At 45.9% G+C, this 72,089-nt stretch overlaps 2 protein-coding genes across 2 annotated transcripts; both read left to right on the plus strand.

Moving 5' to 3' along the window:
- Positions 1-5,055: 5,055 nt before the first annotated feature.
- Positions 5,056-12,764, plus strand: GFRA3 (GDNF family receptor alpha 3; the record flags this gene model as incomplete). The annotated part of the gene is made up of 8 exons (XM_082489948.1): positions 5,056-5,098; positions 8,065-8,340; positions 9,014-9,106; positions 9,515-9,860; positions 9,939-10,048; positions 11,088-11,222; positions 12,194-12,324; positions 12,630-12,764. The coding sequence occupies 8 exons, from the start codon at positions 5,056-5,058 to the stop codon at positions 12,762-12,764; spliced, it is 1,269 nt and encodes a 422-aa protein (XP_082346074.1).
- A 29,688-nt stretch (positions 12,765-42,452) lies between these two features.
- CDC23 (cell division cycle 23) lies at positions 42,453-51,724 on the plus strand (the record flags this gene model as incomplete). The annotated part of the gene is made up of 16 exons (XM_082489820.1): positions 42,453-42,568; positions 42,685-42,757; positions 44,218-44,355; positions 44,622-44,664; positions 45,037-45,142; positions 45,239-45,371; positions 46,605-46,782; positions 46,876-46,973; positions 47,207-47,288; positions 47,877-48,030; positions 48,238-48,357; positions 48,701-48,776; positions 49,099-49,160; positions 50,052-50,130; positions 50,228-50,347; positions 51,218-51,724. The coding sequence occupies 16 exons, from the start codon at positions 42,453-42,455 to the stop codon at positions 51,386-51,388; spliced, it is 1,749 nt and encodes a 582-aa protein (XP_082345946.1). The 3' UTR covers positions 51,389-51,724.
- Between the last annotated feature and the right edge of the window lie 20,365 nt (positions 51,725-72,089).

A 72,089-nucleotide genomic window follows, 5' to 3' on the forward strand; every position in this document is an offset into this window, starting at 1 on the left:
TATCTGAGCCAGAAGTGGCCAAACACCACAGGTACTGAAGCAGAAATCTGGAGAGCTGCTATGGATGTCAAACCCCTGAACCTTCTCTGGCAATGAGCAGCCAGAGCTGTTTGGGGCACTAGCACTCATGCTAGGAAATGAGAGAGGTTTTTATTTGGTTTTCTATGAACGTAGACATTAACTTCTACTGGGCTGTTTGCATTAGGTTAATATTTCTGTAGTGTACAGGTGTTAACAGGAGCTGTGAGTGTCTGCTGTCTGTCTCCAGCCCCGCGCAGAGCAGAGTGTGGCGCTGTAAATATTAGCCCAGGCAGAGCAGTGTTTGCACAGCCCTCCCGCGTGCTGCCTCCCGCAGCAGTACTCCCAGAGTACTCCTTACACGTGGCGCGGGCTCGGCTGCCAGAGCCGCGGCATCTTCTGCATCGCGCAGTAGCACGCTCTGGCTTTGACTCAAGAAGGGTTGTAGAGATCAAAGCCTGAAAAAAGCGGCAGAAGCACCAGTGTGCTATAATCTTTGTAAGATTAGTACTACCCCAAATGAGGTACAACTAAGTAACTCGGCACATACTGCAAACGAAATACTTGCTTGGTCAAACCCACTCCTCGCTGGCTGCCGCAGTCGCAGATGGAGAGGAGAAACGCCCAGCACATCACTGGATCTGCTCCTTGCTTTAATACGGCGATACACAGTCATTTCAGAGGGAAACCAATGATTTGTGCTCTCGGTGTGTTCAGAAGGGTCCCCCGGTAATGGAAAGGGCTGTTCACTGCTGTTGATCTGAACAGAAGAGGAAACTGGAACTATCCTCCTGCAGATACTGAAGGGATCTTCCTGCCCCCAGAGAGAGGAATAACTCGTGCGGAAACAGTACCATCACAGTGGATGGATGTCTCGTTTCAACAGAGGATGCTGCGTGCACCTCACACAGGCTATGATAAGACATAACACGGATGTGGCCTGCCATGTGTGCAAACCTGCTGAATGAGTTCTTAATGTGTTAGAGGAAAACCTTCATGCCCTGTGTCGAGTCCTGCAGAGCCTGAGAGTGGTATGAAGAAGACAAACTGTGATGGCTCCAATGAATTTCAAGAACATGAGGTTTGATACTAGTATTTTCCAATAGAGGCAGCTGGATTGCACTGCAAGGACCAGAGGATCCAGACTCACGAATGATAAAACAAAAATGAAAAGCAAAGTAAGGCAGTATTCTCGGGGGGAGGTGGGGCGGTGAGGGGAGGAAGTGTACCAAGCTGCGCTGGTGATGCTGCCTGTAGCACAGCGGGACGGAGAGAGAGTTCCTACGACTGCTGTAAAAGCAGTTGCTCTCTTTGGCTGATGATTCTCAGTGTAAGAGTCAAAACCACAAAATCTCCACGAGGACAAAATACTAACGATAGAACAGGCAATGCAAACCTGTTGCCTGTTCACCTCGCATACAGCTGTCCTCTTCAATCTCAGTGGATGTCAGGCAGAGCAGCACCTTTCTCCAAGATGAAAAGCAGAGGAAGATGGCTCATTCCCAGGTCAGAGCACATCTTCGTGGGATTCAGCAGAAAGGAACTGCAGCTCTGTAATAACATTGGCTCTGGTTCTGTAAGGTAACTGATTACCTACTTGACCCTGACAGACTACTTTACTGAATGGTTCCCTCAGCTCGTTTGCAGTGACAGCCCATCACTCATGTACGTGCAGGGATGACACCCTCCAACCAGTTGCGGAGCAGCAAACTCTCTTTAGACACTGGGAAAAGAGTGTGATCCCATGAATGTGACTGCCTAACTCTGGACTCAAAGAATTTGCATGCAAATTGACTCCCTGGATGAGTTTGGGCAACTCTGTGCCTCTGGTAACAGTTCTCACGAGCTTGTGTTTAAGTATTCGAGTGATGGTACACTGCCCAGGTACTGCTCAGCCTTATGAATGGTCCGGCGCTTACCGCAGGAGGTGTTGACATGATGCTATGGACAAATCTGCCAGGACAAGAAGGAAAGGAACAAAGTGTCCAATTTTTCCATGTGTTTAATCTCCATGCAACCTTGATGCACAAGGTTAACACTTCAATTTTGGGTAAAACAAAATATTGGCAAAGATCTGACAAGACTTTACTTACTACGAGCCTTAGTCACATATCCGTTTCATCACAGGACCTGCTGACATCGCTAACCCCGAAGCAGCCAGGACCTATGTGAACTTGCAAAGAGCAAAAAAGATACTATAAACCATGGAACTGGTGCTAAAAGCTGAGGAAATCAGATCAGAGTTGATCACCGTTTCTGCAGCTGTTTGAGAAGGTCAAAGGCCTGGGCCTTGCACCAAATTAGAGAAACTGATTCCTGAGACATGATACATTACACTGGAGATGACCCCCATAGGTCAAAGCTGGCCTATACAATTTCAAATGGAAAGAGTGATGAAAGCTCTGGTCATGAGAGTGGTTATTATCCAACTCCCTGAGACGTGCAACGAGGTTACAGTGCGGCTCTGCGTGTGCGCGGAGGGGGGATAACCAAATAACCTGTATGTCGTGGGTCCCAGGCAAAGACACATATAAGCATGCAAAAATGGAGAAAGGGACCGTCCCACTGCAGTCGCAGGCTGGGATGACCAGCGAAGCGCAGGGAATTGGCCAGCCCTTCACCAGACGTTAAGCTGGGGCTCCTCTACTTGGCCACTTGCCGAGGCAACCCGAAAACCCCGCGGCAGCATTCAGCTTTAATGTGGAAGGAGGAATCTTCCCTTTCCTTTTTTAACTGCTGCAAGCGTAATTCAAAGCTGAGTTAATGAATCATTTCGGTGGGCTTTGGGTGAAGATTTAGAAGCACAGAATCAGAAAAACAGTCTGGAAAGGAACTTGAAAGATCCTCTAAACTACTCTCTCGTACCAAGCCGGACTGACCTGTCTGGAGCTGTTCTGAAAGATCCCCAGTACATGTCATCTCTTCTTTTTCTTCCCTCCCCACAAAAGTTGTTGTCCTATTGCAGAAGAAATTGTATTGGTCCTTGACAAATCCGTCTAGTAGGCAAATAGCAAGCCTGGTATTTTCCACATGCTAACAGACTGTTTATGCATTCCAGAATTTTCCCAGAGCTTGAAGTTAAGACTAATTACTTATATTCTTTCCTTTCTCAAGGCACACACACCGTTTTCTCTTCTCCAGGCTTTTCTCCTGTGAGATGCTGGCTATCAATTCACTGAGTTTACTGAAATCTGTCTTTGCTTAGAAGTGTAAAAACAGCAAAATAGAAACAACAGACTGAAGACCACAGACTGACAAGCACTACCATCCAAATTGCCCTTCACATTCGTGTTCTCAAAAAGCTGTACCTGTCGGGTACAACCAGGTCTAGCAGAGCTTCCCCTCCTGTGGCCGTCGTCATCTGCTGCACCAAGCAAGCCAGTAACACGGTCCACAAACCTACACTACCGCTGCCCCGTAATGAAGCACACCGGGGCAGCCGTGATCTCCCACTGCTGTGCCCTGCATGGGGCCGGCCTGGACACAAATGGTAGTGCCCAGTTTTCTTCCCTTTCAACGATCACTCACGTTGCTTAGGAAAGGTTCTCCCACAGTCTCAAAGCAAGTATACCAAACCGTGATGTACAAGACATCTCCTCTTCTTCTCCTGCCTCACAAGTTGCACACTACTATAGTAATATTCCAGCTATACTCATCATCCAAACAGATCTCTACGGTGCCACAGTTATAATTTGGATCACGATTAAAAGCCTTCAGATCCACTTGTTTATTCTTATAATTTCTCACAAAAACATAGAGAAGTTCACAGGATCGAGCCACTTCTTGTTTGTTTTTTTTTTCATGTTGTCATTATAAGTAAACCTCTGCTCCCAGTTTTTCTCCAGTGTAACTGCTCCGTTTCCTCCTCCTGAATGGTAACTGCAAACAATTCACTACAAAGCTAGAAAGCCTCCGTCCCATCCACCATTTTCCTTAAGCTCCTCCAACTACTAGACTTTGATCAGACTTCGAGCCATGGTGAGAAGGATTTTTCTCTCCTCCTTCAGCCTGCAGTTAAGAGTCTCCAGTGTTTGTGGACAATTTGTTCGCCTGCAGAAGAATTCTCTCACAGCAGCAGTAAGCAGTAAGCTGAAGGACTAACTTTTTTCAAAACACGAGAGGGGGCACCACTGAATCGGATTGTGAATACTTAACGTGTTTGCACAACTATTACCCTTTTTGTTGGTCTTTTGGGGCAGAAGGGGTCGGTCTCTACTTGCGCAATCGGCCAACAAAAGATTTGCCTCATTTTCATATGCTAACATTTGACGTGCACATCTGGGGCTGTTACTTTTTCGCATTGGTTAATTTGACCTTAGGACGCAAACTAAAAAGAAGGATCTGTTCAAAAAGCAGCGCAGCTGCCTAAATGCTGGAAGGCTCTCGGAAATGCCACCCTTCGTGTGGGCACAAACAGCCCCACCACGGCGGAGGCATCAACAGGGCAGGTACTGGAATGAGCCCCTTCACAAGAGAGCCGTCCAGAAGGGGCCGGACGCTCCCGCACCCCTCCTGCGGACCGAGGGGGCACCGGGGAACAGATTCAAAAGTCAGTGCCCGCCGGGAACGACCCCTCTGGTTGAGACTGTCTCTCTCTTACCGAATTCCGCCCCTGCGGGTGCTCCTCGCCGAGCGACCGCAGCTTTGCCCCCAGCGATAGGGCGTCCTGTGCATCGACGAACAAAACCCAACCAACCAACCACCCACCCAACCACCCACCCAACCACCCAACCACCCACCCAACCGTGTTCCACGACGCCGTTCACCACCGCCCCTTCGACCCCCTCCGCGCACCCCCGCGTCCCTGCGCTGCCCGCGGCTCCTCGGCCGCTCCGCCGCCCCCCTCTCCCGAGCCCCCCCGGTCCGGGTGCGGGTGCGGGGGGGCCGCGGGGCGGCGCTCGCCGCCCGCACCTCGACGGGGCGGGCGGGGGCCGCGCCGGGCAGACGGCGCCGAGCCCGGACCGGGCGCAGCATGTGAGCGAGCGGCGGCCGCAGAGCGCGGAGCGACCGAGCGACAGCTCCGGCTGCGTCTCCGTCATGGGGCTCGCCCTGCTCCTGGGGCTGCTCCTCTGCCGAGCCGGTAACGGGGCGCGGGCGGCGGGCGGGGCGGGCGCGGGGCGCGGCGGGGCGGGCGGGGGGACACGGCTGCCGCCCGCTGCCCGTCTGTGCCGCCACCGGCGCCGGGCCGCCGTCCCGAGCGGGAAGGGCGAAGTGCCGCTCCGAGCCGGGACGGGAATCGCAAAGGCGGCGGTGAGCGACGGGGTAGGGGGGGGGGGGGGGGAGCCCCGGGGGGACGGCGGGGGCGCAGGAGCCCGGGGCTGCGAACCGTCCCCCGCTGCGCCCCCCTGCTCGGAGCCCGCTTCGGTGCCCCCTGCCGCCCCCCGCCCCCCCGAGAGGCCGAGGGCGCCCCGGGGGCTCCGTCTGCGCGGACCGGCACAGGCGCCGCCGCCGCCGGGGACAGAAATGCGCCTCTCCAGCCCGCGCCTCGTGCGGTCCCCGGGGCTGACGGGACCAGAAACACAAACGGGGCGCTGCTGCGGAGCGGCCGCAGACCCCGGCGATGGGCTGTCGGTGCTCTGCAGTCAGGAGGAGCCGCAGCCGCGGAACGTGGCAATGACGGCTGTAAAAAGGGGCTGTCGCGCCGCCACCTCGGTAGCACTCGCAGCCACGGGATTACAGTAGATTTCCCTCAATTTCCCATGTCCAAATACTAATGCTGCTTTGATAACTGTGCTTAATTAGGAAAGGTTTCCGTTCTGCAACGATCCCCTCTATCAGTAGCGTGGTGCGCCAGGGCCAGCAAAATAATACATATATACATGACAGGACGTGGAGCAAAAAGGGAGAATAAAGGAGTATTGTATTACCTATGCCCTTTTTCTAAGGTACAAATAATCATCGTCTGCGAATGGATTGTTTTAACTTTTTTTTTTTTTAAAGCTACAGAAGGGACTCCCATACACATGCATCTTTAACGCGGTCTGCAACCTGGGCCAGGGGTCTAGGAAGGAATTAGCTTTCTCATTCTTTCACATTATTATCTGGAATACTAAGACAAGGTTTTAGAAAAACGAAGCAACATGTCAAGTATTAGGGCTTAAGACAACGCATAACTATTAAATGATGTCTGTAGAGGAGGACTGGTTTAAATTTGAGCTTTACAGCAGCTTCACCAGAAGCATCTGGTACAGACCTGTGGCAGAAACACAGTCCTCCTACTTACACCCAGCTCTGCTCTAGCCTGGCAATTACCGTATCACTTTAAAGTTTTAAAAATGCCACTTCAAGCTCAGGTGGTTGCTGAGCAGGATTTGTAAGGCAAGGAAAACAAATCCCGTCCTGTTGCAAACCTCCCACAACAGCAGCTGCAAGCCAGTGCTGGAGATGGGATGCTGGGGAGATGGTACTTTGGTCCGGCCTGGCGGGGTAGATCAGTTCGCTGATGTTCATTAAGGTTGTGCCTATGTGTAAGGCGCAACCAAAACCCACTGTGCTGCGTACAAAGCATTTCTGATGAGAGATTTGTTTTCCAGGGAGCTTAAAAGTCATACAGTCTCTTCGTAACAGCCAGGTGAACAAAGTACAGCAAGTTGCTAGAAAAGCAAAGAAATTTGTACAAGTGCAACAGAGACACCGGATAGTATTACTGGGCTGCAGAAAAAGTAGAAGGTTTGAGAAGCAGCCTAGCATAGAATTATGCAGCCTACTGCTTACAGCAAATAAACTGGTGAAGCCAGCAAAAGTAAGCGAGAGAACAAATTAGATGGTGAAGATGGTATATACCAGGTAGTATGAGCTGTATCAAGATTTCTTCTCTAATCTGTAGTGAAGGCAGACTGAAATACTAATAGTACCACTGCACCTGCCGAACAAGAGAAGGGCAGGTAAGATTATGTACCCAAAGAACATTAAAGGTAGGTGTAAGGCTCAGCACAGTCATTTCCTAAAACCAGCCAAGCAATGTTGTTCTGAAGGGAAGAAACATACTAGCCTATATATAAACTTTATTAGCAAACAGTCTTGTTCCAGGTCTTCATTGTACTTGTACCGTCAACACACAGATTCATATACTACAGAAATGAAGAAAGATTATGGACTGAGTTCACGTACCTGTGACAACATAATGCTACGTATCACCCCAGTATTACCCTCAGGAAACAACAGTCCATATAAAAAAATTAAAAAGCTGAAAAAAGTCTAGTTTTAAATATTATATTGTTAAATAGATTATTGAATACTTCCATATAAGGTCGTGCATGTGTGTGTGTATATATATAAGTAATCAGTGCACGTGTTGTGCACACACACACAGATAGCCAAGAGTTCACAACCAACAAACAGATGAAAGCTGGCAGGCCAAGCCTGCACCCCAGAGTTTTTGGCAGGGGTTTCAGGGACTGGGTTCTGTATTCTTAAATTGATTGTTTACCAGCACTTCTATGTGAAACTACTTGGCATCTTATGTTAAGGATTTCTTCTACGATGCAAAAAGCCTGCATTCTTATTCTTAAATTTCCAAGCTCAGTACAGTAATTGTTTTTACACCCTACAAATGGCTTTCTCAGTACATCTCTTAATGACCGGTATATACTTTAGCAATGGCAACAGCACTGACTCACAGCACACAGGGTGGTGTTGCTATGTGCTGATTGCGCTGTGGTTTTCGTTACCCAGATAGTAGAGCTTCAGAGCAAGCCTCAGCAGCGCCAAGGTTTCCATAGGGATTTAATACTCCATAAAATACAGAGCCATCCCTGATCCTGGCCAAGTTGAAAGAGTTAAGGGTGATAATAAAAGGTTTTATTAAACAAAGTTGGTTTTGAGACTTTTCTTTACCCTTCACTCTTTCACGCATTAATACTCAGCCTTTTGTTTCTAAATGGAGACGGCTCTTGTCCCTTACTGCTCCATAGGAAAGACCCCAACCAGTTCTGCCTCTCGCGAGGAGTCCTTACTGCACATGGGACGCCTACAGGACGATGACGAGGTGCCAGTGTGGCACTCGTAGGAACTGTAATCCTAACAGTCTTCTCCCTGCTCGAGCAGGAGACCTGCTGGCCCTGCCGAGGAGTGACTGCATAGCGGCAGAGCAGCTGTGCCTCTCCGACGCCTCCTGCAATGGTACCTACAGGACCCTGGAAAACTGCGCCCTGGCCAAGACTCGCCTCCTTCCCCTGGACCGCGACAGCAGGGTCAGATGTCTGAATGCAGAGCTAGACCTGGGAAACAGCTCTTTGCTGCACTGCAAGTGCCACCGGCGCATGAAGAGACAGGAGCACTGCTTACGCGTTTTCTGGACTGTTCACTCCAGCATGACAGATGGTGAGATGAAATAATGTGAATTTACAGGGTACTAGTAAGGCTCGGCCCTGCCCCCCATCTGAAAACAACTGCAAAAGGCCACTTCCCAGCACTGCGGGTATCACTTTGGAACCACGTCTCCTCGCAAGGAGGAGTCAGTACTGCCCTGATTGATAAGCAGAGAAAACTGATCTGCTCTGGGACCGGCCCTTCAGATACACCAGGGTCCCTAAGAAACAAAGATAGCTGCTCTGAGACAGATTTAGTGCCGTGAAAACCACCTCAAAATGGTCACCCTGTCCGTCACTGAAATCGGATGTGCGATTATGACACGCACTGTAACGGCATCCTTGAGCACGCTGCTGCTTCCCAGCTTCAGCGGGATGCTTCTACCCGGCCTCCCGCTAAAGGCCGCCCGTGCTGCCCATCTCCTCACCAGTACTGAAAAACCCCGATGACAGCACAGACCAAATTCTGGCCGGAGCAGATCTGATGACAAATGTAACGCTCTTTTTACACGGTAACACCTTTGTGTCTCCAGCAGAACCATTCTTGGCATTTGGCTTTGAGCAAGACAGAGCATCTCTGAACTCCAGCCTGAGGAAACAGCCGGGCACAAATAAGAAAAAAAAAAATCAATTAAAAAAAAGGCAGCATTTCTCCCACTGCTTAAAATATCTTCTATCTTGCCTAGGTTATTTCAATTTGGAGACCTCTCCCTATGAGAATCCAGCAAATGAAGAACACTGGAAGACAGATTATAATAAACTGGCAGCTCTGTTATCAGGTAAGGATTGTAACGGTTACACGATATAATGCTGCCCTTTCTTATCTTTCAGGGGCTGAAAATTATTAAGATGACCAATCTGGGGTAATGGTCCGTTTAATCAGAGGGACGCCTGCTCTGGATACTTGCCTAAATTTGCCTCCCCCAGCAAGGTCCAGGCCCGTGAAGCAGGGACTAACCCACACTGATGCGTTCTCCGAAACAAACACCCTACCGGGAACCAATAAAAAGTATGATTTTGTAACTAGTATAACTGCAATGTCATACTACAGGCACATATCGGGACTAATTTGCTTTGTTCTTTTTGGTGTTCCCAATCCGGCCATCAAGTAAGGGCTACTCCCGTTTCCATACCTGATCTTTTCTGGAGGCTTGCTTCATTGTTTCTGGGATTTTTTGCCTTTACAGGCTCACAGTTAGCAGGAGATGCAACAAATCCATGCCTGAAAGCAACTCACGTCTGTAACCTGAGCAAGAAGTGTGTGCGTCTGCGCACAGACTACGCCTCTATCTGCACCAAGGGAGCGGGAAGCGAGGACACGTGCGACCGTCGCAAATGCCACAGAGGGCTCAGGAATTTCTTTGAGAAAGTCCCTGAGGATTTCACCAAAAGGATCCTATTCTGTCCATGTCAAGATGAACTTTGTGGAGAACGACGCCGCAAAACTATTGTCCCTGATTGTTCCTTCCAGTATAACACCAAACCCAATTGCCTCTGGCTTCTGGACTCCTGCTTAGAAGACCATATTTGCAAGTAGGTTCAGCAGCAGTGGACATTAGCCAAGAGAAGAGAAGAGCATAGACGCTGATAGTCTCCTTTTCCTTCCTACAGATCCCGACTGGCTGACTTCCAGCAGAATTGTCAACCAGCAGACACGTCTCCAGATGGTTGCTCCCAGCACAACCACGCTGCATGCCTGCAGGCGTACATGGGGATGATTGGTAAGTGATGCCCACAGAAACATACAGGGTGGATGCTTTCAGGCCACAAACTTGCAGGCACACTCTGATGCTGGGAAGGACCACCTGGCTCTCTGGCAGGAGATGGTGCTCAGTCTACCAATGAATATACCTTAACCTAATTGACGCTAGTGCTCCCTCTTGCTTCCGAGGTAAATGCGGCCCAAAGAGAGCTCTTCCATTTATTGCGCTCCTTTGTCCCATCCTCTGCTGTCAAATCAGCGGCACTTGCCTGACATTTCTGAACACCCGCTTGCCTCATCAGCTGGCGCAAAGTGCTGTGAACGCCTGACCACCGGGGCTCTGTGCCTGCAGGAACCAAGTTGTTCCGCTGCAGGAGTTGCGTCCCATCACAGCAGTGATTAGACAGGACGGTCCCTCGATGCCGGACGGTTGGAGTCCTGATGGTTTGTGAGTACTGCACACGCCGTCTTCTGAGAGCCGGTCAGAGCAAGGCCCTACCAGCTCTTAGAAGGGAGGTCGTCTGTGGTTTTGGGCATTTGCTGCCAACCTGCTAGTACTTTTTCAGCGTGGCTGTAAAGAGGCACAATATCTCAGAAGCTGTAAATCTGGACTATGCCTTCTGGTTTTCCAGATGGCTTTGCTGTTTTTGTGCTGGATGAACTCCGGCTGAGTGGCACACTACAGGTGTGAAGCGTTGGTTTGGCCACACAGCGCTGACACCTACACAAGACGTAAGAGAGAGCGCCTTTTGCTGCCGTGTGCCACCACTGCCGTTGAGTCCCTGCAGGTGCTTCACATCCTTCAGTGCAATGCTTCGGTTGTCAGTACACCTCACCGTCAGGTTGCCTGAGCCGGGGGTAGCAATCGCCACCCTTCCTCACGGCCCAGCAGAGCTCACGTAGATTCCCCAGCCCTGGGCCACCCCACGGGGCTCCAGACCTCTCCTGGGAAGGCTGCTGCCTCCAGGGCAGCGCTCCCTTCAGTACACCAGGACTCATGAGGCTTCCTGCATTTGGTGAAGTAAATCCTGATTCCCGTTTCTGGGGGGTTGGGACAGGCACGCCCATGACACCCAACTACGTCAGTAACTCCAGCGTGGAGATCTCCCTGTGGTGTACCTGTGAGAGCAGCGGCAACCAGAAGGAGAAGTGTGACCAGATACTCGGCATGTTTGAGAGCAACAAATGCCTTGGTAAGCATCAGTTGTGAATCAGAGAAACAGCTCAGCACAGGGAAATTCAAATCCTGTTGATCTCAAGATCCTACATTGCACTGCTCTTGTGTGTAGTTCTGTCGTCTTCTGCAGTGTCCCTGTGATCTCCTGTCCAACCTATGGAACCAGCCTGGATCTGCTCTCAGAAGCATTTCTGTACCTTTTGGCAATACTTTCGTTCATCTCAAACACCATGAAGCTATTTCCAAACAGCATTCAAATGAAGGGGTTGCAAAAAAAAAAAAAAAAAAAATGCCAAGAGGGGTGGTCAGAGACGCTGTACCCACAGCAGTAACCACATCAGTGCACCGGGATGACGGGGTCTGGGCTCCCCGCCTCTCCTGGGCTCGCCTTTGGCCCTCACTTACGTGGTTGAGACAAGTAGCTCCCAACACAGCCGTTACTGGATTCAGCAGCATCGCAGTTACAAAAATCCTGTTACATACAACTATGTAATCCTTAGCCTGTATTTCTTTCATCTCCCTAGCATTTTAAAAACAGACCTTAATAAGATTTAAATATTTTATGTTTGTAAAAGCTTCCAAAGTATATGAAAGAAATTGGCATCATTAGATAAATTATTAATATTTAAACCTACTCCTGTTGTATAGAAAAGCCTTACACCCAGCACTATAGATACACCTACAACCTAAACATGCCATCTGAGATATCACATACCTGTCCCTGACAAAATAGACAGCTGGGAAAGTCCCAGAGGGACCCAGAGGTCCTCAAGTACAGCGCAAATTGGCTTTGCGCTCTGCTCAACCTCACAAGTAAACCCACAAGCTCACAGGCCATCCACTGAACACAGAACACGTATTTTCTAAGTCAAAGCCATACAGCCTGTGAGGCGTTTCCTAAAACGGCTCCCCAGGCCCCTGTTCACTGGACTCCAGGCTGCGCACAAGAAGAGCACAATAAGACTCTTACTTTGCTTCTGTTTGCAGAAAATACCATTTGGTCTCAAATGCACCTGAAGCAGACAGCTCTAGAAAGACAGGAAGACTTATTTTATTCATCTTCCCTAAACTTCCAAGGAGACAGTGCCAGCGCGGCTCTTGCTTCAGAAGTGTCCCAGGTAGGCATTGCTTTGTTGCCTTCACAACGCAGCGAGCCGAGCGGCCTAGAGACAGTAGTTGAAAAGCCTTGGATCTGGAAAGGTGTGATCTGGGGCGTGAAAGCGAGGGGTGCCACGTGCACGCAGCGCCCTGGGGCACTCGCCCTGAGCTGTTCCGTGCGCAGACGAGCGGAGATGGGCGGCCGTGCTGCCGGGCCACGGGAGTTCCTGCAGCCTCACGGTGGGGCTCGGAGCTGGAGGCTTGGCAGCCAGGTATTTGAGCATAAATGTGTAACTGGGATTCGTTCCTCCTTGTCGTTTCCTAGGTGGCTGAAGGGAAGACACAGCGAGACATCTCCGAGCACAGCAGTATGCCCATGGCCTCCTCCGTGTATTCTGGAGCTGCTATTTCTTGGCCGTCTCTGGCTCTGTTCCTGCCCCTGTTGCTGAGCCCACGTTAACTTGGCATAAGCGGCATCTTTCCTTCCCATATTATTAACCGCATTCCACATCCAGACTCCCACTACTGATTTACCTTTGGGAAACGGAAGGCTTACAGAAAAGAGGAACGGAACAGCCTTAACCCAGAACGGCAGCCACTGAAATCCTCCCTGCAACTTGCACCCACTGTCCCCGAGTCAGTTTGCACTGAGCTCTGCAGATGTGGTGCCCACATCTGCCTTGTTAGCGTTCTGCGTAACAGTCAGGCTAATATTCCAGCGCAGTATCTTAAAACAAAGGTCTGAGCTCTGTCAGAACTTGAGCAGGGTTCAGTTTCGGACTGCAGGGAGGGACCTGACACGGCGTGTCCTACCACCCCACCTTCTGGCGCTCTTCCTCAGGCATACGATCACAGACTGGTCTGGGTTGGAAGGGACCTTAAAGCTCATCCAGTCCCCCCCTGCCCTGGACAGGGCCACCTCCCCCAGCCCAGGTTGCCCCAAGCCCCGTCCAACCCGGCCTTGAACACCCCCAGGGATGGGGCAGCCACAGCTTCTCAGGGCACCCTGCGCTGGGGGCTCACCGCCCCCACAGCCAAGAATTTCTTCCTGATATCTTATCTAAACCTCCCCTCTTTCAGTTTAAAACCGAGTGCTACAAGCGCTGGTAAAAAGTATCTATCTGTCTTATGATCCCCCTTTATATATTCAAAGGCCACAATAAGGTCTCCCTGGAGCCTTCTCTTCTCCAGGCTGAACCACACCACCTGTCTCAGCCTTTCTTCATAGGAGAGGTGTTCCAGTTCCAGCCCTCTCATCATTTTTGTGGCCCACCTCTGGACCCGCTTCAACAGGCCCACGTCTGTCTTGTGCTGGGCACGCCAGGGCTGGATGCAGGACTCCAGGTGGGATGGTGATGGGTAGAGTAGAGGGGCAGAATCTCCTCGCTCGACCTGCTGGCCGCGCTGCTGTTGATGCAGCCCAGGATATGATATGGCTTATGTCCAAGTCTTCATCCACCAGTAGCTCCAACTCCTTTGGCTGCTCCCAATCCATTCATCCCCCAGTCTGTACTGATATTAGGGGTTGTCCCAACCCAGGTGCAGGACCTTGCACTTGGCCTTGTTGATCTTCATGAGGTTCATGTGATCCACTCCTCAGCCCTGTCAAGGCAGAGGGTACAGCATACCATCCCGAAGACCAGAACTCCGCGCTCCAGGGTGGGTTGCAAGTTAAGCTCAGTAAACATACACATAAAGTCCCCGGTAAACAGCAGTTCTGGATTACTTTCAGTTCCCTTTTCAAATCCATTCTCTTAACTACATGAAAAATACCATCCCAGATCAAGGACGCTATACTACAGTTCCTCCTCTTGCCCCTTGCAGCATATATACATCTCTCTCATCCATTATCACGGCTAGCAACAGACTCGGGTTTTGTGGGTTAAGATGGATTTCTGTGCTCAACCCCAGTAAATTTAGTCTTACCTAGCAAAGTATGACCTTGCCTGGCCTCAGGACGAACCTTCTCAGTAACGCTTAGAGAATACTTATAGCTCATTGAAGCTGTAGTGACCACAAAGCCCCGGGGACATTCAGCTGCAAAAATTTCTGGAAGCTGCAACTACCTTGTACCTCTCCACACACTCCAGTGGTCACTGTCCCCTTCCACGCTGCCTGCCCAATCTCCTCCTCCTCTGCCAAGCTCCATTTCATGACCTGTTTATCCTGAGTGTAAACGTGTGCACTGTGTAACTGCTGTTATTTTGTGCTGCATTTGCCTGTTAAAACGTGGTGTTAAGTGAATATTGATTTCTGAGCATAGGTTAACAGTCCGCAATCAATTGCGTGCAAGAGTTGCCTCATCAGCCAGCCTGGGCTTTCAGGAGAGCGGCTCAAAGCAGCTCCTCTCTGCACACATCTGGTGCCGCCTGCTCATCCCGTGAGATACAGCAGAGCTGAACAGTATTATACCCAGCCAAGCGATATTACAGTCCCGAATAGATGCAGAACAGGTGGGTATTGCTTTTTACCCTGTGCTCTACCTGTTGCCAGGGGAGCACTAGCTAGGCAATTGTCCTTCTGCAGTGGTAATACTTCCATGTCCAATTCCAGCCTTCTCGTTACCTCCTGGGCAGGCAGGGCAGGGAAATCGCTGTGTGGAGCAGAACCACCTCTGCTGCACAGAGGAGCAACATGTTATTTCCACACAGTAGGAACAAATATCATGTCTTATTAATAGAGAGGAGTACGAATGCTGGTATCACTGATGACCTACTGAAATACGGCTATTTGGATCAAGAGGCAGCACTGTTTCCACACGTTTGCTACCATTCTTTAATGAAGACAGAGTCTGTGTTACAGTATTTTAATATCTACATTAGACCATCCTCCATATGGCAGGACTAGAAGCTTGTCAAGACTCCTGACTAGTGTAGTAGTGTCTGTCATCGCCAGAGTTTAGTGGAGAGCGTTTCTTTCCACTATTCTACAAATCAGCGACGATATTTGTGAGAGTAATGGAGTAGATTTCCCGGAGCCGTCTGTACCACACACACAGTGTACTGCATTCATCTTCGCTCGTCTGCGCTGTGACCTTTCCTCTTCCCCCACTTCAGCGCCCTGAGACAGGTTGATAGGGAAATAGGTATTAGCATTTTCTTGTTCACGTTCATGGCAGTGTGGACCTTAGCCCCTCACCCCTAAGAAGGTTATTGATTGCAATTGCAGCCTCCTGTCATGTCCTGGATCACACGGGAAAATGCTCGACGCTCAGACAAATCCTGCTCTAGACTGAAATTAAAGCAGAACATCTCCGTTCGTTTTTTTCTCCAAGTGTCCCACGTCTCTTTTGCATGTACATATGCACCCTTACATACACAGCTGCCTCTTTGTTCATCGGTAACTGCAAACAAAATTCACCTCTAAAGACACCTGCGTTCACAGGTACTCGCACTGCTGTGAGTACAAATCCAGCTTCACTTAGACTTTTTTAGCACCCGATCTCCAAACATCACAGTTATTCAGCTACGCAGCATACATGCATGCACACGGATAACCGCTACTAAGAAATGCCGTGCCAGCGTCAGTTCAGCTCAGCTCTGTTGGCACCGCCGATGTTCGGAGACTGGCACAGTTACCTAAAGCCATTCAGAACAGTTCTTACTAACCACACTACTGAGCAATTCGCAAACCCCCCTCAGTTTCTATTCCCCAGAAACCGGATTACAACATCCTGTGAGCACCTTTGGTCTAAGTACAAAAATAACCTAATAGAAATTCTCTACCCTGAAAGCCTTAACATTGAGCCCTCAGCAAGCATGCAAAAGGAGGGAACCTTCTAGTTGTAATGTAGATTATTTTTAAAACTGTAAAATAATGCCAAATCTCACTAATAAAACGTATCTTGCAACTCTAGCGGTCTCCTGCCTTCCTTCGCATTGAATAGAAGCGACACGCTTTGTCTCCTCCTGCTGAAGGCAGCACGGGAAAGAAATTTGAAGAACAGAGTTTGACAGAATCTCTTATAAAGGAATCTTAACAACTTTTGCAGCAATCGCTCTCTGTCGGGTACTTCAGACGTGGCTTCTAGAACTCTGACATCGCCTTAGATCCCTTAACGTGATCTAACGTAGCATTTACAAAGGGCAGAACGGTGCTTCTCCAGCAGCGAGCCCAGTCCCTGTGTTAGGCGAGTTGTTTCTTGTGCGACAAGTGAGAGACGCAATGCACGTTTCTTGCCCGAGGTCATAAGCAAGGTGTTGCCAGAGATAAGCCTTGAATTTGGAAGTCCAAAATTGTTGCGTCCTTGCCTCATTAAAATCACTCCCACTGCCTCCAACAAATGCATGTTTTGTAACACTCAAGTGACTGCAGTTTTCCTTTTAAAGGGGGCACAATATCTAACGCAGATGAAGAAAAATGAAGCTTTACTACAAACAGTCATTCCTGGCTACAGATGCCCGGCATGCCTCTTAAAACCCGTGAGCAGGAAAAGGTCACTTTGAGTTGACAACGGAACGCTACAGGTTCACACCTATAAAGAATGAGTATCTTTTTCAATACATCCTAAAAATCGCAAGTCACTCTGTTTGCTAAAACGGTAGGGAACTTTCCACAAGAACAAGAAAGAAAAGTTTCAAAGTGATGTTTGAGGTGCCCATGAACCAGACAAAGCTTTCGGGGACGACAGTGGCGAAGCGGGAGGCCACCCAGCGCCGCGGAGCCGGGCAGGACCACCCGGCGCTGCCCTGGCGTCAAACCCAGCCGCGCTTCTGCCGCGCCTCCCCCAAGGAAGAAGCGGTCACGTAAATGCGATCGGCGGCTGATCGCTGCTGCCTCGGGGACTTTGCAGCTGAACCGTTTTCCAGAGGAGGGAGGGTCGGCTGAGGCAGAGCGCAGTGTGGTCTCTAATGGAAGCTCTTCTTCCAGGCGACCAGCTCTCCTCCAGGAAGCCGCTGGGGTCCGGGTTTCTGGCAAACCCCAGGGCTGGCAGAGGTCAGGGATGCAGCACTTTCTCCAAGTGCCTTCATGGAAATAGCCCCGCACACTTTCCATTTACAGCTGATCACCTCCATTATCCCCAGGCTGGGAGGAGATGATCAGCGATTGTTAAGTGCTTGAATCAGACTAATAGCTCACTGCTAATTCCCCCAGTAATATGAATCTAAATTCCTGGTAAACAAACCGACTGCTTTTCACACACAGGGATGAATGCCAAAAGCCTAATATTAGAGCTCTGCAGCTAAAGCTTTTAGAGCAATCCTGTCCACTCAAAGATGTTTAATGACATTATATTATGTACTAAATAATTAGAAAATGAAGGCCCTCTTGGAATCAATGGGTTACTGTCTAATTATGATGAAAAAGGGGCTCTACCCTGTTTTAAACAAGTTTATACTAAAATGTTGTACCTGATAAATGGCACTGATAACTGCGTCTTTACCTTTGGGCAGAACACGGCAGCCATTTAGCTAGCACAAAATAATTGCGTGATTTTTGGCTCATCTTTCTTCTTATTGGTCCCACCTGTTTTCCTGTAAGGCATGAGATTCAGCTGTTCTTCCCCTCCCCCCATCAGAGGACAACATTTATTAAGCAACATTCAAATAGCTTATCCTGATGGAGAGAGAATCGTCTCTGCGTGGACAGAATCACCGAGTTCACACCACCAGAAGCTCGAAGAGCTGAGAGATGTAGACCGGAGCCTCCAGAAGCACTCTGCAAGAAGCACTGCTAGTGAGCTTGAGAACACGGGAGAAGATTCCGGTTATCTCTGTGTGTAGATAACAAGACTGAGAAGACGGATTATTTGACCGAATTAAACTAATTTAGTAAATTAGTTTTCAACTGAATTATATCTCAGCAACTCCTGATCAAAATAAAGAGCAAAAATATAGAAAAGCACTGAACAGAGCAATTGGAACTATGCCTCTAACAACTTTTATTCCACTTTCATTACACAACACACACACATATACTCTATTGCATACATCATCCCCTTGAAGATAGTGCAAGAATAAAACAGTTGCACGAGACTTCAGTCTTCTTTCTCCTGCCACAACCAGCTAGGATACCACACTCGCATCCAAAACTAAATTAAGGATTTTGTTCTTTATATTCCCGTCTTCCTCCTTCCACTATACTGTTCAGGTAAGGAAAACAGAAGTGTTTTCCTATAATGATGCTTCTTATTCTAACCTGTGTCCATTCCTACTCCTAACCTTTTGGCATTTGCTCAAGGAGGAACGTTACGCGGAGACGTCTGCATTGCAACACATACAGAGAGCCAAAATTAAAATTTTGTTTTCCAGTGACATATTCAGCAAGAAAAAGCTGCAAGCTGTTTTATAATGCTGGAATTGCTGTTGCAGATAAATTCCTCTGGCATCCACAAATGACTAATTTAAATTTCACCGAAATAAAACCATTTATTCCGTTACTGTGAGACATATAAATCATAAACAAATTTGTTCTCAGAAAAAACAAATATTATGTGACAGATCATCTATATGAACTTGTGACTGTGATAACAGGAGGTTCCTTGCAGTCATAACTCCCTAAACAAAGCAAATGGAAACTTTTCAAAACTGTTTTCTGCAATAATTGTCCTATTTTAGTTATTCTGGCCCTGTTATAATATGGGGCATTCCAATGGAACATAGAAAGGGTGTTTCCCCTCCGGATTTCTCTTAAAACATCTAGCACTCAACAGTTAAAAGCAGAAAACGTGTTTTCTTCTAGGAAAAGGACACTATTAAAAACAACCTGACTTCAAACCTACATGCCAGTTTAGAATCCTGCAGAGATTTCACCACGGGCACTTAAAAAAAAAAAAAGTCAAAGACTTTCAATAACTACAGGGTATCGGTTATAATTCAGTGCTTCCTTTTACCTAGAACTACAGGAAAATGGCACACGAGTCAGAATAATGGCAAATGTTTCTTCATAATGAGGCACGTTAATATTCCAGATCATGCACGCTGGATAATTCTGTTGTCTTTGCACCTACTATTGCTGTAGTCTCTTATGTGCTTGCAGATTCATACACAACTCGCTCAAGAAATGTTTTAATAAAGGGTGAGCAAAGTGCCACTGGACCCTCGTCCCTTTCACTTTTTTCCCACCAGTCTATCACTTAAATTACTTTTCCTTCTATTTAAGTTTGTCCATTAGATGCTGTCATTATAGGTCACTGACCCCCACCGCAAGGAACTGAAAATTCTTTAACCATCTACACAAAGTTACTTATTCTGCAGCTTTCCAAACCAGCAGGATTTGGTTGGTTTTTGTTGTGGTTTTTTTTTTTTTTTTTTTCTTCTTTTTCCTTCTCCCTAAAGAATCTTTTGATTAACTGAAGTCAATTTTGCTAAGTGCTAGTGGCTCTCAGAAGCTTGTTGTGTCAGTGATCCCCAGGGCTCCATTATGTTTTCAGGGCTATAAACCAGGAATTGCTCAGTCTTTTTGTAGAAATGTGAGATTAGCAGCTAATTCTTCCAGCCTCGAGCTCTTTGGATTTCACTCCCATCATTCCACATCAGAGCAAGTGTGTCTTATAGCAGTTCTAGCAGAAATTAGTTAGGAGATTTCCCATCCTTTTTCTCAATTTCAATCCAGCCCAGTGCAAAATCCTTAACCCACAAGTAGTCCAGGTCCTCAAATCCACCACACAAGTGATTGCTATTCTACATCCAGCTTGGAGCTGCAGTGCTATCACACCAGAAGCACACTTTCAGGGCACCGAACACTTCGTTCTTAATATGCAAATACAAATCACAGTGCAAATGGAACCAACCTGGGCCTGCAAATCACAGTGCAAATGCAAGTTTTAAATGTATTTTCAACACAGAAAGGCCCCTGGAGAGACACTATGACTTCTCATGAAGGAATTTACTAAGAAGTTGGGAGTTCAATCTCAGCTCTCTCTCCCTCTACAGGGCTGAAACACAAACACTGGAAGCTCAGGCTTCGTTCTCAAGAATCGGCAAGCTACATACTCCATCTGCTAAATCAGGCACAATGAAATGGTGAGGAAAGGGAAAAGCCGATCAATTTACTAGATGATTGCCAATTTATTTTTGAGCAATCTCAGTTAGTAGATCTCACCAGAAATCCTACTATTATTCATGATACCAAAACTCAGGTATCCACCTGAGTCTGTATTTTAATTCAGATTTTCAAGCATGACCTTTCAGTTCAGAATCCAGTTGCCTATATTAAGGCATAACATTTCCAAGATGCAGTCTAACACCCTGTTTTAAGGCCCAAATAATTTTTTTTCTTCAGATGTCTCTTATGTTTTAGTTCTGAATATGTCCTCAATCAGCGATGCCACACAGACGCAAGTAAGAATGGTCTGCACACTTGCTAATGTAATAATTCGCTGCTGCTTTTGACATAAAGTTCATATAATCCGATATGCTGCAAAAAAATACAAACACAACTTTTCAAGCTAAGCTCAGTGATTCCACATCCTGCTATCACAGAACTCGGCTAACTAAGGAACGTGTTCTGTCAAAGGTTACACAACCCTCCGCCACGGGGTATGGCTGATGGAAGCTTTGCTCTGTTCCGATAAAACCCCTCTCGTATTCTTCTGTTCCCAGCTCTTCAATACAGCCAGATGCTTGAGGGAGGAGAGAGGAATGAGAAGATCCCTCCCTCTACATGTGAGTTACAGAGTAATGGTTTTTGGAGAAAAGGCAAACTGAACCGTGGATTTGCATCAATTACGCTGAGACGTGCTCCTTTTTGGCCGTCAGTGTCACCTCTGCCCGACTGCCCCATCCCCAGCGCAGCCCGGGCGCTCTCTAGCAGGAGACCGCGGGAGCCCTCCGCGAGACTGCCTTTTCCCAGCGGCTCCATGCGGCATCCCGCACGCTGGCGTCAGGATCGGTACACCGCGCGGTGCCAGCCAGGAGCGCGCAGATGGAAGCCCAGCTCGGACGCTCTCTCTGGCCTGTTCTGTTTGCAGTGTAATACCGATGTCCAATTCGCTTCTCCTCTTCGCCCCCGAATAGAACAGTTAATAAGCAGAAAATATTTCTCTTCTGACCCCTACGATCGCTCACCGAGCAGAAGTCCTTATCGTCTTGGCTGTGGTGACACCCAGATTTTTTTAAGTGGTTATAAGCAATATACAGCCCCATAAGCACGAGTATTCCAGTCATTCCTTCTTGTATGTATTCTGTAACATCTGCCAACACCAAATTTCATCTCTAATCACGTTAGTCCTTTGGCTTCATTAGGTCCCTTAAATGACCACAGATCTCAAGCTCCCTATCTAATTCGGGGTACTGCTCACCTTCTTGCCAATTACCTTTCTCTTAAAATTGCTGATAAATGCACCTTTTGGGACTCACTCACGTTAACCTTTTGCCACCCTGAAAAAATGTTTATTATTCCTCTATTTTCTGGATTGTGCTATTTCCTCATTCCTCTGCTGCTCAGAGCTATTGGCTGAAAAGAAACCAGATTATGCAAAAGCAATGCCACGACCTAGCAGAATTTATCATCCTCGCCACCGCGACGTGTACAGACCTCCTGTTAACAGAAGGTGACAGCGTTAATTACACATGCAAGCCTCTGGCAAATCAAAAGTGACAGATCAAGAATTAAATCAGGACCGGTTGCATTGTTTCAAGTAAAATTAATTACTCAATATAAGCCTAAGAGCATAACTAGGAATCAATACGACTTAAAAAATAAAGAGAGGTGTAGGCCAGGTGTTAAGCACGCTTTCCTGAGCTCTACTTGCCAGTGAAATAGAACCAGCAGTCTAGGAAATTCACTACTGCCCTCTTTCACTGATAACCTAGGCACGTATTTCATTATTAGTGCAATTTAAAAGCTGCCCTGGTTGACGCCTCCACACTGGATAACAACCGGACATTTCATTGTGCATTTGTTTGTCAGCACTGAAGCACTGCTCCATTGAAGGGAAAAAATAAAGGCTCCTCTTGGAAAGGAAAACGCCTGCTTTCTAATCAAAGAATCCCAGTTCTCAGACAAGATACTGACCTTCTGATCCTCAGATACGCATGAAGTACAAGCCACTCAGCTTCCGTCGAGATTTTTCTGGAAGACAAAAAAATTCCAGCACTGAAGTTGGAACGCAATGTTGTAATTCTCCAGTAATTCTCAGTCTGCGTAAAGCAAAAATACTATAGCAAGACTGATGCGTTACAGCCTACTTAACCTGAATTTCCTTGTTTTTACATTATCAGTATATTGAACTTCAGATGCTGGATGTATTTTTGCTGTAGTAACTTTTTTGAAAACCTGTGCGTAGTGTGCGGTACGGTAGGTATTTACTTAGGAAAGAGGAAGTAAAAGGAGGGGAAAGGGTTGGAATCTGCAGAGTACTGAGGAAGAGAAAAACTACTACGTTCATCAACTAGTTACCTCTCTAAGTATGTCCTGAGATATATACTAGGAAAATAATATAAAAGTGATTTTGTTAGTTCTTATCAAATATGATACAATAAGGAAAAAATAAATTCTATTGCTGTGAATAAATACTTAAATTACTGAAAGCTGTACATTTTATTAGCAGAAACTGGAACGAGACCATCATTTTAGATAACTAAACCAGAACTAGAATTATTTTATTACGCACAGATTAGAGTAAGATTTTTTTTTTATCATTATATGGCTAGAATAACATGGGAAGCAACTTGCTGCCTAAACAGAGGAATAGAGAAACCTGCTTTCACGGATCTATTGTCATCTTTGAAGTAACAGAGCGTGTGTGTGTGTGTGTATACACACACACTCACACACACACACGATAAGCCTGTATTCCTAACAGTTTCAGGCAAGAAATGGAAAACGCTGTAAACCCATTCAGGATGATGTACGTGCTGACCGCTAAGCCGGTGCTGACCGCTGAGCGCGTGCTGACTAAGCCGCTGGTAGCTGCTCGCCGAGTTCTCTCAGAGTTTTCCCTCTCAGTGCTAATTTTCATCTCCCCTCATAGCTACCAGCTCAGAAGAGCACAGACACAGAAATCGTGAAACAGTTATTAGCTGCCAAGTTTGGCCAAAGAGCCACCAGCTGATCACTGGAAACGCAATCGTACAAACCCCTGTTTCTCCGCAGCTGGTCTAACCCCAGCACCACCACAAACACGAGTGGCTCAAACAGCATTCAAAGGGAAAACCCAACATTTTATACACAGAGCACGAGAAACCACCTTCCCGCAGCCCCCATCACTGAGTATGAAGCTTCTACAGAGGTGTCAATGTTAACAGAATCCCGACTTTACATCATCTTTACTAATGAGACTCCCAACCTTCTCCCAAAGCAAACGTGCGAACACACACACGGCAACAGCCGACGTCACAACACAGAATAGCTGCTGGCGAGGAACTTCTGCAAACTACTGGCTTCAACTTATTACGTGCTGTAAAAACAATTTTGCACTAAACCCACGCGTTCTATTTTTCAGACACTGAAATCAAAATTTCCCACTCCGAGAACTGCCAGTTTGTAGATTTGGCACTACGGTTTCATAAACAGATTACCCCTCCCAATCTAGCAGTGTTTCTAGCCCGATTAAGTCGTTCACATCTGACGGTTGCTTCGTGGCCTAAGACATACAAAATGACCCATTTCTCTTCAGGTCTTCACACCCCATCTTTATCTAAATTTACACCTGTCTCGGCAGCCCCAAATCAGCCAAAGGAGCAAATAATCCATTGGGAAGGATTAGAAAAGCATCCAGTCAGCGAACCAGCTCTGGCCAGGCTCTCCAGAAACGTAAACCCTGGACACGTAGGCAGGAATGTAGACAGCAGAAAGACAAACTTCCTTTACAGGATATGTAAAAGAAAAGCCAATCCTTTGGATGACCTATTTTGCACAGACTGAGCTAATCTGGACAAAATCTAACATAAAAGGAGGACACATTTCATAACACAAACAAGTGGACAGCGTCAAGCAGGGGGCTCTTGTTCAGCCTAATGCAGATGTCAGTTAATTAGAGTAGAAGGTTATATCATTAGCAGCCAAATCGATATAAAAGGAATTAAGAGCTCGGACAGCAAGCTCCCCTGCTTTCCAGCACAGCACCCGGGGCTGTATTTAGCTAAAATTCAATACACATTAGCGGACAATCAATGCAGTCTTGTATGGGGATGTCTTCTTGAAATACTTTAATTGGCTCTCTAGTGTTATCAGTGCTAAACAAGATGTCAGATTAACGTAGAAGCCTTCCCAAATGGGACTGGCAGCCCACAGTCTGGAAAAGCCACGTTTACTTCTATTAAAACCTCACTGGCTTTCCAACATGTATTAATAGTACTATTTTCACAGTTACCTTAAGCAAGAATGACTGAAAAGCATCTTTACATACAGATGCTCCATCCTGTAAAACTCTGCCATCTCCATACCGGTAACAGCAGATCCACTCCCTTTGGCAGTTCCAGTCGCAGGCTTCGTTAATCAAGAACCTGTCAGTCACACTGGAGCGACAGTTTTCACCCTGAATGTGTAACCTCTGCAGAGAATACAAATCGACACTGAAATCAGCAAGTGTCAAAGACTCAGTCGACAACTCCCGTAACTGGTATGAAATTTGACACAGCAATATTACACATAGCGCATACACTTTTCCTGACAGAATTTAAAACGCTTTCCACTCAGTATAGTCCCTAAGTGAAACTGCAATACCGCTTCCCACCTAAGCAGGAAGTTCTCTCTTCTGTATTGAGTTTCACCTTTGTTTTAAAGGCAGCAAGCAGCAGCTACATCGCAAATTCCCTGCTCAGCGGAGTGGATGCCACAAACCAAAGCCAAATCCGTCCTCTGAAATGTTTTATCTAACAAGACAAGAAACAAGTAGATCTGTGAGAGGAGAGCACTAAAAGAAACAAGGATCACGTTCACGATACCCAGGTGGGTGCAACCGAGGGCTTTGACATTTCAAACAGAATAGAAGCAAACAATAACTACATCTTAGATGCCAGAGAATACGTAGTTTAAATATTTTCTGACAGACATGTAAATTCTATAGCGGGCTAGGATCAGGCAGCACTGCAGCTATTACTGACCAGCACCATAATCTGGCAACAGCCACAGCCCGCTAGGGCAGAGTAGTGTCTGTAAGGCAGAAAAAGCTGTAACGTGGAATTTTCATTATTCCTGTTTAGATGGGCAAGCACGACAGCACGGAACATTACAGCAGACTGAGAAACACGTTATCGGAGATATTACAGAATACAAAAATCAGAAATAAAAGTGAACTCGGGAATTCTAACTACACGTGAGAAACACTAAGTGCATTCAAAGCAGAAGTGCGTAACGTCCCCATCAACTTTTGACCACCTCAGAAGCAGAGATTCCTTCAGAAAGAAGGGAGTCTTGATAGGTACAAGAGGTGTAACAGTACGGCCTCTATGACCCAATGCTAAAAGTTCTGGGGAAGAGAGACACGAACACGGTTCTGGTGGTGCGTCTCCCCTCTGTCCGTGACGCTGCACAGAGGAGGACAGCTCAGAGCGCAGTGCTTTGTCTCAGCGATCTGGATACCGCAGGTCTTAAAGGTTGTTTCAAGACCTATAGTCTTAAAACATATGCCTCTTTTTACTTTGCCTATAACCCCCCTATTCCCAGGAGTTTATTGTAGGACCTTATTATATGGTTTATTTTCTCACATTTCACTGAAGCATAAAAAGGAGGATGATAATTGTCATCAATGGATGCATCTGCATGAAGTTCCAACTCTTCCCTCCACTTTTCTCATACTGAGTCTCCATTCTGTCACTCTTAACAGAGGACACAAAGTTTGCTTCTATTTTCCAGTGCCTTCAACCCAAAGTCTTCTTGAAACTGGTAACTGCTAGTGGGAAAGTATTCACGCTACAGCACAGATAAGTGTGGTTAAAGTTCTAACTTTGGATTACAACTACTACTGCTACACACTTTCAGTTGGTTTAACATACTGCACTCAAGATTTTGGACGCCGCAGTCTACCCAAACTACCGAAATCTGTCCTATTGCCCACCCTTATACCGTTCTTAATAACTTTACTTCTGAAAGACTGCTATCTCAAAATCCATGCTCTTTCACAAAGTATCATCTTTCACTAGCCTTAATTTTATGTGTGGGGTTAGTGTAGTAAACGAACAGTGACTTCATGGTCAAAACGCGGAAAGGTTTTGTGAGGAAAGCCCACATACTGGAAAATGGAAAATATGCAAGGTTCTGGAGATAATATATGAACTACTATGCAATATAAAATAGAAAAAGGTGTTTCCTATTGGACTTCTTGAAGTCGGTGTACAGAACAGCATCTCTTTAAATAAGCACAATGTTCCTAAAGTAAAGGATCAGCAGTGCTCACTGCACGGTGTGGCTGTCAGGGGAAGGAGATTTCAGTTGCAAAACCATTACAGCCCAGTCTAGGAAGAAAACCGACATTCACTCACTGCACGGCACATTATTGCTGTGTAAACCTGAAGGTATTGTTCAATTAACCCCCAGCTACTACTGGTTTTAAAAACTACGCCCCTGAAAAATGCATTGCAAAGATCAGCTTCCCCTTACACAACTTCTATAGAATAGAAAGTGCACAGAATCAGAATTGCTGAGGTTGGAAGAGACCTTTAAGATCATCAAGTCCAACCATTAAGCTAACTTGACAAAAAACTTCTAAACCATGTCCCCACATAATTGCCCAACAACATGAATCTGCAGCACTGCAAATCTCCAGCTGACAAGTGGCCCATTCACCCAAATTGTCTCCATCACAAAACCCCAAATTACGGGGGGGTGGGGGGGGCAGGAAAGAATGACAAGTCTTTCTGGGGAACCATAGAAGTATTTTAACACACAACATACTATGACACAACAGAGTACATTAAGGAAGCGTTATGCCTATCAAGAACTGTCTATCAATTCACAACACAAACCACTGACACAAGGAATCGGATCATAACCTATGGCTCCACTACTGACTTTTGCAGTATTTGTCAAACGCGCTTTTTAGATAACAGTACCCCAAATGCTTCACACAGGCCAGCAGAACTTGCTGCTTTTGGATGTACAGTCCAAAAACCACCCCAGCATAATAAAAATTCTGAAGGTTACATCAATGTAATCTGCGTCGCTTTCAAACGTTATACAGCACTTTCATACTCTGTTCTGGAAAAACATGAAGCCATTATTTCTCCCCAGTAATAAATCCTCTGAGTGATGTGGTACTTTCTATAATGGAAGAGCTACACACTCCATCGTCCATTACCTTCCAGTTTAATTAAATGTTCCTTGAATAAATCTTGTGCTTACACTCTTGTGACATGCTACCAGTGCTGACTTCTCCATTTATAGACTGACTGGACTCAGTCCAATCATCCCAGCTTATGGTACCTGCCACTCAGAAAGCTCCAGACTCTCAGAACCGGTCCTCTTTGGGTCCTTCTTTGCTATTATTAATTTGATATGTCTGTAGAACTGAATTAATTATACGAGCTAGGTACCAACAGACCTCTTTTAGCTCACTTATTTAGGGTGGCCAAGAGGCTGAAGGAGGACAGGACATCAGCATTCCCTGAAGTAAGACTACCAGAAAAAAATCAGTTTACTAAGCAGGAACACGCACTCGGTTCAGTTTCAGTTTTCAATTAGGCAGAAAGCCGTGGTTCAGGGAGCATGAAAAGCCTCCCCTTTGCCTCCAAGTATAGAAACTTCTTACTTATCTACCCTGGCAGCGCAATAGCAGTGTGGGAAGATGACTTCAGACAAGTTAGAGCAATTTTAAATCACCAGTATCCTTAAAACGGCTACACATTTCTGGTCCACCGAAACACCACGGTGATTTAAGCTAACCTGTTTTAGTTAGAAGAGACGAGAGGAGAATGTATGTTCAACCGCTGCCCTTCGGCAGATGAAGGGATATATTCCAGAGCAGATGCAGTAATAGTTTAAATCACTATTAACTTAATCGTTAACAGTCATCTGACGAAATGCGACTATGCAACCTGGGAAGAGAAGGCATCAAGTGCCAGAAAAGTTCTTCCAGATCATATCAGCACCTAATAAAACAGAATGAGAATAAGCAGTAAATCACATACCACTGGCAGTAAACCTATACAAAGTGATACTTCCCTTTCCTGAACCACGCCTGTTACCGGGAATTTTCATAATGTTGTATTTTAATATGCACTCCATGATGATCAGGAGGCATCCTAACTTTTCACAATGATAAGAAAAACAAAGTAATCGACTTCCATTAAAAACACCCCTACAAAATCCCTTATATTGCACCTCCATTATGTTAATCTAGTGGGGTTCGCGGGGTTTTTATATTTCTTGCTCTTAAAAGGGAGGAGAAGAGACATATTCTGTATATATGTTTAAAATCTTCAGCAACCTGGGCAGCTAGACGAAATTCACAAAACTCTCTCAGAAACAGTTTAAAAGCATGGATTACAGAAATTATTAAATTAAGTACTTGAATGGCTCGAGCTAACGCTCAACATATCGGTGTTGGAGTTAAACCACCAGTTAAACTGAAGGTCCTTAATACTCCAGTTTCTGTCAACCTGTGGAAAATTAGCTGGAAACAAGCTATGTCGTAGAAGTCACTATTGGGTTTCTTGGACTTTCTAATCCATCATAATGTGGCGCGCACCAGACGATTTAGATGTACTAAATTCTGTTTCAGAACGGCATCACTCTCGATTAAAGAAAATAAAGTCAATTATGTGCAGAACATACTTTAGTAATATTTAACTTAATTTTCCGCAGGATGTCTAATACGATACACTGTTACATAAAGGAAATAAATTTTGCATTTGTATCAGATCCAGTGGCAGCAGAAGCCACTTTTGCAGCAATTTATCAACATGGAAGAAGTCTACATGTGCACTACTTTATCTTCCATCCGAATCTGTACAGCTCCGTTAACAAGCTAGGAACTTTAATCTAATTAGCACAGGTAATAAAAGCCCTGTAATCCAGTGTTGCTGTTCACTTGGATGTTCAGAATGTCCTCAGAAGTTCTTCACTTGAGCAAGGCTCATAAATCATCGAGTTCCAAAAGAACTGGTGAAATTTGAGGAGTCACCACAACTATACCGGAAAGTTAATTACAATTCATTTTATCACCACCGCAGCAGAACCTAACCTGCTAAAAAACATTTTAATTTCATTCTAACACCAGGCTTATGAAGCAGAAAGAAAATTACTTTCTTAATAAATGCACCAATGCACGATGGGGGCCACCCAGCTGGAAAGCTGCTTTGCAGAAAAGGACCTCAGGGTCCTGGTGGACACCAAGCTCAACAGGAGCCACCAGCGTGCCCTTGCCGCACAATGGCCAATGGCATCCTGGGCTGCATGAGGAAGAGCATTGTCAGCAGGTCAAGGGAAGGAATCCTTGCCCTCTGCTCAGCGCTGATGAGGCCACACCTGGAGTGCGGTGTCCAGTGTTGGGCGCCCCAGTACAGGAGAGACACAGATGTACTGGAGAGAGCCCAACAAAGGCCCTCGAAGACGATGAAGGGACTGGAGCATCTCTCCTATGAGGAAAAGCTGAGAGCTGCAACTGTTTAGCCTGGAGAAGAGAAGGCTCAATTGGGGATCTTATCAACGTGTACAAATACCCGAAGGGATGGTGCAGAGGATGGAGCCAGACTTCTCAGTGGTGCCCAGTGGCAGGACAAGAGGCGACGGCCACAAACTGGAACACAGGAGGGTCCCTCTGAACATCAAGAAACACTTTTTTACTGTGAGGGTGACTGAGCAGTGGCACAGGTTGCCCAGAGACGTGGTGGAATCTCCCACCTTGGAGATATTCAAAAGCCATCAGGACACGATCCTGGGAAAGTGGCTCTATGTGGACCTGCTTGAGCAGGGAGGTTGGACCAGATGACCTCCAGAGGTCCTTTTCAATCTCAACCATTCTGTGTGACTCTGAATTTTGCACATCTACAACCACAGCATAAATTAAACAACTTACCCAAATTCAAACAAGACAACCCACAGAATCAGTACCCAAACTCATGTCCCATGTTCCAGACCGGTCTCTGAGCCACGTGAGGGATCACGCAGCTTTGCTGCTTCCAACTACAAAGACTTGTTTACTTGAAAAAAGTCACAGACTACCAAAATACCACACCATGACACGTCTTGCGCAACTCCTGCTTTGCTTGTCAAGCCTGTTTGACTTTTTCTGAACCAGAAATATTTCACAAATCAAGAAGGTTTTCCTAGTAGTCCAAAGAGCATTCTAAGGTACCATGCGTTATACAAGTTTCTTCCTGTCACATTCTCTCTATTTTTTTTCCTGTAGACAACACAAAACCCCAAAGTTCTGCTTTACAAACTCCTCATCTGTTCTCCATTTTCTTACCTGCTGAACTTTGATTTACTGTGGCTATTAAAAAAAAACACAAACCCAAAACCAACCAAATCAACCAAACCCAAAGCAGACCTAGATGAGTCTTTTCATTCTGTCGTCTTGCTCAGACACTACAGTTCAGGTTTCCGCTCTGGAGCAGCGATGATGCTCACGAACTCTCACAAGCTGTCCATAACTGGCAAGACAAGCTATTTTTTCAGGGGAAATTCTGCAAGGGTACCCAGAGTAGTAGCATCTTCAGCATCTCAGGAACCATCACACCCTTTTGACAACCATCCACCTCCATTTTGGTTTTGTTCTCTAATACATACAGCTCGGCTTTGCACTGTGCCTTCATTAGCCCCACAGAAACTGTTATGCAGAAAACAGTCACTACATTCTTTTGCTGGAGAAAAGTTGGGTTTATAGCAGCTATTTAAAGAACGGGTTTTTTTCTTAACATAGTATGCAGAAAACATTAATCAAAACTATGGTTCAAAGTAATTTTAGAGAAATACTGTGTTTTATTTAAAAAGCTCAAGTTGATGATGACATCCTTCCTATTAAATATATCCTCTCAGTAACACAGATGCAAACCAGAAATGCTACTACGCATTCTGCTTTTGACTTGTGCTGAGCCACCACAAGCCCCTCTTACAAGCAGGAGGAGCTCTGCCTACCGCTCCTTTATTTATTTTGCAAGGTCAAAATTACCGCTCCAATTCGTACAAACTTCTGCTGCCTCAAAACATAGTAATGGATTGCTGATCACCATAAAACATCCTCCCCTTTTCTCAAATGGCGAGTAAGTATAATGAAAGAGGGGGAAAAAAGCCTAGATAGACCAAATATAAATAAAGATTTGCAGAAAGAACTTTTAAAAGCTTCCTGACATTAGAAATCTGCACTGACTTGCTCAGTGAGAAAGCTCTGATGCATGAAGAAACTACCACCAGCTTTGACCACTATTTTAATTCTGTGCTCAGTTCCAAGGCGAGGGGGGAGCAAAAAACATCGTACATCAACAGCTTCTACTTCTTCCAGCATAAACTTCCACCAGTAATGAAGGGGGCGGTTCTGCCTTCCCACATTCCCTTCCATCACTCTTATGTTTGCTCCAGTGGCCCCATGAAAAGACAGCAATGGATTTTCAGCCCACTTTCTTTCGTTACCATCCAGGTGTACAACCATCAGCATGATAACAAGGACGGCAGGCACAGGACTAACCCTTTCGGCAATGCAGCACAGAGCCATGTCAGATGGCCGTGCCAGGGGGACCACAGGCTGCAGCATCCCCGTACCGACTGGGCTGCCCACCCGTCACAGTCCCTACTGCTCACCCGCCAGATGAACGCCACCACTCAGCACATCGTCTCCAGTCTCCCTTCTCCTCAGTGACTTCTGGGTGCGCAGCAGCATACCAAATGCAGTCCAATCAAACTCCTCTAGTTCTTACAATTCAGCCTGACCATAATTTTTGAGGACTGGTTAAAACAATTGTCTGGATCTCTTGAAAAGGGAGTGAGTCTGTTCTCCATTAAGTCAGGAATTGCATTTAGCAACAATCTGAAGGCTCCTGATTAACAGTATCCTTAAGGACCCGCATGGTTCTTTACAGTTTCACTGTGATATCTAGGGGTCCTAGAGGGAAACACGCCAAGCAAACGGTGCGCGCTGGTTTCCTCACAGCATTTGGGCTAGTTATGCATGCATAGCTGATACTACATCCAAGCTCATCAGAAGCTGCAATTAAATAAAATCTCTTCAAAACAGAAAATACATGGCGTGAGTCAATGGATTTCTCAGATATAAAGAAGCGATTCAGTCAGAGTAAACACTTTTGCTGCATGACTCCAGGGTCCTCAGAGGCATTTTATGTCACTTCATCTCAATTAGCCTCCCAAGAAAGCAATTCAGATCTGAGCAAGAGAGAGGAAAAAAGACATTACTGACAACACACAAAAGCCTACTCTGACGTCATAATGCCGTATTACTTGAGTCATAGGCAGATTTCCTGGAATTCGGTTTTGAAGCGGGAAAGCAAGTGATAAAGAATATAGAGAGAAGAAGAGCTACCTGCTGTGAGTCAGAGGACAAATTATTTCAGATGCCGATGAAGTTATTCTTACTGCTGAAATTAAAGCTTTCCGAACTGCACCTTAACACATCGTTCAGCTTTGAAATGTTCCCCATCTCAATTTTGCACATACTGCAAACAAAGAATGCAACAGTTCTCTCACACAGTAGCTTCTGGGTCACAAGGTGGTTTGCTATCTCCTTACTTCCAAAAAAGACAATTTACTGTAAACTCATAGCTGCCGCTACCTGCTCTGACATTGTTGTTCCAGCACCACCCTTTGCATGGCAGGACCAACAGAAATAATGGTCGGTACTCCGTCGCGTTATTTTAAGACACTTTCATTATGCTGCATTGCATTCCGCACAAGAAAACCGAGCGCTTCCTTCGGAGCAGGAATACTCTTTGGTCGCACGAAGTTATCAGTGATAACGGATCAAAAGGACGAACCGCAAGGATTGTTGCAGCTACATGCAAAGTCCTGCAGGGTTCCAGCAACACCGAGAAATTCTTATTAGTAGAGGGACTAACTTAAACAGAAAATACATTAATCATAAAATGACTGACCTTAACAAAACCAGGCCTTAGTGATGTTTGGCCCAGGTGCTCAAAATGTCCATAGCAATCCAGCATTACACCACCAGTGGAGGGGCTATAATACAGAGGAGAAATACAGTTTTTCCTATCAAACCTCTGGGTCGGCTCCAGCAGGGAGCAACGTGAGACGTCGCTGCTCAGTCTACCCCCAGAGGACTTGTCTCAAGGGGGCAGAGCAGTTCTTGCCCCAGCCACATTAAATCCACTGGCTATCACAGCACCAAGTTCTCCTCTAGAAGGTGAAATTAATCCCTGTAACACAAAATGCAGACGTGCAAGTGAGGTTTGAAAGCTTGCTGCCTTGCTAGGCGCGCTATAATTTTGTGGACAAGGACTACGTGCTTTCCAGGACTATCCGCCCCGTACCCATCGTTTAAATTCTGATGAAAAAGAGTAAACAACTGTTGCAGTGAAGAGTATTATTCTATTGCGTCTGTAATGGAGACATGTCTGTTTTCAGTCAGGGCAGTTACAAACTTCCCCCGCAGTGTATTCTATCACCGTTTGTCGCCTCAGGGCAAAGGGTAGATAGCACCGCATCAAACAGCCGGGAAAAAAGATCATGTTCTGTGCTCCATTACTCATGTTAACACGCTCTCTGCACATCAGACGTTTTAGATTGTACTGGGCAGCGCTACAGCTGTGGACTATAACGCAGCTTTGCCCTGCAGTCAATTCCCCATAATTAATAAATGGCTCTCTGTTTTTGTTATGCAGCATGTATGATTTACAGGATTAACAACTGGTATACACAGGAAGAAATAACAGGGGGGAAAAATGTCACAAATTGAAGATGGAAAAATCATATTAAAAGCCACCCCTTCCATTCTGCCCAAAGACTGCAGACCCTAACACCCCATTTTTCAGTGCATTTCAAGTGTCGTTTCACAGCACGGAGTGTCTATTTTTGCCCCAACAGGATCACTGTCCACACTAACACACCTCACTACGAAGCTTTGTTCTGCCTTTTTCCCAACATTCTTAATTTCATATCACTTGTCAGGCCTCCAGTTTCTTCTAAGCAATCTTCCTCCTCCTGCGGGTTTGCATTCTTTTCGTGTTTATTCACTTTGTCCACTCACAGATCTGTCTTGGACTACAGATTTAAACTACCCGAAACAATTGTTAATGACTCTGCCAGTAATCACCTCCAGAACTCCCGGGACCAGTGTCAGATTGTCGCTTCCACTGCTGTAATAACCAGACCAGAACCAGTGTGAAACGAGTTCCTGTCGGAACAGCCAAACACGTAAATGTGACCGAGGCCACCAAAGCGCCAAAGCCGCCAGGTGGGTGGTCCCCATGGCCCAGTCTCTGCTACCCGGTTCTGACAACTGTTTCTCCGAGTGCAGGAAATCCTACACGGAGAACTTCCCAACAGCAGATGTACCCAGTAGAGTCACCTGTTCCGACACATTCACTGCTTTATACCGACCTCACTGAAAACCCCACAGCGCCCCAAAGAAGGGTGACAGAAGACGGCAGCCGTTTTCCACACGCATCAATCGCCCACTCCCTACACCCCACCGCTCTGCACCCCTCGCACAGTCCCTGTCCCGCTGCTGAGGTCCCTCTAGCGCTGCCGTCTGAGAGCATTCTGTAAACCTTTTGAGTTGTTTAAACATTTCTGTACCTCTCCCCACCCTCATTTTAACATCCACTCTGAAGAAAAAGCTGGCGTGGCGAGGAGGACTGCAAAGAGGCTACTGAAATCAGAAATGCTCTGCAAGTATCTAACCAGGACAAGCGTAGCCAAACCCCACCTGCTGCTAAAACCAAGGAAGCTGCATTGGCAGCATCGGCACAGGCTCTCCCCTACAGCTCCGGCGCTCCCTCCCTCGCAGGGACCATCTACTGAGATCTGAGCGATCCCACTCCTATCTGCTGGTGTTGCTCTCATCAACCTTCTCGCATTTCCTCCCAATTCCCCACCAGCTTCCTCTCCTTGTCTTCCCTCTCACATCCCAAGAACGGCTCTGCCCCTTCTCTCCAGTACTGTACTATCCCAACACAACCGTACCAGAACCAGCAGCACTGTGCAGAGGAACTGGAGATGGGCTGGAGTTTCCTCTTTCTGCGCTGACTATTGGCAAGTTCTAGCCCACGCCAGGGCAGACCCACTCTCGCCAGAGAGGCTCCGTGCTGCATTTCTGCATCCCAGTGAGTTGGGGAGGGGGGGACGGGGGACAGGGAAGAGAATAAATTAAAAAAAAAAAAAAAAAAAAAAAAATCACACCTTGTTAAATGAAGGCATACAGATAAATTTGAAGTTGGATCTTGCTTTACAGGTGGACCTACTTTCTGCAGGGTGTTAGACCTCATGACCAAAAATCTCCTCCAATATAAATTACTACAATTCTATGCAAAGAGAACGTGGAGCTTAAATGTTATCGTTGTCAGAATAGAGACTGTGTCCCAGGTTTTGAGACAACATCCTGATTTTGGATGGAAGTAAAACTGCTTCTGTGCTCTTTACTTGTGGTTAAACATACCAAAGGTGATGTGACCTGGTTTTGCAACAGCCTCGGGAAAGAAACTCACTTTCACTTGCGTGCATACCTCCCAAATCCTTCTCAGTGCCACTGCCTTCCAAAATACCTTTCTATTTCACAGGGATGGGCTACCTGTACCCAGCCGGGCAGCTTCACACGTGGCCGTGTTGAAACACCGCTTACCAGTGAGCCAGGTGCCCGCCGGACCGCGCTGTCCCCGGCACTCGCAGGCTGGCCAATGACGCCCCGTTGGCTTATCTCATACTGCCAACAAAAACGGTGCTAAACCACGTAGGTTAGGCTGCTAAACTTGGCAAAGATGCACTCTACACCATCCTCTCGAATAACCAATGCCCTTCAACAGCTACGAAGCAGGCCTGAACAACTGGGTTTTCTTTAACCACAGGAGGTGGCTAAAGAAAGGTGGATAAATTAAATGTTCAATGTGTACAAAATCCTGAATTCACACACCTTGCAAAATTCTAAGCATATTACTTCTCTAAAGATGATTCCGTTGACTAAATCTGTAATCTCAAAGAACGAAACAGTTTGATAACAGCTGTCTTCCAAAAAACCATAATTAAAACATCAAATTATAATGCAGGGATCCTACAATCGATTTTCTTTATCTAGCAACTACTGCAAGCCTAAGACAGCTGCCAGCTAGGGAAGCTCTCCTACTTGCCCTTAAAAATTAGCACAGCATTAGATATTTCTTTTCCTAATATTTCAACATTTATTTTTTTAAAATCTAACATATTTGGGAAAAAAGTATCTTCAACAAATTATTTAATGACTCTTGGATGTATGTTCTCTCTTCCTGCTTGCTTGCAAATATTTATCCCTCAGTTTAGCAATGTCCTCTATAAGTAATAGGTTTAAGAACCTCTCATTCTCATATGATATGTTTTTTCCAAACGTTCCCCATTTTGTTCTAGGATTTCTCTTCACTAAATTCTACAATACTAGTAGACTAAGAACAAAGCCATGAAGTTAGAGCATACTGAAATTATATCAAAGTCCCTAAAAACACAAACAGATAATTTAGCACAGATCAGAGAATTGATGCCATTTTTGTCAGCAGAGCTGATGCTGCACCTGTGTGGTACCTGACCTCTAAAATGAGATCTTTTTTATATATTCATTTTAGACACTTCTGTGGAAAAAGCAGATTACCTATTCTAACGTACAACTATTGCATCTTTGATCTCCTTTAGACCAAGCAAGAGGGCTGACTGTTATCAGCTGTGCGATTACATGATCATTTTGGAACTGAACTAGTTTAATTTGGCAATGGCTTTGACTTTGATACACAGAAGTCAAAACACTTCTGCTTCTGAAGCTGCACTACATGCCCAATAAGGCTGGGTCCCTAAAAAAAAAAAAAAAAAAAAAAAAAGTAAAGAAGAAGCGGGCAAGTTTTATTCCCAGTGAACTTACTTTGGTCTTAGATATTCCCATCTTACTCCTCCTTTGATTAGGGGGAAAAAAAAAAACATTATAATGGAGTAAATGTATGGTTGCCTATCTACCCGTGGGCTTAAGTCTTGCAATTTAGAAAAAACACAAAGGAAAGATCAAATACAGTTTTGGGGTAAGTATTTGGCAGTTTTGTAACTGCTACAAGTTGTACCGATAATCTGGCTACAGTTAAATCACAATAAAAGGCCTCCCACTAACAGCAAAGGTTACGTACATCTACTCTAGAAGCCAGGAGTGTATCGGCAATGAAGAACCTTTTACAAATGCAAAGAGTGAAAGTCAGAATATAAATATATATTTCAGTCACTTTCTAATGAAGCTACATATGCACATCAATTTATTGCTCTGACTAGCTGATTCTTGCAAGAATCTACACGTTAATACTGTACTTACAGCATCTACAGATTGCACCTATTTGTGCCATCTCACAGAGGAACCACACGAGGACGATGCAGTTTAAACTTTGAACAAGCTGTTTAGAATACATCCTAGAAGGTCAGATCAAACAAACTTTCTGAACTCTGCTCAAAACCGTTACAAAAATATAGTGAGTACCTACCAAGTTCTCGGTTTTTATCAGAGAATTTTCTCTAAAAACATGCTATTGTCACACTAAGACCTTCTAAGGTATAATTTTTCAAGAGGCAGATATTGTTCAAAGATCTTCCATCAGCGTTAGTGGCAGTCTTTGAAATGGTATCACCTGATAACCTATGTCCTGGTCTCGAAGAACGAGAAACATCTTGACTGCTACATGGACAGAATATTTATATACATATATGCATGCATTCCAAAGTTTATAGTTCTAAAGAAGGTACCCTCAAATGTCACTTGATAGAGTACAACTCAAGTATCCGAAAACCAATTCTAGGATAGCTAGTTTAAGAGGATTCATACTACTTTTTTTTTTTTTTTTTACCCAACGGTCACTTAAAGAGGTCTAACATAGCACATACACACAGTCCAGACAGAAATACAGCTCTCATTTCTGGAAGCAAGAACACTATTAGAAAGAAGAAATACAAAGGATATAGGAAAGAAAAGCTTGGCTCCATGGGATTAGAAGTTTGGCAAGAGTCCCCCTAAACAAATAAAGTAATTCTACACTTGGGAACTCAATTAATGTGTCACAGGGCTGATACAAATTTCTGGGTAACCTTTTTCACTTCCGACAGACAATCTCACGTCTTTTGAAACTATCCACAGCTTGTGACAATTTATTCTTCAGTCTCGATGTAAATCAAGTATAAATGGTTTCCCTCACATCTGAAGGTCACGTGGTTTCCAAGCTCTAACCTTAATGACATCCTGGCAGAATGTGCAACAAGCAAAAGCATTAACTGTGCTAAACAGAGAATACAACCAATTGTAGAAAAGAAGTTCTTAGAACGTCAGATTTCTCAGTGTAAAATTATACAAGAACCTGTAATCATAGCTGATATTTAAACAAGTTAAAAAGCAGTTTGATAGCATCATAATAAAGAAGTCAAATTCAGATAATGCAGAAGTCTGGCTTTTCTCCAACTGTCAACAGATGAAATCCCCCGTATTGGCAGGACACGTGACGTGGTGAGGGCCACTTACACTGGATTTCGTTGAGCATCAGCTGCACATTTGGAGATTTTAACTTTGGGCGAAAAAACCATGCTTTTAAAGTAACTATTCTACACAACCCACTTGTGTGACGGACATAATCCCCCCTCCGCCGCCACTGACCTTCATTGGTTCTGTGAATACATTTCTGTGAGATAGTCTCCTCAGGTAGCTGTGCAACGACAGGGCGAACAGGCTGCTGCCCTTCCAACAGCACCCAGCTAGTACGGCTAAATTAATCTGTATCTCCCTGGGATATTATTAGTTTTCATGCACAGAGGATTTAATTAGTGCCCTGCTCTAAAAGCCAGCCCTTGGTGTCACTTAAAAGACACATCTATTACACAATGGAATGACAGGAAGAATTATGAGTTCTCATCATGAAGCAAGTCTCGAGCAATTGAATTATTGAACTCTTAGCCATCATTAAGTGCCCTTTCATCCTTTTCTTGCTCCGTCAAGAAAGAGCCCAAAGCGCCACCTTCTGCCGAATAGTTGGGACCACAAATAACAACTTCAGCAGCTGGTGAACTCCTGCAGCGGCAGCTATTCGCACACCCAAACCCATCCGGCTGGGTACCAAACAAACGCGTTTTCTCACTAAACAGCTCAGTACGTCACACCTGTCGGAGCTGCTGCTCTTCTAGAAGAGCTATCCTGTGAACAGCTAGAGCACAGCTCCCTGAGTGGCACACGCAGGAACCTGACATCAAGGGCATTTTGGCTAGATTTCAGCAAGCATCCAAATAAGTAGCACTTTGTGCATTTTTGCAGAAGGTTCCATATTTGTTACTGAAATCTCATAGAGCACCTCACGCACATTGTCACAGCTTCCACCCAGGAAAACAGCATGCAATACTCAGTGGGCCCAAAACTGAAGATAAACAGACTGATAAAATTACTTCACAGACCTCAGACACACACACAAAATTAAAAAAACAATGTCATTATCACACAAATATCAAATACAAAATTTAGGGGTACGGAACAGCCCACTCTAGCAGCTGATCCCCAGATATGGAAAACACAAAAGGGACTGTAAGGACAACAAAAATTTATCTTCAGAAAAAAAATAAATTCTGAGTGTCTTTTAATCTGTGTTTTGGGGCAGGGCAAGGAGAGAGGGAATGAGAAATGAGTCAGGTATTTTGTGTTGACTAGACCCATCTTTGTAATAACATGAATAACAAAGAAGTTTTTATTTACATCTTGGATATACAGGCTGGCAGAGTGAGAGAAGTATTTTTTTTTATTACAACCAAACTGGCAACATATTTGGTTAAAATTAAGAAAACATGTAATATTAAAATCAGACTTCAAACAATGGACTAATTCGCTCTATTTGAAAGACCAAGAAAGACCATGAGCAACCTATCATTTCCCACTTAATAAACTGGGCCATTCCTCTTTCTGTCAGCCTTTGTAGAACAACCTGTACACTGGTGTACCGGCACTTTAGAGAAGCACCCCAGCAGGCTGAGTTCCTGGAACAGGTTTATTTCCCCGTAACGTTGCCTTTTAGACACTTCCTTGCTGACATGCAGGTGCTGGATGTGACCTCACTTAAGCCCCATTTTGTTGCGATCCCTTCCTGTCCTGTCATCCCAAGGCCTTTGCTCGGTGGTCCCATCACATCACCCCACACGCCTTGCTCGTCTTGACAACCCTGACTTCAGCAGGCTGCTCCAGGTTAAATGGTTCCAGATCAAGAGTCACAACCTAGAAATTGTCATGGTAATCACCAACAAACTGAGGCCGGTGGCAGCCTCAGAATCTAAACCGGATTCGGGAATAGTGACATTCAGTGGCTCACAAAAAACAAAAAAAAATTCATTATGATAATAACGAATCAAGCATGGTGACATCATGCTAATCGATTACACCCCTTTCATTACCAGTGAACTTGTGGCCAATTCAAACACTAGGTCCTCTGATTCAAGTCACTTCTGTAATAAAAGAGGTGATTACGAAGGACACTAATGATACAGAGAACATACTGCCCTTATCATCAGAAAAAGATAAACAAAAGTGTGACATGCAAAATGAATTTTCACAATATTCTTTCTTAATTTCTCTTTTGAAAGAGAGAGAGTGAAAGCTGACATTCTGATACTGGAATATCACAAAGGTTTATTATTACCTTTCTGGAAATGCTTAAAAAGTTGTGAAGCAACTTTTCTTTTTTTGTGGATCCCAAAACAAACGCTTTAATTTCTGTACTGTTAGAACCAAACACCATAAAAACATGCAGAGTTAAATTACATTATTGTGTAATTCCAGTGAAGTTGCCAGAGCATCACAGGAAAAATGCAACAGGAAAATAAACAGAGGCTGAAACAAAGATGGAAATACTGGGTTAAAAGTACAGGCTTGAGAAACCAGTATTAGGACTGATTCTACTTAATGTTTTTAAATTATGATTTTTAGCACAGGAAGTAGCAGTACGTGAGTGAAAATTTACTAGTGATAGTTAGGAGGTGTTATCAATACAAACAAATGGAAACACCCCATTAAGAAATAACCAGGTGGCCTTGAAAACTAGAACCTGAGGTCAAGGCAGCACACAGACACTACTCAACAAGTGCTTCTGCTATCGGCTAGGAACTAATCAACTAGAAACAAAAATCCTGGCGTTTCTTGATGTCAAAATGATTATGTTGCTGCAGCGTTACTGGACTCGTGTCCCCAGCTTTCACCCAACAGCAGGCACTGCCTCAGACTCAAACCAGATAAATTCCACTTACATAAAAAAGAGAGAAAATTCAAAATAAATTAAGTTAGCAGTGAGGAAGATTTTCAGTTGCTGCTAAACAGGGGAAGGCCCTCCAAAAAGTCTTATGGTACCAACCCTTTCTCAGACTTCTCTGAAAGGCCTTTCTTCTACATTTCTCTAGTCCTCGCTTCTCCTCACTCTGTAGCCTCAAAAACCATTAGCTTCTGCGCCTCAGTGTAGACATCTGTTAAAAAAAGAGAATTATCTACCTTAGTGGAAAGGCGCAAAGCCCAAACAGTTAACAACGTTCAGAAACGTGCAAAAAGCAGGTGCAAACTACTCAAGAATAAAAAATGGCAAAACTCAGAAAAAGGGGAGAGAAGGACGGCACCGAGATGGACAGCCCCACACCTCCAGAAAGCAGAGCGGCACTAAGAACCCTCATATTTAGTCTTCCCCAGAGCATCTCGTTCTGCTGCAGGTCCCCCGCCCGCTCCCGAAGGAGACGCTGCGCACCGCGGCCCTGGCGCTCAGGCCGAGCGCGGGGGGGGGGGGGGGGGGGGGCGGGCAGCGCCAGCAGCGGCCGCTCCGCGGGCAGCGCCCTGGGCCCGCTCCTCACTTCTCGGGCCGCAGCCCCGGGCAAGGCCGCGGGACAGGGCGGCCCCGGCAGCACCGAGCCACAGCCGCGCCTCGGGGCCTGGCGCTCCCCGGCCTGGCCGGGCCGGGCCCACCCCGCGGGTCCCGGCGCCCCTGCGCGCGGCGCCGCACAGCTGGCCAATCAGGCGCCAAGGCTTCAGCGCGCCTCCTTTGATTGGGAGCGCGGCTGCTCGAGCTCGCCCAAGGAGAAGGCCGCGTCTAGCGAAGGGGGTGCTCAGTGTGCGGGGCTGCGATTGGCCGGGCGGCGCGGCGGCGGGATGGCGGCGGCGGGGCCGGGGAGCGGCGACTTCTCGGACCTCCGGGAGATCAAGAAGCAGCTGCTGAGCGTGGCGGAGCGGAGCCGCGAGCGCGGGCTCCAGCACAGCGGGAAGTGGTGAGCGCTGCGGGCGGCGGCGGCGGGGGGCGGTGGCAGCGGGGGGCGGTGGCAGCGGGGGGGCGGCGCCGGCGCGGGCGGGGGCGACTGCTGCTAACGGGCCTCTCTCCCCGCAGGGCCTCCGAGCTGGCCTTTGCCTTGGACCCGCTGCCGCTGAGCGAGCTACCGCCGCCCCCGGCGCTCACCGAGGTACGGCCCGGCGGTGGCGGCCCGGCCGGGCGCGGGGTGGGGCGGGCCGGGGCCGCGCTGCGCCCGCGGTGCGGGGGGCGGTGAGCTCGGAGGGGGAGCGCGGCACGTCGTCTTGCGGCGGGGCTGTTTGTGGTCCGGTCCGCAGCTACTGAGCGAAAATTGCGATAGCGATCGGTTTAGGAACAGTCGCAAGAGGCTGCCGTGAGTGCCGCGCGTTCTGTAGTGCTGTGGAGGTCTCGTCCGCTCTGTGTCTAATGGGGCGGACAGAGCTTTCCCAGAGGAAATCATTCCATCTTACGCATTGTTGTGCCCTAAATGAAGTACTCTGTAAGCAAAATTTGAAATCTTGCTCCTTAATTTTTATTCATCGTTACTAAGGTCCAATTTTATTGTAATACAGTTTATGGTGTGCCATTACACTTGTGCTCCTTAGGATACAAGAGAAACAAGTTGGGTTTCTATTCCCACTTCTGTAGGTGTACAGTAGGACTTTTAAGTATACGCCTGTTTTGTTAAATGAAAGCAGTGTAACATGTCGTAAATGCGTTTCAAGGCATAGTTACCAAGGAAATGTTTGTATTTAAATTAGAGGGTTAATATTGTTTGATTTGCACTCCTACCTGGTGTACTGTGTCCATCTTAGGAGTCCTTAGCACAAGAAGGATATGGACCTGTTGGACCAGGTCCAGATGAGGCCACGAAGACGATCCGAGGGCTGGAGCCCCTCTGCTGTGAGGACAGGATGAGACAGTTGGGGTTTTTCAGCCTGGAGGAGAGAAGGCTCCAGGGAGACCTTACAGCAGCTTTCCAATCCCTAAAGGGGCTACAGGAAAGCTGGGGAGGGACTTTTTACAAGGGCATGTAGTGATAGGATGAGGGGTAACGGCTTCAAACTGAAAGAGGGGAGATTTAGATGAGATATTAGGAAGAATTTTGTTCCTGTGAGGGTGGTGAGCCCCTGGTGCAGGTTGCCCAGAGCAGCTGTGGCTGCCCCATCCCTGGAGGTGTTCAGGTTGGACGGGGCTTGGAGCAACCTGGGTTGGTGGGAGGTGTCCCTGCCCAGGACAGGGGGTGGACTAGATGATCTTTAAGGTCCCTTCCAACCCAAACCATTCTATGATCCTTTATGGAATTCCTGAGTAGGTTTCTTATTTGTGGTCATTTGTACTCATTGAACAGCTAATTCGTGCCTTCTGGCAGCTTGCCACAATTAGTTTTCTGGAATCTCACTGTTTATTTTAAATGTTTCCAACTGATATGTACTCATTATTTGAGAACTTGGAGTCTGATCACGTTAGGGAATGGAAAGACTTTTCTGATCGTACTCAAACCATCTTTGAGGATGAATAAACTACGTTTTTAGCTTTCAGAACAACTTCATTGATATTTTTGTAACTAGGTGATTTTCTTAAAGCATGTTGGAGCCTCTGAGGTGTTGAAACTCTTCTGTGTCCCTGCAGGAGGATGCTCGTGATCTGGATGCCTATACGTTAGCCAAGTCTTACTTTGATCTAAAGGAATATGACAGGGCTGCCTATTTTCTACGGGGCTGCAAGAGTCAGAAAGCTTACTTCCTGTATATGTACTCCAGATACCTGGTAAGGTAGAAGGAGAAGTCGCCTTTTTGCACTGAAATTCTCTGCTTCCTACCCCTCCCTGGCATACATTATTTTTTGCCTTTTCTATTCCAAATGACAACCTAGAAGTCTGAATTATATGTTCTGGGGGGAAGGGAGATAGGGGTATTTTTCTTAAGAACTGTGACGTTTGTGAAAACTCAGTTTGTGTGCTGCTGAGTTGTATATTCCAACAACATAAGGAATATGTTGTTGTAACGTAATCTTTGTTTTCCTCTGTTTTTCAGTCAGGGGAAAAGAAGAAGGATGATGAGACAGTGGATAGTTTGGGTAAGTCTCTGGTGTCAAGAAACATAAGACATTATAATGAAGCTCCCAGTAATGCTACTTCATGTAAATCATCTTGTATTTATGGCTTTCCCCATTTTTGGATAATAGCAATGTTGTAACATGATTTCTTTTGTACTCTCTCAATTCATCGGCTTAAGATTTAATTCATTGGTTACAGATTTTCATCTATTGGTTCTTCTGTTAAAGCAAGTGATCAGAATAAGTAATTTTCTTTTAAAAAGAGGAAAATAATCACAGGCTGGGAAGCCTTCGGGTCATGTCAGTGATGATTCTGAATACACCCTAGACTTTGTAATTGCTGTGATAAAACTCTTGATTGAAAGCTAGCTGTTTGACTTTCTTTTCATGCAGGACCTCTGGAAAAAGGACAGGTGAAAAATGAAGCTCTACGAGAATTGAGAGTTGAGCTCAGCAAGAAACACAAGGCGCGGGAACTGGATGGATTTGGCCTTTATCTGTAAGTGCCTGCGTGTCTTTCTAATGTATTCATGTGTATTCGTGTGGCTACGCAGTGCTTTATGATTTTGATTAACTTGATAACTTTTCTTTACAGGTATGGTGTCGTGCTGCGGAAGCTGGACCTGGTGAAAGAAGCAATAGATGTGTTTGTTGAAGCTGCCCATGTCTTACCTTTGCACTGGGGAGCCTGGCTGGAACTTTGCAACTTGATTACGGATAAAGAGATGGTAAAATGTGGGAGATATCAAAATGTGGTAACAAATTCCAGAGTTTAGCCTGATTCAGTAACCAATGCTTCAGTTGCCACAAGACTGATGTCGCCCACGGCTTTATTCTGTGAGACTCTGTCAGGCAAGGCAATCCAAGATTGTAAACTATGTTGTTAAAGCCTTTTTTTCAATTGCTTGCCATGCTGTAGCTTGAGAATCTTTATACAGGCAGGGATAATTTTTTATCATTCACCCACAAGGTGGTTTAAGAAACAGCTAATTCACATATTGTGAAGTAGTTGTCAGCAGGGTTATTGCCTTGTCTCATGAAGGAGATCTTCCTAAGATACTCTTTGTTTTGTTTTTTTTTTATCTTAATCTGGTTCTAGTTCCACAGTTACTGAGCACTTTTGGTGGCCTGAAACGATATATGGAATCACTGCTTTTAAAAATAAAACGCCTAATGTAGGTGTTCCCTCTGTCAAATACAAAGCTGTACATATGAGGTGAACTGTATCAAAGAACTGAACTTAAATATAGAAACAAAATAGATTGTTTTTCTTTACGCATGGGATTTTGAGACCACTTCTGGAATTCTTCAGTCAATTCTGGCTGGTGGAATATTTAAAAAGTAGAACTGGCACGGAAGAGAGCCTTACTGATTCGTAGAGAAAGGGAAATGCATTTTTTATGAGATTATTTGGAGTCTGTTCACTTACCTCATCAAAAATAGCAATATGATATTGATGTTCAAACATAGGAAGAAAGTACAGTTTTTCAAAGGACTTCTGAATTTAATGGAGAAAGGCGGCCAGTGGCTGAAGCAGAAGCCAGGTGCTGTCAGATTTGAAGACAATAATGTCTTCACTGATTGACCAAATGAAATGGCTTCAATTCTTCTGCAATTCCAGCAGTCGTGGGAATAGACTGGGAGTGACTAAATAGAATTATGTGGTCCTTCTTGAACTGCTTTTTAGACTGGATGTCTTAACGCTCCTTTACTGTTTCAATATTCTCAACTTACAGGCATTATTTAGTCTCTTCTGCGGAAGAGCCTGATATTAATTCTTGGCCCTAATACTGCTCTTCCGTAGCTGGTGTTATGGTTTAAGAAAGCAATTGCAGGAAAGCCTCCTACCTTGAGACCGTCTACTAAATCATGGGGGGGAAGATAATGGATTCTTTGCCACAGGTGGCTCTTAGAATACTACTAATTGTCATCTCTTCCTCCTCTTCTTTGGTTCTTGCTAGTTGAAGTTCCTGTCCTTGCCAGATACATGGATGAAAGAGTTCTTTCTTGCACACATTTATACAGAGCTGCAGCTGATAGAGGAGGCTCTGCAGAAGTATCAGAGTCTCATTGATGCAGGATTTTCCAAAAGCACTTACATCATCTCTCAGATTGCAGTTGCCTACCACAATATCCGAGGTCAGTGACACTTGCTAACTAGTAGGAATGAGCCTCTTAATGCAAACTTGGCATTTATAGTTCTTGTTCTCCCATCTGCTGCTCTTTCTTCAGATATTGACAAAGCTTTATCCATTTTTAACGAGCTAAGGAAACAAGATCCTTACAGGATAGAAAACATGGACACTTTCTCCAACTTGCTATATGTAAGGGTAAGCACTCTTTCTGTTGCCTGTCCATAATAACAGTATTTATCAGAGGTACGTTAAACACTGGCAAAACAGCTGGTGCTGTTTAGCCTGTCTCAATATAGGCTTTCACCTGCTGCTCTCTGCATCACAACTCCATGAAACAGATGCAATGTATGCATTGCTAACTGCCTTGGTTTTCTTTGAAACTGTAACATGCTCCTTTTTTCATCACTTTCATTTCTTTGTTTCACTAGAGCATGAAGCCTGAGTTGAGCTACCTGGCTCACAATCTCTGCGAGATAGACAAGTATCGTGTTGAGACCTGCTGTGTAATTGGTGAGAGCCGTCTCTTTTACGTGTTCTTATTATGCTGTCTGCAGGCTGTGTGAGGAAATCTTAGAAACAGTTGTGAAAATGATCAGCCAGCAAGGCTATCAAAACTACTTGGTGAACGTGGATTCAGGCAGCCTAAAAAAGCAGAGCAAATGTCAGAGTACCCTTTTGCCTGATTTCTCTCTGAAAAAGCTGCTGTAATACTATCAGTGCAGAAAGCAGTTGAAGAAATCATTATGATAGACCCATGTAGCTGAGAATCCCTTTATAGTCTTGAAACTCCAATGGAAATAATTGTGTGTCAGGACCAGTAAATTAATTTGTTAGATCATGACGTAAGTTTTAAGGCCAAGGGGATGGGATCTTAATTGATTGGTACAACTGGAAAAGGATTGACCATAACATTGGAGAACAGACTGCTATTAGGTCTCTTGAGGTTTGAATCAGATCTGCTGTTAATAGGACTCCCTGTAATTTAAGTTAGGAGGTAGTAGATAATATGTCTTTATCTGTTTTCTACTTTGCTGGGTTTTTTGTTTGCTTGTGTGGGTTTTTTTTTTATTTGTGTAAATATTGTGACTTCTGCTTTAGGGAATTATTATAGCTTGCGTTCCCAGCATGAAAAAGCAGCACTCTATTTCCAGAGGGCCTTGAAACTGAATCCTCGTTATCTGGGAGCCTGGACACTCATGGGACATGAGTATATGGAAATGAAGAATACATCTGCAGCAATCCAGGCTTATAGGTATCACTCATGTACTGCACAAAATGGTGTTTGAGTCTGCATGCATAAGGATTGAAGTAGTATCTTCTGGGGTTTGTTTTTTTGTTTTTGTTTTTTGTTTTGTTTTGTTTTTTGGTTTTTGGGTTTTTTTTTAAGTCTTTCGCTGAACTCTGTCTTGGTTTTGACCCTGACTGCTTTCTGACAAGTTCATCTCCTTTTCTTTGACAGACATGCAATAGAGGTGAACAAAAGGGACTACAGAGCATGGTACGGCTTGGGGCAAACTTATGAAATCCTCAAAATGCCATTTTACTGTCTCTATTACTACCGGCGGGCCCACCAGCTCAGGTAGAGTTGAGAATGGAGTCATGTTTATTGGTGTTCGTTCTAATGTGGTTGCTACTAGCTAAGGAATTTACACACGGGAACTAAGTTGGGAAAGGGAGAAGAACATCAATGCTATGTGATTTGTGTAGTCTGACTATTCCAAATCCTTTTAGTTGTGTTAGTTAACTATTAACAAAGGCTTTGTCAGTTAAATGCTGAGGAGCTCTGGTCAGGAGTATGAGTGATGGTTCGTGTAAGAGAAGATGACTGACGCTGCCAGATGTAGATTTCTTTTTTTCACCCACCTCACCCTGAGATCAGCTTGCTGTCCATTAAACTACATCTAGGAATTGCTCTTTTACAGACCAAATGATTCTCGTATGCTGGTTGCTCTAGGAGAATGCTATGAGAAACTCAATCAGTTGGTGGAAGCTAAAAAGGTAAGTGAGAACTGATGCATGGAGTAAGACATTAGATGTCTCCCAGGACACTAGGTGGAGTAGCAGCAAAATTGTGTACCCAGTGTTACCGCAGATGCGTACGGAGTGTTGTTCAGAGCTTATTGAAACCGTTTCTGCGGCATTTACAACTGGGGAAGTTCTGCAGTGTAACTAGAGCAGCTGATAAATAACAAGTCGTCTACAGATGTTACATGCCCCTTTGCTGGAAAGCCGTGTTGTTTTCTGTTTCTAACTTGTTTGCATGAGTCACGAGCTGGAGTCACTTTTGGGATGTGCCTGACTGACTTTCCTTCCTTGACAGTGCTATTGGAGAGCTTATGCTGTGGGAGATGTGGAGAAAATGGCACTGGTGAAACTAGCGAAGTGAGTATGTATTATCACTTAACTGTCAATGTTGTGTTAAATGCAACTAGCACTTCGATACCTAATGAGAAAATACTAAATGTAAAACACGTGGCACTGCTGTTAGGTAGTATTACTTTTGGAGCTGTGTAATAACTGATATCTTTAGGTCTGTGGTGACTGCAAACTCTGGTGTCCAGCTTTAAGTTTCCCTCAGGATAACTAGAGGGAACTGTAGCATAATGTGGGTTGCAAGGGACCTCCGAATCCTGAGGTGTATTGAGCAGGCAGCACTAGCAATTGTATTTGTTGTATTGAAACTTAAAGCAATCCATGATGGTAGATGATGTACAAAACTTTAGATTGATTAATTTTTTTTTATTATTTTAATTTAATTTCCCCAGTATATGGTCGTGACATTGGGAAAGGGTCTAATGTGAAATAAATGTGAACTCTCTGACATCAGCACTAATTTTTGGTGGGGATAAAGTAATATAAAATGGAAAAAGTGAAGGGGAAGGAGAAGGGTAAGTGAAAGGTGAAGCTGTTATACCAAAGACTTTTGGGATGTAGCGGGGGGGGGAAAAGAGCACTGGAGGAAACAGCCAGTAAATAGGATGGCAAAGGTCTGTTAAAAGCTTTAAAGTGTAACAGAATAAGGAACAGTCCCTGCTTTGGTTGTCACTGCTTCTAGCAGTTAGTATCTGACTGGCTTCCTTCCTGGTAATGTAAATGTTTGCAAGCTGGATCATCTCTTTTCATGGGGGGCAGTACACGGTGCACGTCTTGCAAATTCTGAAGGAAAAGGCCTGGCTTCAGTCCAGGTCAGGTTGAGTAGGTACTTTCTCATAGACCAAGAAGGTCTCCGACAGTGTGGTCTTGTTCCAGTGGCCCATTTTTCTCCTTTTCTAGGCTGCATGAACAGCTGAATGAATCTGAACAGGCAGCTCAGTGCTATATCAAATACATCCAGGATATCTATTCCTGTGGGGTAAGATGATATCTTGGGAATAAAAGGGGAAGTAAACATGGTGTAAAACTACCTTGGATGGCGCTCAAAGATGGTGGGTTTTACCCCCTCACTCTAGGAGCTGGTGGAGCACGTGGAAGTCAGCACTGCCTTCCGTTACCTGGCCCAATACTACTTCAAGTGTAAGCTCTGGGATGAAGCCTCAGCATGTGCTCAGAAATGCTGTGCGTTCAACGATGTGAGTAGTTACGCAGCCTTCGGTGTTTCTTAGGGGACCTCTGACCTTGATCTCAGCTGCCCTCAGAGTAGGAGAAATCCTTTATTGAAGGAATTAGGGCTGTCTGCCATGCAGGTCACATCCTGAGTGGTGGTGTTGTAGACCTGATCACTAATGCTGCTTATGATTGACTAAAATCATGGAATATGGTGTAGATGGTAAAATTGAACCATGTCTTATTTTTGTTCTCTAAATAAAAGAACTTGAGGCTCCACTTGGCAGCCTTAAGACTGCTGAAAATCTTGTTGGTGAGGAGGTGGTTAAATGGTCACAGATTCGCAAACTGTGTAGTGATGGTACTCACATAACTTCTTTTTTTCTCGTCTTCTGCGTGTAGACAGTGCAGAGGATATAATAGTACTTGGGTTTTGTATGTGACTGACTCTGTACCTGTAAGGGGCCATTTTGGATTTTTAAGTTCAGCCTGGAGGTAGGCACTAGCCATGAGTGCAGGGTGTTTGGTCTGTCCGTAACAAATCTGCCTGGAACTCTGGAGAACCTGAATTCAGCTTATTTGAAGCTTCTCCAGTCTACTCTTTGCTGGAATATTTAGACAGCTTCAGTGGTTGATGGTAACACTGTCTGAAATACCCAAGTAATATGCCAATCAGATGAGTAAAGGAGGAAAAACTTAAAAAAGAAAAAAAAATAGTGACACTGCTTTAACATTTTTAAGCAGCAGAAGAAAAAATAAATGAGGATGGCTTTTATAGCTTGCAGCCTTTCAGAATGACAAACTACTTTAACTTTTGTACTGCTTACATACTGAATTTGACCCAGAAACCATCCACCCATAAGCATATTGTTTTGTTTTTTACAAATTGTTTTCAGACTAGAGAAGAAGGAAAGGCCCTGCTGCGGCAGATCTTACAGCTTCGCAACCAAGGAGAAACCTCATCCACAGATATCGCTGCTCCCTTTTTCCTCCCTGCATCGCTGTCAGCCAACAACACTCCCACACGTCGTGTCTCCCCACTCAATCTGTCTTCTGTAACACCGTGAACAATGCTGATACTTCTAACCTGTGCATTGAATGTGACATTGCAGATGGGGCTTGCAATCACTTATTTCTTTCCAGTGAAATTTCTACATTCATTGTTGCCTTCACGTGAAGGGTAGGAGTTATTAGAGCCCACAGCCGAAGACGGACGTGCCCCAGCAGGCAAAGGTGCAGCCTACATGAAAGTGCCTATGCTGAGATGTGAGAACCTGCTGTGCTTCTCACCAAGTCATTCCAGTCAGAGGGCAGACGTGTTCCAGTACACAGGACTACTCCTAACTGAGGGATTGGGAAGAGCTTGTCTGCTTGAGTTAAAATATATTTGAAGTTTGATTCTGCTCTGTTACCTCTGGTCTTTACTGAACTTCTTTGGATGACCTCTTAGTGGTGTCATTGCTGTCTACTTTGGAAACTGTTACCTGCCTGGTACTTGAGGACTTTTTGTTGTCTTGAACTACACAGAAGATGTTCCACAAAAGCTGTAGATACAGGCACTTAGGTGCCATGTCTACGCTGCAGGACTGAGAAGTGTCAGAGGAATTTCAGGTAGCCACAGGTGATGGCTGTTCGCTGTTCTCTCTGTGGATCTGACAGATACTCTGGCTTTCAGTAGAAAAGCAGCCAGTGGGATAGCACAATTAAAAAAAAAAAAAAAAACTAATGGTTAAGTTACTGTCCTTGGGCTTCCTTATGGTGCAGCTGTCGTGTACTGTAGCACATGAAATTAGATGAACCATAATGGATCATTTTGTCAAGGATTGCCGCATCTCATAGACAGACTGGTGCAGGGCATTCCTCCCCTGCAGGACTGCTGCTCGTCCCCATTCACACATCCCGCCCAGAGCAAGGCTCAGGGGCAGTCTCAAAGACACACACGTATGCCCACATACTACAGACACGACCATAAATGAACAGGTTAACGTAAACAAGAGGACAGTGCCCTTAGATGCACTTGCTTAAAACAGAAACTGTAGAAGTGTCCTGATCCTGTTCCTACTTGCTTAACGTTTGTTAGTGGAATACATGTGTATGCTTTCAGTGACTTAACTGTATGTTCACGTTCTCTGGTCTCTCCAGTCTCTGCCCATGACATTGAGTCTCTTCGGTATCCAAGTCTAGACATTGGCTATCTTGTTCAGTCTCAACCCTGGACCTAGGGTATCTACAGATTTTGGGTTTCGCCTGTTTGCTGGCTAGTGCCAGTTAGGGCTGCTATGGGAACATACACGTACGTACACAGACACAGTAAGGAGCACAGTCATACAGAAAACAGGCAGCAATAGTGTTTAATTAATAAAACTGCAGAACACACTATGGTGATGAGTCACAAGTCTCGGCCAAAGGTTACTGACCAGCAGTCTGCTTGCGTGCAGTTGGTAGCTCTTCTGCTGCCCCCAGCCGTCAACACGCTCTCTCCCCCATTTTCCCATGCTTGGTGATGAAGGATAGAGGTTAATGACATCGCTGACGGCCGTGAATTCTTTTGCTCATTGACACTTAGTGCACTTCAGACAATGACAGCGTTATGTTTGGGCTTCACCTGTCTGGGAGGAATGTGATTTTGTTAGTTTCAAGCAATGACTTGTGAAGAATGACCAACAGTTTGCGGTACCAGTTTAACCTTGACCTCACATGACTTCAGCCAAATGTCTCGGTGCTATTCAGTTACACCTTGTAAGCTTAATATAACCTGGAAGTCTTTTAAAAAGTGCTTGAGGTTTGGGTTATGAATAACGAACTATGAATATACTCATACGTTCTGAATAATCCACAGTTACGAATAATCTGCGAATGTTCATGCTAAACAAGGTCCGGTTTCCTCGGGGCTATCCAATAGTGGGATCTCCCACTGAGTTTTGTAATTGTCTGAAGATTTCCTTAGGAGGAAATAGTCCAAGTTTCAAGTGAATGTTTTAAAATGAAGATTGTCCGAACTGTGGTGCTTATAAAGGTCCTGCATTAAAACCAATATTCAGATGTCATTGTGGGAGGCTGCCTGTAAGGATTAACTGTGTTCACCAGATAGAAACAGTGGAATGGCATTGATGTGGCACGATGCACCTTGGCTGCCGAGTTTCAAAGAGGCTTTTGTCATTGGGACGATCAGTGAAACTTGGTTTCCCTTGATGTGGAGGATTCGTCCAGATACACCCACTTTAACTACTCATCTGTAAAAGATGCAGTAGGGCTGAGCAACTATGTCTAAGTTGGGTCGTGAGGACTGAGAGTTCGTCGTTCTGTCTGCCCTGCCCCTAGCTTAGATAATGGCACTTAGTGCCGAGTTTAGAAAGTTGTGTTTGATGAAAACGTGCAGAGTGACGTGTCTGCAATGCTATGCCAGCTCTGGAAGTGCGACAGTCGCTGTTGGTAACGACATCCATCACACGAGGTGGGAGTGATTTGTTAAGAATAAGGAGAAAACTACACGTAAGTAGAGGTTACCTGCTGTCTTCAAACTGAAGAGGTAATGGGAACTCCTCCTTTATTTTGCATACGGCCTATTAGTACGTTTAAAATTACAAGCCAGTCTGCTACCTTTCTAGTGTCTTATAATACATAAATAGTGTGTCACATCTTGTTGCAAACGTCAGTGACCTATACAAATCAGTAGTTAGTAATGACAATTGATGATCAATTCTTATGCCACAAAACCAGCAGGTTCTTATAATGTAAATTAAACAATTTATGCAGCAAAACAAATCTACTAGTTCTGTCTTTCCCTTCTGGTCAAACAAATCAGCTTTATATTTAGGATAAATAATCATTACACCTATAAGAGCGTTCTAATACCTGAGGCATCGAAGAAAAAGTTTCAAACTCTTCATGTTTTCTAGGAACAATCGGTCTTACAGAGATCTATTAACATTGGCTTCTTCCTACTTTGTGAGAGTTTGTGTGGGGAAAAAATCTTTACAATGTTCTACTTTATTACCATATTGACACATCTTTTTAAAGGAGGTGCTGGTTTTTACATCAGTCACGTTTACCAATTAAATTTGTGCATCGTGGGGTTAAATTTTGGAAACAAAGTGATTTCTAGACAAGTATGTGTCCTCCAGTACTGTCTGACACAGTCGTCTTCTATCCTGATTCAGTCGTAGTACTCCGCTGTTCATTATCCACCTCTCCTCGAGTCTTGCTGTACTTAACCCGCTCGCTGTAAATGGCGTTACTGAAGTGAACAATACTACTAACAGGCCCCGCTGCTTCTCTTCACGGTGGCGTCCTTGGAGGACACAAACCAAAAAAGACCCATTCGGTTGTTACATTTTTGGAACACTTTTCCAAAACTTGTACTGCTATTAGTGGAACTGCTTATTCCAAGATTGTTTTAGTCTTTCTTTTAGTATTTCTGCCTGACACGCTGCAGGACTCGCTGTTTCCAGAACTACAGCCGGCCCTTGCCATTTCCCATGGGGGTGTATCTACACGGGGGTTCGCTCATATCTTGATACGTTATGTGATTTTCTGCATTCCGTTCTTTGCAGTTAAGGAACATTTCCAAATGTTCCACTGTTCTGAAGTTGCGGCCCAGATGGATAGCTCTCTTCTGTCATTAATGTTACTAGCGCGTGTAGCCAGCGATCAGTATTTTTTGCTACCATGCAGCTGTCCGTCCACCATTGCGGAAGCGTTCTTGTTTCTCAGCCAGTGCCTATGACCATGTGAGGAGACAATCTGTAGTGAGGAAACAGAACGGGGAAGGACCGTGGGATATACAGGAGCCGGGGCGAGATCTTTCAGCTCTCGGGACATTTGAATGTTATGTTGACAGCTCCCCTGTTCTCTTCTGCTTGAGTACCGTAGTAACCAAAGCGCGACTGTTGCTTAGGCAGTTTCCTACACGTTCATATTCTTGGTTGAACGCCAGTGCCTCTTTTTTGCCACTTCTGGGTACTTGTCTGTCTGTCTGGTCGTAGACACGGACCTGTTCCAGTGATGTGAACGTGAATTCATCCATATTCTGATTTATCTTTGCTCAGCATTTCAGTTTGGAATCTGCCTGTCTGTACCCTCCAGATGTTGCTTCAGCGGTGCTTAGATACCTGCAACAGAAGGGCATTGCTGGAATCATCTTTGTCTCCTGTACATCCAGGCTGCTGCCAAATACAACCATTTGCTGAATCTAGAGTTGAACTATTTTTCTTGAAAAAGTAATCTCTAAAATGCCTTTCCCCTGGTCAGAATTCTGTGCTTATTGAACACAGTAAATCTCAAGAGTTACCAGTTGCGCTGTCTGAATAAAAAGCAGTTCTGAAATCTCCATTACTTCTTTATGTCGAGTGTATGATACCAGCTGCAGTGGTTCGGTGATTGTGGAGGTCTCCTCCGGGGCCCCGGGCTCTTGCAGGACACTGATCGAGGCTCTGCGCCGATAACTATTCTGGGGCAAAGTGAATTCCCATTCTCCCCAGCTAAAGCTCTTAACTGTCGATCACCCCCGTAAATCAGGAACCAGCCTTCGCGGTGGCCCGTGAGGGTCGTAAAGCCGGGCACGCCTGTTGTGCAGAATCAAACACACCGGTCCGAAACAGCCTCTGCTCCTCTTTGGTTTGACGGCTGCTGTTCAGTAGTTGTTCTTAAAGGGCATGCGCGGCGCTCGATAGCAGGCCTTTGTGTTTTCCAGTCTTCAGCTCATTTCAAATTAGTTCCCAGTTCTTAGATTATTGGTTGCCTGATCCAGTGCAATTTCATCCGAGAAACCTCTTGCCTTTTCCTTTACCTTGAGGTAGCAGCTTCCCTCACTTGCCCCGTTTGTTGCAGGCAGCTGGGCTGTCGCTAGCGGATGTGACTGCTTGGACTGGTTCACAGGCTTTTCTCTCCACTGTGAGTCTTTCCCTGTCTGTCTGCACTGTATAAGTCTGTCCTGCTTGAATGATTTTGCTGACTGATTTTTTTTCCATCGTGATAATTTACTCAGCTGTGTAAGTGGGTCAAAGAATGTCATAATGTAGCTGGAATCTACCTTGTGGCTTGTCTAAACCTTATCTTAAATATGTGTGGCTAGAGTCCCGCTATATAGTACCTTAACTGTGACTTCTGTCTTGTTATGGGACTATATAAGACCTCTGTGTTCATTCAGCTCAGGCGTTTGGTGTAATATGGTGTGTGTTCCTGTGGCTCCTATGTTATTTATTTTCTTTCCAGCTTAAAAAATAACGGAGGGAAAACCCCATATCCACTCAAGCTATTTTTACAGCTCTTCCGGTGCTGAGCTTCATGTGGTAAATGAACACTGATGTTTACGTCTTAATAAAGACACGCTGGATTTTCTTTGAAACTAACTATAAATAATGAGGAAAAAAAATTTACCTGTGCAGTGGCAAATGGCAGCATAGTGGGAAGCTATGGTGCTAACAGTGTGAAGGAGCAGGGGAGTGTGGAGGAGCGTCATAAACATTCCTTTGGAAATGCTGTGGTGTTTCTCAGTGGGGAGGGAAAATCCCCGATTTCTTCCACCAGCGCTCCTGTGCACATCTGCTGACGGGGGCTGGAGGAAGGAGTGCCCGGGGCTGTTTGTCCACCTCTTCTTACAGGACGCGCCTCCCAGAGACGCCCTGGCCGCTATCAGCCCCGCTGCTGGCAGAGAGCTTGCAGGCACCTTCTGAGGCCGCTGAGCGTTGAAATTCAGCTGTTGCTACAGCTGAGAACAGAGGACCGTGCAATAGTACGTTTGAAGGATGCAGACAAGAGGTGGTTGAAGGCTGCATGTGCTGAACTACGTGCGCAGGTGCTGCCTGGTGCGGCCCCTCTCGCACCAGTGCTGCCCACCGCGCTCCTGCGGCTGCGGGGGAGTGTCGCCTGGGTGAGAAGGGACTGCGGTGCACCCAGACTGCGATGGCGACTGCGGTGCGGTGTGCCCTGGCCGTGCCATTCGCTTGTGAGACAGTGACAGTGGCCCCTTATCTGGGGAGCGAGGGCAGGAAGCACTAGTTGACGTATCACTGGTGTCAGTGCTGCAATTAAAACTGCAACAGTAGAGGCAAAAAGATAAATATGCCTTTGTTTCAGAATTAGTGTCTTCATTCACTCCTATGAATTTGTTACAGCCTTATCCCTATGGCTGTGGCATGATTTTAATCAAGGAAAAAGAATTTTAAAAGCCCTTTCCCATTTATCCATAGTTTCCTGTACTTCATGAGACCGACCGCGCAGGTGGGGCACCAGGAAACCCGCGGGCAAGGCAAGGCAGGACCATCACAGCACTGGGCCCTCCGTACACGGCGTCTGCATTGCGTGCATATAGCAGAGGGGTCCCATGTTCCTAGTTCTGGGCATCTCTAGAAATTACTGTGTCTTGTTTTATGTTCCTCAGCACCTACTGAACCAGCATTTCTACAGCAGATGGGTTTAAGCAGCAAAATCGGTTCTTGGTGTATTTCGCCAGCACTCCCGTAATTATTCCATGCAAACCGGAGGATATGAATGAGACCACTTGTAAAGGTAGTGTCACTGTTTGCTCCTGGCTTGCCTTCCCTCACACGGCTCCCTGACACCCTCTGGGCAACCGACTGGATAATTCACTCACCACACAGACCGTGCAGTTTTGCTGCTCTCACTAGAGGCTGCAGAACTTGCAGGTAGAGATGGCAAAAGGTGAGATGGAGGAAGAAGCTCAAATACACTTAGTGAGGACACTGAAGGTGCACAAGTCCATGGTACCTGATGAGATGCAACTGAGGGTCCTGAGAAAATTCACAGATGAAGTTGCCTATCCATTATATTTGAAAAGTTGCAGTAGTCTGGTGAAGTTCCTGCTGACTGGAAAAGGGGAAACATAACCCCCATTTTTAGAAAGGGAAAAAAAGGAAGACCCGGGGAACTACAGGCCAGTCAGTCTCACCTCTGTGCCCGGCAAGATCATGGAGCAGATCCTCCTGGAAACTCTGCTAAAGCACATGGAAAATAAGGAGGTGATCGATGACAGCCAGCATGGCTTCACCAAGGGCAAGTCATGCCTGACAAATTTGGTGGCCCTTTACGACGGGGTTACAGCGTTGGTAGATGAGGGAAGAGCAACTGACATCATCTACCTGGACTTGTGCAAAGCATTTGATGCTGTCCTGCCCAACATCCTTGTCTCTAAATTGGAGGGACATGGATTTGATGGATGGACCACAGATGGATAAGGAATTGGCTGGATGGTCGCACTCAAAGAGTTGCGGTCAATGGCTCAATGTCCAAGTGGAGAGCAGTGACGAGTGGCGTTCCTCAGGGGTCGGTATTGGGACCAGCGCTGTTTAACATCTTTGTTGGGGACGTGGACAGTGAGATTGAGTGCTCCCTCAGCAAGTTTGCCGACGACACCAAGCCGTGTGGTGTGATTGATACTCTAGAGAGAAGGGATCCCATCCAGAGAGACCTGGACATGCTGGAGAGGTGGGCCTGTGCCAACCTCGTGCAGTTCAGAAGGCCAAGTGCAAGGTCCTGCATGTGGGTTGGGGCAATCCCAAACATGGATGCAGGCTGGGCGATGAGTAGAGTGAGAGTGGCCCTGCAGAGAAGGACTTGGGGGTGTTGGTGGATGAGAAGCTCCCCATGAGCCGGCAATGTGCGCTGGCGGCCCAGAGAGCCCCCCGCCCCCCGGGCTGCATCCCCCGCAGCGTGGCCAGTAGGGCGAGGGGGGATTGTGCCCCTCTGCTGCGCTCTGCTCTGCTCTGGGGAGACCCCCCCGCAGTGCTGCCTCCAGCTCGGGGGGTCCCCACAGCAGAAGGACACGGAGCTGTCGGAGCGGGGCCAGAGGAGGCCCCGGAGCTGCTGGGAGGGCTGGAGCCCCTCTGCTGGGAGGACAGGCTGGGAGAGGTGGGGGGGTCAGCCTGGAGAAGAGAAGGCTCCGGGGAGACCTCAGAGCCCCTTCCAGTGCCTAAAGGGGCTCCAGGAGAGCTGGGGAGGGACTCTGGGTCAGGGAGGGGGAGCGATGGGATGAGGGGGAACGGTTTTACACTGAAAGAGGGGGATTTAGGTGAGATATCAGGAAGAAATTCTTGGCTGTGGGGGCGGTGAGCCCCTGGCGCAGGGTGCCCCGAGCAGCTGTGGCTGCCCCATCCCTGGAGGTGTTCAAGGCCGGGTTGGACGGGGCTGGGGGCAACCTGGGCTGGGTGGGGGTGTCCCTGCCCAGGGCGGGGGGGGGACTAGGTGATCTTTAAGGTCCCTTCCAACCCAGACCAGTCTGTGATTCTGTGACATCACAGCCTTGACTCCAAAGAGCCGGCAGACAGAGGAAGGTGCGATTTTGCTGGGTCTTTGCCACAGGATTCCCCGGGACACTGCACTGACCCTGCCACAACCTGTTAGGCTAACTTTGCAGTCTCCTTGTGCCTGCAGTCCCAACACAGCCATGCCATATCACACGCCTTAGTATTCTTCACAGTTGTTTTTTTCCTTTTTGGTATATGTCAGACCTTCCATTTATCTTGTGCAGCCGCTGCACTGGTCTCTCAGAAGGCCATTCCAAAGCTATGCAATCAGCAACTGAGACATGAAAAAGAAAACATTTAGGCTAGACATCTACAGACAGCAGCTTTTAAAAACCAGAACTTTGTGTTATTTTGGGCATTAAAGCTTTTTCTTAATTATCGAGTATGTTAACTGCCCATGGGATATTTCTTATGACAACACTGTAATTTTACAAAGCCCATTTACAGCATCTTCCACTTCGGGCTCTCAGAACCCATCATATAAATGGCAAGTGCTTTTCCTTCTGAGGCGCGTTCGGGTGCTTAAGGACAGATTTCACGCGGGGTCGAAGAAGGGAACCGGTTGTGCTCTTTAGTCGGTGATAGGCTGTACTATACACACCTAATGCTCAAGTGGGTCCCGCGGTATTACATTACAGGTCCTGCTGAACGGAAAATAAAATAAAATTCACTGAATCTCTTACTCCACTCTGAGAAAAACTAAATGCCTCCACTTTACAGGTTAGGAACCTGCAGCCGGGACAAACCCATCAGGCACACGGTGCCAGACGCTTTACTGTGAGACCTCAGCTTCTAGTGGCGGGTTTTCCTCTCCTTTTCTGAAAGACGCCAGGGTGAAGGTTTGAAACACTGGCACTTAAGGCATAACAACTAGATATCCAGGGGGACTCTGATGGAACTTGGTGTTCAGGGTGGAGGGCTCAAAATTCAGCCTTCGTCACTAGTTTTGTTCTGATTTTGCCATTGACCAGGGAAGCACTTTACAGAATGGAGATAATCTGCAAATCCGGTACCCAACTAAACTATCCTTTAGTTTCCTGCATGTTGCTGTGGTTAGAAGAAAATAACCAACACGACACCTTTTGTCTTGACTCTGTCCACAAAATAAGACTCTGTTTTTGCAGAAAACCTAACGCCTTGTCTGACCAGGTCTACCGGTGATGCTCATCTCCTCTGTAACGCGCCGAGCGGGCACCGACCGGGACTCTCCCTGCGTTCGGCGTTCTCAGCCCACCGACCCCCTCCGGCGCCGCCGCCGTCAGCCGTGCCCAGGGCGGAGGCGGGGAAGCCCCCGAGGAACCGGCAGCGCGGGGCTCCTGCGGTGCCCGCTGCCCGACGGCCCCGCCGCGGCTCGGGCTGAGCAGAGCCCCTCCGCCATTGCGGTACGTTCCCATCCGCCGCCGCCCCCCGCTGCCCCTCGGGCCGGCGCCGGCTCCCGGGCGCTGCGCGGAGCCTCTCCCGTGAGGCCGGGACGGGCGGCCACAGTCCCGCTCCGCCGCCTCTGCCTCGGGAGCGCGTTTTGCCGACCCGAGGGGCGGTTTCAGGCGCGGGGCCGCTGCCGCCCCCGGCGCACTCCCGCTCCCGCCGTCCGCGCCTGCGGCCCCCGCTCCGGCCTGAGGGCGAGTCCCCGCCGGGCCCTCCGCGGGTCTCACACCGCCCCGGCGGCCGCGGGTGCGGCGGGACCCCTCCGCCGCCGCTCGAGCCCGGCCGGGCCCGCCCTGCGGCTCCCCCCGCGCCGCCCGCCGCAGCGTTGCCATGGCGGCGGGGCGCTGCTGCTGCGGCGGCGGCGGGCGGGGCGGGGCGGGGCGGGGCGCGCCGCAGACCCCGGCCCGGCAGCGTCAGCTCTCCGCCGCGGGGGGGTCGGGGGCGGCGGGGCGCGCGCCCGCCCTCAGCGTCGGCGCGCGGGAGGGCGGCGGGACCGGTGCTGAGGCCGCTGCGGCGGGAAGATGGATGCGCCACGCTCGTCCCTCGCCGCTCGGCATCCTCTCCTGGCCGCGGCACGGTGAGCGGCGGCGGCCGAACAATGACTCGGGCCGGGGCGAGGGGCGGCGGCGTGCCGGGGGAGCGGTGGAGGTGAGGTGAGCCGGGAGGGGGGAGCGGGGGAGGCGAGCCGGTGATGGAGCAGCCGTGGAGGGAGGGCGGGCGAGGCGCGGCGCCGCCTCAGACCCCCGGTCCCGCAGCGTTGTGTGCGGCTGGTCATTGTCTCGCCGCCCCCGGGCGGGCGGATGGCGGCCGCGGGGGGGGGGGGGGGGGGGGGGGAAGGGTCCTGCGGGACCGGGGGCGATGCGCGGCGGCAGCGGGGCGGTAACGGCCCTCCCGGGGCATCGCTCGGCGGCGCGTCCCGCTCGGGGGCTTCGCACGGGGCTTGGCGCCGGGCGGGACGGTCGCCCGGGAAAGCCGCGGCCGGTGACGGGGCCGGTGCCGCGGGGGCGGCATCTCCCCGGCGAAGGCCGACCCCGCCCGGTGCGTCTCTTTGTGCGGGCGGCAGCGGCGGAAGGCGCCTCCGGTGCGGTGTGTCCTTCCGCGGATGCCCTTCCGCGGGTGCGTCGCTGTCCCTCCGCGCCGTTATGGCCGCGGCGCGCGGGTGGGGGGGAGCGGGCGCGCTGCGTGGCGGCCCCGAGCGCTCGGCTGCGGCCGGTGTGTGCGCGGCTGTGAATGCAGATGCGTGAAAGATGCCGAGTGCAGCCGGCAGGGTGGGAACAGAGAGAGGTGTATGATTTGAGCTCTTGTAAGGAAAAAATGAACGAGATGTATTTTTAAAAACATTTGCATTCTGATAGTGCCCTACGCGTCACTGTAAGGTGGTGCGTTGGAGTCCCGTTCTCAGTGCCTCATGTTTTCGGGTGACATTCCGCGCTGGTGCACACATGGTGTCTGGGTGGTCCATCAGGAGGACGTTTTGTCCCTGTTCGGGCAGTACTGTGAGGCTGATGGCTTCTGCTCTGACTCAGGTTTTGTTCCTATTGATCGGGCCTGCTGCGCTACGCACGAGTCTCAGACCGGGCCTGCTGTGCTGCAGACACGAGCTGTGCTGGCACTGCACCAGGTTCAGATTGGTGCTCGAGTGAGGCAAGTATCTGGTGATCCCAAGAGGTTCTCCGGGGTTGGTTATGATGTTGGTGAAGTCTGAGAGCCGCTAGCTGGTAACTGTTGAAGAGGGCGTAAGACACGGGTGCTCTCTAAGTACTTGTGTAGCAGTCAAAAGACACCATGGGTGCCTCAATACAAGAACGACATCAACCTATTAAAGTGTGTCCAGAGCAGGGCGACCAAGACAGTGAAAGGTCTTGAGGACAAGACTTCTGAGGAGCGGCTGGGGTCTCTTGGTTTGTTCAGCTTGGAGAAGAGAAGGCTGAGGGGTGCCCTCATCACAGCCTGCACCTTCCTCGAGAGGGGCACTGGGGGGTGCGCTGATCTCCTCTCTCTGGTGACCAGCGACAGGACACGAGGAAATGGGATGGAGCTGCCTCAGGGACAGTTCAGATTGGGCATTAGGAAAAGGTTCTTGACTGAGTGGGTGGTCGGTCCCTGGAACAGGCTCCCCAGGGAACTGGTCATGCAACCAAGCCTGTCAGAGCTCAGGGAGCGTCTGGGTGATACTCTTAGTCATATGGTGTAGTGTTAGGCAGTCCTGTGAGGAGCGGGGAGTTGGACTTGATCATCCTTATGGGTCCCTTCCAACTCGAGATACTCTATGGTACTAATCAAGGTAATGGCGTTGCAACCTGTTCCACCTTTGCTTCCATGGTGAGCAAAATCCCGAGGAGGAGCTGCAGGGAGGAAAGCCTGGAAAGTTTCCATTGGGATTTCCATAGGAGTTGCCTGGTGGAGGTGGCTCCAGGAGGTGTTATGATTGCTCCTTTGGCCTTGCCTCTTTCCCCGAACTGTGGCAATGTGGTGGACTGCTGGGATGCTCTGGTTGTCAGCAGAGCTCAGAGCTGAAATGACCAGATGGTACAACCTTTCTGATTTTGGGCTGACCGTTCTGTTAGCGCCTAAGGCAAAGAACCATGGCCCTCGCCTTGGAGATGAACTCAAGGCAGGTATTTCCACAGTGTCCACCCCAAGCCAGACTTCACGCCCTGTGATATTGCAAATGCTGATGTGTTGCCTCAGCCTCCCTTCTGAGAACCTTGTCCCTGTCACATTTCAGGGGCTTCTGATAATCCTTCTGCTTCCAGAGGCCATTCCCAGCTAAATAACCTCCTGAATAAGAACTTCTGCATCCTACTTATTAGGAATTGAACATGAGGTACAGCTAAAACGTGGTTGTGTGTTAAGGAGGTGTGTAAATGCATGCTGGGTTCTGCTAGAAAGATGCTGCATAATTTCTCTGTCATTACAAAGGGTAAGTGACCTCAGGGTATTCAAGTCAGGAAAATGCTGTGAAACATAACCGGCAAAATTATGCCCAGAATAATTTTCAGTTTTTATTTCCATTCATCCATTTGATAGACAGCTGATATTGTGGTTTAAAAAGTGTGTAAAAATAGTCCTCCAACTGTAAAAAAGGTATGGGGATGGATTCTGCTGCCATAAGGCTGGTACAACTCAGGTGTAACTTGAGCAGTTGAAATCTAAGTAGTTTGTTAATGATAACTTCTTTTTTTTCCCCCCTCTTTTTAACCAAACTATGGGAGACTGAAGATACTTATAACTTGGCTTTCACTACTGAGTCATCGTCGTTTTTCATTTTGATCAATATTTGTACTTTCTATTTGCTTTGTGAAATTGTGAGGCAGCAAAATAGTCCTTACCAGACACCGGAATTTTGGATCGCTTTCTAGTCAGTCATTCTTTGTATCTTCTGGGTTCTGATTTCTCTTTAATCTTTGTGCATGGCAATGCAATATTTGGGTTACAAGACTGCAAAACAAATGGGTTTGTTTTAAAAAAGATAATTATTTTACTTGCATTTTCTAATGTCATGTTTGCCTTATTTGTTTCTAAGTCAATAGCTTACTCAAATTCCTAGCAGGTAACCTCTTCCAAGTTCCTCTATAAATCTGTATCACTTGAAGATCTGGTCTTTACCAGATTATAATAAATTTATCTTCCCATCATCAGAGATGGATTCTCTGCTGCCTTCTCTTTAGTAATCATTTACATCTGTGCAATTCTCTGTGTCATAAGCACTCAAGATCCTGAATCCATGATGGCAGAAAAATGTAATTTGTGTAGTACTTCTTGTTTCTGTATCTTTAACTTCTATTTTAATTTCTCCTTTAAAATATGAGGACTAGAAATCTTTGCTCCAGGAGGTGGGGCTCTAAATAGAAAATTTGACAGCATGTTGGAAGAGTCATGGAGAAGCTCTATGGTCTAGCCACACTGAAGACTGTCAAGTTAAATGAGCGTGAATCCAGCTTCTCTGTAAATGACAGAAAACCAGCATGGATCACAGTCCATGGTTTGGGTTCTAAAACATCCAGTGAACGTTAAAGGAAAAATAATGACATGCGAGCACTTTCAGGAACGCAGGCTTCCCGTTCATCTCACTAAAACGTGTGGTGCTGTGTGATTTGCTGAGGGGACTCTGCCCCTCTGCTCTGCTCGGCTCTGGTGAGACCCCCGGCGCTGACTGTCGCGTGGGAGCTGTCCCTGCCCAGGACAGGGGCTTCTTGCACTAGATGATCTGTAGGGTCCCTTCCAACCCAAAACAATCTATGATTTGTTTGCCGTGCATTTGGGTCACTGGTGGGTAGCTGAGAAACTGTCACACGTCCTGGAAATTTAGGGACCTGTGTTTTACCTGGAAGATCACATTTGGACGTCATAGCCAGTGCCCTGTGCTAAATGGTCTGAATCAGCTACTGTCAGAAGAGAAGCAAGGTGAACCCATATATGTGACAATCCACGTAGCGTAGTTAAACAAGAAAGAGGCAAATGAACGTAGCAAACTTTTTAGTACACGGCTGCATAACGAAATCCTCTTAGTTAAGAGTTTAACAAAACCCAACAAATAAGGAATACAAATGGACTGGATGGACTACGATTCCGTTTCTAACTTTGGATGAAATGTAACTCTGCGATGAATAATAAACCAAAATGATGTACCTGAGAAAACTGTTTAGATAGAACAGCTGCTGTGCTATGCCAGGTCTTCTTTCATGGTAAAAATGATAACAGTATCTTAGATTATTTTATCAAAAATAACAAAATGATTTGAATTAATGGAGAACAGCTGATGCTAAAATGCATGTTGTCTCCTGTTTTCACTTTATGCATTCCTCCCATCTACACCTAGGAGGTAATAGCTCACAGTTACCGTTTAACACCTCTACTTCCTTTGTCAAGCTATTTGCTGAATTTTGTTGAAGTTGTTTATTATAATAGCATTTTTTAAGCATTTAGGGGAAAGAATTGTTAAACCTTACATTGCATGGACTGTAACCAAAACGTCTAAGTAACATAGAAATTAAAACTGAAAAGAAGAAGAGACAGCTGTTGAAAATTACATTGAGGTCCAAGATGGTTTAGGGAAATTAATAACGAGTAAGCAAATAAAGTTGGGAGAAATGTTGGAGTCAGGGTGGGTTTTTTTGTTTGTTTTTTTTCTTTTCTTTCCTGTATGGGCACTGGTTTGCTAAAATTCACTGTTGATTTTCTTTTAAAATGCATGCAGAAATATTTGTCATTATTAATTTCTATGATGTATGCAAAATCCTTAGAACTCTTCATGTTACAGGTGATAGAAATTATTTAGAATCAGTACTGTACTGTTTTGCATGTGTTTGGGGTAGGCTTGGTGTACAAGTATTTTACTGATGAATTTTAAAAAGGCTAATAATTGTATTAATACATAATATACACATTTTCATGAGTGTGAATGCCATTTCTGTTCTTGAAGTTCTGTTATTTGTAGATAAGTCACTGGGTTTTTTTACTCTACATTATTTGTATTTAATACTTGAGGTTCTGCGAGCTGCTATGTTCTATCTCTGTGCATTGGTGAGGAACTAAACAAGATGCAGTCACTTTTGGAGAATCGGTTAGGAGAATCTGCTTTAAGTCATTTCCCCCCTCTAGTTATAATCAGTCTTAGATGAACAAAGAGTATATGGGGACTGTTGCACTTGAAGAACACTGAGTAATTTACAGCTGAAAGAACAACTGTGTTGGTTACTATTTGACAGCTTATAACTAAGCAAAAGGTTGCGTTAATTAATTTGGAAATGCTTTTAAGAATGAACCTGTAAGCTTTGAGTGTGTGCAGTGAGTGTTTCAGAGGCACAACTGGTAAACATCCACACATCGCCAGTGTACGTGTTACTGACCTGGTGCTGTTCAGCCCGTGTTTGCGAGGTTCTGTGTTAGCAGATCCCTCTTGAATTGCATCACATATTTTGTAGGTCACAGCATGACCTACATGTTGCCATTTTCCTGGAATATGCAGTCAGTGTCGATGGTCTGCGTGGCAGCCTGTGTTAGATGAACCCGATGAAGATGTAAGCATTGCCCTTGGAATTGATTTGAAATGATATACAATAGCTTAATGCCTATTAAAATATGAAACTACCATAAGATATTTTTCTGGTTTCAGATGAAGCCTTAATGGAAATCAGTGTGTTCAAGACAGTATCGTGAATACCTTATTAGTGAAACCTTTTAGTTGTTTTGTTTTTTTTTTTCCTACTTTGCCACATCCTGTATGAACCAGCATCTTGTCTGGGTTTCATGGGTGGTGTTTCATGCTTACACCTTTGCCGGCTGAGAATCCAACCCATCACCTGCTTACACGGGAGGAGAATGCTGCTCCCCTGATCAATATTAGCTGATGCTTCCTCTTTTAAAGCAGCATGGTTCAGCTAAAAATCATTCTGTAGATTTCAGGGGTAGTTTTTAAATATTAAATTGTAAGGATAAATTCTACATTTAACACAAGTTTCACCCTGGTTGTTGATTTGTCAAGTCCTGTTCTTCCCATTTTGAGCAGAGCTACTGAAGTCGGCATCTGTGATATTATGTGGTATGTTTTCATTTGATTTGTTTTGTTGAGAGGGCAGGGAATGACAGTTACTTGTCCCTCAGCTGATCAATGCCGTTAATGGAAAGATTTCTAATGTTATCTGGTGAAGGTCCTGTCTTGGGCATTTGCTGAAGAGCTCGCAGACTCTAGGGGTGTTCAAGGAACCTATCTTTCAACATATGATAGAAGGGTAAGAATCACAACAATTCAGAAATGAAAAATGCTGAACTGCTCACAGTGTACTCATTAGTGGATAATTGCAGGTGTTTCTAGTGAATGTTGCCTGTAATGCTTTTTTTTTTAAAGGTATTTTGACTCTAAAAGATGGACAGAAATAGCGAATGGGATATTCACAAAGATGTTTACATGTCTGCTGAAAAGCTGATGTGAAGAGACAAACTGTAATTCATGTTGGCTTAGTTTTTGCCGAGCTTCCCTGATAATGGGAACATTCAGAGTCTTTTCCCATGAAATGGAAAGAAAGGGCACGAGGGATATAGGACATGGGAAATTAGAGCAATGTGTACATGAGGTTCTGCAAGGCATTGATAGTGACGTGGTGGGAGAATAAAATACCTGTTTCAACGTTATATTGAATTGCAATAAGGCAGTGATCTGGTTGGAGGTAAGGTGTTCAGAAAAGAAAACGATCTGCATTGTTAAAAGTGAATGCTGGAGGCCAGAATGCAGATTTTTCTTGCTCATTCTGACATCAATATCTACCTTTACTGGCTGTAGCAAGAGCTGAGCTAAAAATGGCAAAAACTTTCACAAGTTGTCTGTCTTTAAATATAAAAATTACTTAAGTATCTGACAATTATTAGTAATGAATGTAAAATATCCTCCTCTGATACTCGTAAGACAATAGATAATGATGGTTATGGACTTAGAAAGAAAGAAAAGGAAGGGTTTCCAGGAGAAAGATATATGGGGCATGAAATTCCCCTCACTGTTTGATGTTTTCTTGTTTATATGCATTTCAATTAAATAAAAGATGGTTTGCTGGGTTGTTAAAATCAAAGAAAGGAGAGCCTGATACTATAAACTCTGGGAACTGCAGTGTTTCGCTTTCAGGCTGTACATGTTGTCTCTGGCAGTGGTTGAATGTGACCCTACTTGCATAAAATACATTTACAAAAACATCTGTTTAGTAAACTGAGAATGGGCCTTGAAAATGCTCAAAGTACAAAACCACTGAAATGCTTTCTTAGACCCCCATCTTGCAGTGAGCCGGGCAGGCTGATGGAGTTCATCTTTTTCCTGACAATCCTGCCGTTCTTAAATACTGTGTCTGATCTGTGTCCATGTACATCTCACTCTGAAAAATATTGATTCTGGAAAATTTCCATGTCCTTTCAGGATAGGGCAGGATTTTGTATTTTCACTGGTAGTGTTCTTCTTGGTATGCATTGTGTTATGGCAACTTCTAGGGAAATAATTGCATGAAAAAGAGATGGATGGTATTTTGCCCACAGAATACTACAATATTGGTTTAACAAATCTCCTCAGCTTTGCTGTGGATAACAATGATGCTTCTGTCCCCTTTTGACTGTTTCCATGGAGTCGCCAGCAACTTGGATAGAGTATTTTGGTTCATGTTTTAGAGCAAGGGGCAATGGTAATTTTAGCATGAGTGGCCCAGCAGCACCAGGTTCCTCCTGTATTCCTTGCACAGAGCCCCGAATCCAAGGGATATTGTGAGTTCAGTTCTGAAGGTATTTTAATATTCCTGAAAATCATTGTGGTATTGATTAAAAATCTAACTGCAAGACTCTGATTTTTGTACAGCAGGGGGTGGTTAGGATTTGTTCTGAAGAGCTGTTTGTCACCATTTGGTGGAATAAAACACATGTAAACTACTAGCATGTGAAATATGCCACGTTCTGACTATAAAAAGAAATACAGAACAGAATTGTGTAAACGCTGGAAATATTTGCAGCAAGTCTGAGCTGATTTTTTTGGGTTGATCTTGGGATGCTGAATTACGATTTCATACTAAAATAATACAAATCATACTTTTAACAACAGTTTTCATTAATCGTGCATTCTGTTATGTGACATACACACAGCATGGAATGCAGCAATTAGGGCTTGAATTTTATTCTGAAACAATGCAAAGCACTGATAAATTAAAGCCAAAGCAAAGACTTAATTTTGGATTTATTCAAATCCCACTAGCAAAACGAGACAGGCTTTGGAGAGAGAGGGAAATGTATATGGCCAGCGTTCCCCTGGTAGCGCACAGAATTGTTGCAGTGATGGGAATTGGCTTATGAGGAAATCTTATTTCCTAAAAATATTGCTTAAGACCAGATCAACAAACAAGCATGAATCCAGTCTAGCTACTGGGGTGAAATTTCCAGCAGGTGAGCGCTGGAACTACTCCTCCAGTTCCAGTGGAGTTTCAGATTTTTGTAGGGGTAGAAAATGTCTCTCTCAAAATTGGCAAAGATGGTGAAGTAAGCAAAGGCAACAAGGATTTGCTGAGGATGAAAAACCTTCACAGTGGTATTTGCATTAATTTCTTGATTTGCATTAAGAACCTGGAAAACCAGGGAAGAACTACTAAAGGCCACCAAGCTTTCTTTGGCTAAAGCTTGTGGAAGTAGTTGTCTTTTTGTCTGACGTAGGAGTGGATATCAATTTGTATCCCTGAACCACCATCAGACTTCCCTAACTCACGGAAAGGCATAACGGCTTGCTTTTGGTTTTTGACTTGCCATGTTCTGAAGTTCTGGTTCTAGAGTCAGCACTGGGATCTAGAGCCAGGGTGTTTGGGTCAGTGGTCTTGATTTGGAACCCCCTCCCCCTGCCCCCAATGTTAGGGTTGCCTAACCTGAATCCCAGCAGCCCTGTCTGGGGGAGAGTTGGGTCAGCAGAGTTCTGAATTAGCGTTATCATTATCTTGGCATGAGCTGAAATGCTGTCCCTGGTCCCCGAAGAAAACAAGTTTAGACTCATTAGAGTTTCTGCTTGTTCACATAGCTAAATCCACTTCACAGTGGAATGAAAGTCGCCCTCTCCTTGAGCAGAGCCAAGTGTCTGATAGCAGGGCTTTGGGAGGAGCACGTGTGTGACTTGTGGTCCCTATCTGCTCTTGCCCTCAGAAAGCAGAACATTAAAGTATAACTGAAATTGAATTGTGACCTTAGAGTGAGCTCAGATGGCACGAGACCTTTCCTATGGGCAAGAAAATTAAAAGCCCCTTTCTTTTAATTGCAATTTCAGATATAAGCAACTTGCTCAGTGGTGATAAGATTACTTGCCCATGTGACAAGTTCCTCTTGTCCACAGACGCTTGCACAAATGAGGCAGTTCAAGAATTCCTGATAGTCCTTCCCTAATATTTTAGGTGCTGCATTATCCCTAGAAACTTCCTTCTGGGACTTTGTGAATTTTGGAGGACTTGGAGAATGGAAAGTGGATTCGTCTGCTCTGTTACAGGTGATCAGTTGATCCCTCGAAACGGACAGAAGATATGAGCTAGTGCTTGTACCAACATCCTTTCTGGAGTATTTTTTCCTTTGTGGTAGGGACTTCTGAGAAAGGTGAATATGACTCTGGACTACTGGGGGTAAGGAAGCATACTGGGTCACGTGTGCCCTGTTTCTCATTGTTGGTGGAACAGAGGTTGATGTTAACAGTTCACTGAGCTATTAACTGTTAAATACTGTTGAGTAGTGATTTTCAGTTGTGCTGAACTGTGTTTGCTCAGGTTTCTGTTGTCCTCTCCCGCACAGAGGAGCTCAAACTGCCCCCCTGCTCTGGATGCCCTGGATACTTCTTCCTTCTTAATAAGCCTCACAGAATTACACGTCCCAGTATGAATAGGGAGCAGACTTGCATTAAGTACCTTACTCTGCTGCTGTAAGGGGAACATCAGCACCTACAGAAATGCCAATGAGGTTCTGAACCACAGCCTGGGTTCAGTGGGGACCGCAGAACCCAAACTCATCAAGGGACTGGCCTGACAGTAACTTGTGGAGGCAGAGTCCTTTCCAGAGTTGGCATGTGATGGTGATTTGGTTATGAAATGTATGTTTGGGGATACTGCTCATTAGAATCCAACATGACAAGGGTTTGCATCTTCTTCAGTCTGCTTTCCGTATCCCTGAAGGAAGCCAGTCTTTCTTGCAACTCTGTAGATCAGCTTGAGAATGGAAGTTGGCAAAGAGTGGCTTCTATCTATTAAGATTTTTTTCTTTATGCTGTAAAAGCTGTTCTGCCAAACAGCTCATTGATATTGGATTGGTAAATAAATCCTCACAAAACTCACAGGTGTCGTGAACTGAAGCAACCCTTTTGCTACAGTTCTCAACAACATTAATTAGTGCTTGGTGTGATGGAAGTGCTTGGTTTTGACACAGCTGTTTCATTTTTAAGTGTGACATAGCGTATAAATCAAAATAGTATTCTCAACAACGATGCATTGATTTCACAATAGCAGGGCAATTTAATAAGACAGTTTCAATATTTCCAAAAAAGAAATATCAATGTTTCCATTTATTTTCTGTTAGGCAGGGAAATTCTTAATTT

Source organism: Vanellus vanellus (assembly GCF_965231255.1).
Source record: "Vanellus vanellus genome assembly, chromosome: 13".
Taxonomy (NCBI): domain Eukaryota; kingdom Metazoa; phylum Chordata; class Aves; order Charadriiformes; family Charadriidae; genus Vanellus; species Vanellus vanellus.